Genomic DNA, 72,089 nt, shown 5'->3' on the forward strand with positions numbered 1-72,089 from the left:
GGGTAAAAGTGACGTAGTTGCTCGATGTTCCTGGTATTGACGAAAACTTCACCGTCGATGGCCTTGAGCTTGTAGGCGCCTAGTCAAAGCACCCCCACGACGACGTGTGGTCCCTCCCATGGTGGAGAGAACTTATGGCGGTTCTTGTTGCTCTGGACGAAGTGGAGCAGCAGGTCTCCGACGTTGAAGGCCCGACCTCGCACTCGATGGTTGTGGTACCGACGCAACGCTTGCTAGTACTTGGCTGAGCAGAGGAGGGCAACATCGCATGCTTCATCTAGCTAGGCTCCTTCCTACGCTCCCCCTTGTTGGAGCCTCCGGACAAGAACTGCTTCAAGAGGTCACAATCCTTGTATAGGTGCTCGACGGAGAAAGAGTGGTTTGGGCATGACCCTTCGAGCAGCTTCTCAAAGTGGTCCGGGGTACCCTTCGCGGGCTTTTGGCCACCTTGCGGTCGTCGGTGGCCACGAGTGAACTCTCGCGCCGCTGCCTATTCTTCTTCTTGTTGGGGTGGTTGGAGGTGCCTTCACTGGCGTCTTCATCCCGCTTCGCCTTGCCTTTGAGGGGGTCGAAGATCGCTCCGACCGCCTCCTCACTTGAGGCATGGCTGGTGGCGATGTCGAGGAGCTTCTTGGTGGTTCACAGGCCCTTATGTCCTAGCTTGTGAACCAGGGACTCGTAGGTAGTCATAGATAGAAAAGCTCCTATAACGTCGGTGTCGATGACGTTAGGCAGCTCGTTGCACTATCGGGAGAAGCGCCGGATGTACCCACAGAGAGTTTCTCTAGCCTTCTATCAGCAGTTTTTGAGATCCCATGGGTTCCCAAGACTCTTGTATGTGCCCTAAAAGTTCTCCACGAAGATCTCTTTTAGGTCCGCCCAACTTTGGATTCTGTTGGGCTGAAGGTGTTCCAACCATGTTCATGCCGAATCGGCCAGGAATAATGAAAGGTTGCGGATAATGGAGTCATCATTATCCGTTCCACTGGCTTGGCAAGCAAGCTGATAATCCTCGAGCCATAGTCTAGGGTTCATTTCCCTAGAGTATTTTAGGATGTTGGTTGGTGGTCGGTACCGTGGCGGAAAGGTGGTGTTGAGGATATGTCGACCGAAGACCTGAGATCTCGGTAGGCCGGGGTTGGGCCTCGGTCCTCACTGCTATCGTGGTGTCTGCCACAACAAGGGTGGTAGCCGTGGCTAGCTCCCTCCCTAGGATCACCGTGGACACGCCTGCGGGCATCGAGGGTGTCACGCGTGTCACGGTTGCGGCCGAGGCGCTGATGTACTGGGACCATAGGGCGCAGCCTGCCACTTTGTGGCGCCTGGTGGATTGATGTGTCCTTGTCGTGTCACTCCGAGGGCATGCGCTCGTGTCACCAAGACAGCGAGCTCTCGGCCTGCTACACCATCGCACGCTTGAGTAATGTGAGAATCTCGCGGTGGGCCCGATGATCCTCGGGCGTCACGGGCCTCGAAAGCCCACGGAGCAAGGGCGCCGCAGCAGCGATGTTCTGACCTGCCCGGGCGAAGTGTGGGAGGGCTTCATTGTCCACAATGATCCTCCGGTTCATGTCACGGGCTAGGGCAGGTGCGCGCCCATAGTCTCCGTGGTGCTCGATCTCCTGATCAAACTCCGTGTGTTCCTGCTTGAGCTAGAGTTGTGCTTCCTCGAGCTCTAGGTGGTAGGCCTTTAGCTACTCCACCCGTAGGTGAGGTGGGGCCCCTGTCTCCCCCTCGACTTCATCATTGAGGTAGTTCATCAGGGTAGCCTCCTCTTTGTGGATGCTTTCGACGTGTCCCTCGGGGGTACCTGTCATGAAACACTCATGAATGGGGTGATGACTCCCCCTGCTGGAGTCAGAGCCAGAGGGCGACTCCGATTCTCCCACGAGGAGGTCATGGAAAGACTCCGCGATGTATTCGGTCATCCCCATGAACATGTTGTTCGCGGGGGATGGAGGCGCGCGTTGTGCCACAAGGTGGCCATCGGTTTCTGCGGCGTTGTGGAGACCGAATGGGAGCGCTGTCGAGGCGCTCCAGATGAGGTATTCTAGAGAAAGCGGCTCCCCTTCAGCAAGCTATGCCATGACATTGGTGAATAAGAAGGTGAGGTGGCGTAGGTCCTCCCGGGATGGCCGGGGTCCTAGGAAGATGCTGAGCTAGTGCTCTAGCCTTCCGTAGTCGAAGTCGAGGAGCTGGTCACTTTTGGGGGCGCGGGCCTCCGATGCGTGTAGCTATAGCTCCTTAAGCACCTCAGTGATCGCGTCGAGGCCGGCGGAGTGGAGAGGTCGGACGGCGGCGGGAGCCGTCGCTAACTCTTCCTCCGTTGTGATGATGAGGTCCAGATCCCCAAAGTGCACGTGTGCGCCTAGGACCCAGCTGAGGTTGTGACTAGCCATCTGAGGCCTAGTGTGGATGTCGAGACGCGCAAAAGGCCCCTACCCGACGCGCCAACTGTCGGTGTTTCGAGTTGCCACCAATAAGTAAATTTCTAATATTACGCGTCTAGCTCGGATGGTGTGCTAAGAGGACATGAGGTTTATACTGGTTCGGGCAGAATGTCCCTATGTCCAGTTCATTGCTGCCGCTCATGTTACTAGCACTGAAAGTTCATAGTAGGGGTTACAAATGGGTGAGAGAGGGACAAGTCCCAAGTCTCTAATGGAAGGATGAGCGGGTGCCGAGAGCTCGGTTGCTGCTCGGTTGTATGTTCGGGGTTTGATGGATCGATCGGATTTGACTCCGATGGTTTGATGCGATGTGTTGCAATCGTTTGTTCGATGCCCCCTAATGGAGCGCCCTACTTTTCCTTTTATAGGCCAAGGGAAAGCAAGGGTTATAGCAGAGGGAAAGGGGAGAACGAGAAGGAGAAGAAGTCTTCCAGGATCGGCGGGTCCTTCTTTTCCTTCACGCGGGTCCTGTCGACCCTGTAGACGTCAACAGAGACAGCTTCCCGTCGTGGCCCTATCCGTCACTAGCGCCATGTGTAGGCGTCGTCTGCTGGTCATGGCGCTCCACTCCATCCTGGCGGACATCGTGGTGAACTGATGTGCCCGTCAGTGTTCATACGGGGGTTAGGCAGAACAGTACCAGTATGTCCGATGTTGTTCCTCACGTGAACCCCTCAGGTATGTCCTGTCGTGGGTCACGGGCTACATAAAGGCATGCCAGTCTCTTTCCTGGCGTCAGAGCTTTGACCCAGGCCCATACACTTAGGCCTGGAGTGGTTAGCGGCGGTATGGGTCTCCGTCGGGCGAGACAGAGCCCCCAAACTCGGGGTCAGGCGAGGTGGAGCCAACCTTAGGGGTCGAGCGAGGCGGAGCCACCCTCAGGGGTCGGGTGAGGCGAAGCCTGCGACCTTGGTGTTGGGCGAGGCGGAGCCAACCCTCAGGGGTCGGGCAAGGCGGAGCCACCCTCAGGGGTCGGGCGAGGTGGAGCCACCCTTAGGGGTCGGTTGGAGCTATAGTCGCGCTCTTTGACTGCTTGAAAGAATCAATGTTGATGGTTATTAACTCCTCTTCGGATACCTTAGTATTGGTTCCCGACATGGGGCTACCCAAATACATCTTTTAGATTATTGGATAGATGCTATCCTAGACACTTGCGATGCACCGTCACCATTGGGGGCGTCTCTCGAGGACTTGTCGGTAGTGGAAGACATAGATCCTGGCGTGCTTCGCATATGAGCCAATGCTCTAGTTCGACATCATGAGGGTCTGTTGTCGGCACTCAAGCGTCCACACACCTGCTTCGGTGTCTTTACTGCCAAGTAGCCCTTTAGTCGCTCTCCCTCCGCCTCCTCACTCTCTCCAATATTGCCGGTGATATGGAAGAAGAATGTCTGATGAGTAATAGTTGGGATGAGTCCAACCTATCGGGGGAGATGCAACTTCCATTTATTTAAGGAGAGACGATGAAGATGTTGGTGGCCATTAAAAATAAAAGAGCTATTAGGGGCTGAAATTAGAAAAAAAGCTTCGTCTCCCCTAATATAACAATTTTATATGGGGATAAGGTCATATAAGAGTAGTACTATGGGAGATAGTCAAAATTAAAACGAAGACTTTTATTGTGTGTTTGGTTCATGGGACCATGAGGGATGGGAAGGGGCGGTCCTTATTTTAAAGGTGTTTGGTTCAGAGTCAAGTGGAACGAGGGATATCCCTAAGGATATATTCTCTCGTCCCAGAAACGAAGGACGCTGAGGGACAAGTGGACCCCATGAACCGTTGCGATTCTAGAAAAATGGCACAAAGACTGACAAGTACGCCATATATATATTAGATTTGCCATCCTAAACATTTTGTTCTCAAACGAAAAAACAGAAATTGTCCTATCCCTTTCAACCAATGGAACTACTAGCGCCCGGACGTCCGATCCGGGCGCTAGCGTCCGGGCGCTTGCGCCAAGTGCGCCTGCCCCATGCGCCCCCCACACGCCTACGCCAGCTTCACGTGGGGCCCACACTGCTCCGTTTCCCGCGCATACGCGTGCCCACACGGGGCCATGTCTTGATCTACACCCGCTCTCGTTTCCCGCGCCTGCCGCTCATGCCCCTCCGCTCCCACACGCATGCACGTGGGCCCAACAGCTGCAAAAGCAGGTGGCTATGGCAGGTCGGGCCAACTACAACATTTAAACACCAGATCTATTTTTTCAACATCCAGATGAAACCTTTGCAACACACGTCTAAAACATATGAAATATTTAGGACATATAGTTGAAACACCATTGCAACAAGTGCAATATCCAGATCTAATTTTGAAACATCCAGATGCAACACTTGCAACAGAAAATAGAACACAGATAAAACACTTGAGACATGCGTCTAAAACACTTACAACATACGTGTACAAAAAGCATATATAAAACATTGGGGATAGACGCTTGCAACGTATATGCACAACCATTGCAACATATGCAACATCTCGATCTACTTTTACAACATCCGCATGAAACAATTGAAACATATATCTGAAATAACTGAAATAGTTGAAACATAGGCTTGCAACATGTCAGAAAAACGTCTAGAAACACTTGTAATACAGCATCACCGCGCGGCCATGGCCTACCTTGTGGTGAACTACGGTAGATCGGTGAGGAGGACATGGAGCGGATGGAGGCTGCCCTGGCGGAGGCGCTGTGGTGGTGAACCACAAGGCCTAGGCAAGCAAGGGAGCGAGGAGGGCCACCGCCCAGAGGGGCCCTGCGAGGAGCGCCGTCTCTTAGGCCACCCTCGACGCCGTGGGCTGCTCTAGCACCCTCGCCATCGCCGACGGCACGTACCCCATCGGAGCCGGCCGCCCGGGCTGCGACGGAGTGGGGGGACGGACGCGGTAGTGTGTGTGTGTGGGTGGGGAGGAGATGAGGCGCGCGGCGCGACGTAGGACAGTGCACGGCCTGGGAATGGGGAGCCACCGTCACGCGCGTGCGGGCGCATCGTGGGAGGGAGCGAGCGACGGGGAAAGGCGGCGGCAGTGAGGCAGAGTGCGAGCGTGGCGGCGATTGAAAAATGGGTGCGGCCACAACAACGAGAGGAAGTGAGCAGAGATTTTTTATCCGTTTTTTAATGTTTTAGCAATGCGAGCGTACCATTGATAATACGCCGTTCGGGCGGGCGAGGCCCACAAATGTGGGCGTGCGAACGATCAGACATCTTACCAAGTATTACCGTTCAACCAAACACAAACCATAAGCCTGTTCGGCGGGCCGTAAACGATCGTATACGATCGTGAATTATAAGCTGCAACAATATTTTTCTTTCACACCAAACCAGCCAGCAGTAAATAATCCACGATACAGCCCAGCCAGCCGAACAGGCTCAGGTTCCTTGAAACTAGAGTGGGTCCTGTTCCACTGTACTGCCAATGAAATACGACCAAGTTAACGTCCGCATAATTGACGTAACCAATGTAGGGGAGGCGTATGTCTGTTTCTCCTCCCCTCTCGTATTAAACCCTAACTCCCCAGCAATGGCGGGAACCCCAATTTCAGTCCCCGCACTTCCCGCCTCCCCCTCCCCCTCCCGGTCCCACCCCTGTCCCCCAATCCGGCGATGAGCTCAGGCGGGCGCGGCGGCAAGCGGCGGGGCCCCCCGCCGCCCGCTCCCTCCGGGGCGGCGGCGAAGAGGGCCAACCCCAGCCCCGGCACGCCGCAGCCGCCTCCTCCCGCGGCGGGCGCGGTCCGCCGCGGAGGAGGAGGACATGATGGACGAGGACGTGTTCCTGGATGAGTCCATCCTGGCGGAGGACGAGGCGGCGCTGCTGATGCTCCAGCGCGACGAGGCCCTCGCGTCCCGCCTCGCGCGGTGGAAGCGGCCCCGCACTCCCCGCCGACCTCGCCGCCGGGTGCTCCCGCGCCGTCGGTACGACCCGGTCTCCCTTTTCTCTCCCGGCGCTCACCCTCCTGATCCCGGTCTTGATGGATTCAGTGTCCCGAGATGGGTTGGTTGGGGTCTAGCAGGCTGCGTGGGGAGTGAGTTGGGGTTCGGATTCCGTATTGCTTTGGCGGATTGAGAATGATTTGCTGTCAACCAACTGTCATTTGGATAGGGTTTCTAATATTTTGGGAAATGCTGTGTTAGTCAAGTTGCCTTAATGCGGTCCGGGCAGAATTTGCAGATGTGGTTTCTCTTGGGATTTATAGTGTTCAGGAATTTTGGAGGACCATGGTCCTTTGGGCCGAAAACGAGCAATTATCATTTTGGACTAGTATGTGCGTTTGTATATGAGGTTTACTAGTGAAGTTATTGTTCATTTGTTCGCCATTTTTTGATCCCTGGGTAGTTTAGGACAGAAGAAAGGCACCTTCTCAGTGTTTGGTGCTTGAAAACTGTGACTGTTTTTCTAATTATGAGTGATGCAACTAGCTGCAATCGATGAATCATAGATGTAAATTCCAAATCAAGGGTTAAGGGTTTTAACTTTTAAAGATGAGTACAACACCTGCCTCCCTACTTCCTAGAAGTATCTCATGGACCTCTAATTTTTGTCTTATACAATTTCATAGTCCTAGCTCAAAATTCTGCTTGGATCACTTGCCAATCTGAGATGGATATTATAATCAATCATGATAGAGACCATAAAATCAGGACTTGCCAATCTGAGATGGATATTATATCCAAATGTTGGTGCTTCTGAATTAATTTATGAAGTGAACCTATTTTCTATCAAACACACAGTTATATTTATATATGTTTATACACTTTTGCACTTATGAGTTATGAGCTTTAAAAGTTTAAACTCAGGACTTGCTTAATAGTCCTCTTGTACATGCTCAATGCTCATTCAGATTCAATGTTTCTTGCTAATTAAATAGATAGTCACCTAGTTTTGTTTTAGTTTGAACTTGTATGAACATATATTCAGGATATTTGGCTTCATCTTACATTTGCTACTCTTCTGTTTGTATTGGATATTCTAGCTTTTCAGCAGTTGGAAATAGATTATGTTATTGGTGAGAGCCACAAAGAATTGCTCCCCAACTCATCTGGTTCTGCAGCCATACTCAGGATTTTTGGTGTTACCAGAGAAGGTAATATCTCGAGTACTCTATTATCTCTCAGTAAAGAATTATTATTGCCATATGGGTTTTGCTGACCTCTGATTCTATCCCTGTAACATTTGTAGGTCACAGCATATGCTGTCAGGTGCATGGATTTGAGCCATATTTCTATATTGGCTGTCCTTCAGGGATGGGTCCTGATGATATATCGCGCTTTCACCAAACACTAGAGGTTTGTACTTACAATCATACCTTAAACTGAGCTTCTAAGGAAACATAGTACTTTGGCAGTACATAGTTTCCTTATGGTTTCTTCAAACTGTACTACAGGGGAGGATGAAGGAGTCAAATAGAAGCAGCAATGTTCCAAGGTTCGTGAAGAGAGTTGAGCTTGTGCAGAAGCAGACAATTATGCATTACCAAACGCAGCAATCTCAGCCTTTCCTGAAGATAGTAGTCGCTTTGCCTACCATGGTTGCTAGCTGTCGTGGTTAGTGGCACCCTTAAGACACAATACAGCTATTATTGCTAAGTCTTCTAGATTGACCTCACTATCTTTTCTTTATTTAATGGATAACCTACAGGACATTTTTTTGTTCTATGTCAATGTATTATCATGTGATTTTCTGATCTTTACTTTATTCCTCTGATCATCCAAGTTACTAGTCGCTTTTTTTTTCCTCTTTGCTGGCTTAAATGGCATATGTTTGCACATTATAGGTATCCTGGAAAGGGGCATAACGATTGAAGGCCTTGGTTCAAAGAGTTTCCTGACATATGAAAGCAACATTCTTTTTGCCCTTCGATTCATGATTGATTGCAATATTGTTGGTGGCAACTGGATTGAACTTCCTGCTGGGAAATACAGGAAAGCAGCCCGTGTCATGTCCTATTGTCAGCTAGAGCTAGATTGCCTGTATCCTTCTATACTTAATTGAATGCTTCATCTATTTACTAAACTGTAGTGTTGTTCAGTTATGTCTATTCTTAACACAACTAACAGATACTCAGATCTGGTAAGCCATGCTGCTGAAGGAGAATATTCTAAGATGGCCCCGTTTCGCATATTAAGTTTTGATATTGAATGTGCTGGTCGCAAAGGTCATTTCCCAGAACCAACTCATGATCCTGTTATTCAGGTTGAGTTCATTATTCATGTATCTGATACTCGGTACCATTTGGTTCAATACAGGTCTTTATGTTTACAATTTATTGACTTACCCCTTTGAATTTAAATAGATAGCTAACTTGGTTACACATCAAGGAGAAGGCCAACCTTTTGTACGGAATGTCATGACTCTTAAATCATGCTCTCCCATTGTGGGAGTCGATGTTATGTCATTTGATACAGAGAGAGATATTCTACTTGCATGGAGGGTATGTGCTGCTGTCTTTGGAGTTGTCAAATTCAGTTGAACGTGATGCCTTTATCTTTTTTTATAGTGCCTTTATCCATGATATTTTCTTCATACCCTTTTGAAAAATGATATTTTCTTCATGTCCCAGTGTTGGTTTCATTCTCTTTGCCTTTTGTATCTACATTTTGTATCTGTTTACCTTTTCACTTGCTATATGTGGTTAACATTTGTTTTTTTTTGCTAAAACTAAATATCATTGTCCGTCAAAAGAAAAAAAACGTTAAATAGCACTTATTCCTCAAAAGGAGAGAAGTTAAATACAGTTTCTGATTGTAGACAAAGGACTTGACCGAAAGATAGTCTGATTGTTATTTGGAAATAATTTGCAGGATTTCATACGTGAAGTGGATCCGGATATCATAATTGGATACAATATTTGCAAATTTGACATGCCCTATCTTATTGAGGTGCAATAACATCTGTAGAGTATTCAGATTCTCAACTTGACAATCAGCCATATTTAGTACAATTTGATAACACACATTTGCAGAGGGCTGAGGTTCTCAAGATAGCAGAGTTTCCAATACTTGGCCGAATCAGAAATAGTCGTGTTCGTGTCCGTGATACGACCTTTTCTTCGAGGTCACTTCTTGTACCTTTCTCCTATATGCATTTAATATATATTACTTTGCCTTTATCATCCAATTGTCTTAATAAAATAGCACTATGCTGCTTAGTTTTATTGTCTGCTTGCATGTGCATCTCATGCTTTCATTTTTGTGCTTTATTTGATTCTAGCGATGCATCTATTATTCTGATTCTGAGTTAGCTGCCATACAAATCTTGTTCATTTGTCTTGCAGGAGAAAAGTCACTTATTTTTTTTGATGTTATGGTACCCTATAATGACCTGTAGCGTGTTCATATTTCATACATTTAATTCACAGTTTCTATGGTTAGTCATATTTCCTGCATCCTGATACCACTGTATTTCTGTGTCTTAGCACAAACATGGTTGAAATTTGTGATCCATAGAGAGCTTTAGGGTCCTCTAGATCTACATCATGTCCAGGGTTTTCACAATCCTCAGTTCCCAACTCTTTACAGTTAATGTGTTACAATTCCTTCCATTTTTGTCACTTATTTAATGAATGTTAATGCTTTGGACTTTCTTGAATTGCAAGCTGCAATTGGAAATGAAAGTCATCATGTAACAATAGAAATGAAAATGAAAGATTTTTCAAGTTTTTACGTAAAAAGAAAATAATGATGAGGTCGTTGTACTTATCCAGGCAATATGGTGTGCGTGAAAGTAAGGATGTTACTATTGAAGGAAGAGTGCAATTTGATCTCCTGCAGGTTGTGATCTACTTTTGCTTGGCATTTAAATCAGTGTTTGCTTTTTTCATGAGATTATTTCATATGTTTCTTTATCTTCACTACCTGGATGTGATGCAGGCTATGCAACGGGATTACAAGCTGAGTTCTTATTCATTGAACTCTGTATCGGCACACTTTCTTGGGGAGCAGGTAAGTTCAAACATTTTAAGTGCTCTATGTTGCTGTCAGTCATTGTACTCGTAATCATTTTGATGCCTTTCTGTTTGAACTATTTTTTTTGTGTTTGATCAGTGTTAGTTTTGGCTTGGGATAAAAGACTTTGCTGTGGTTCTTATTGTTGCTGTTGCTGATTGCATGGCATGTCTTCAGTCTTCTAGAAAATTGATGTTCTTTGCAAAATTACCTATGTAGATGGATTTTTTTTGTATCCATATCGTTTTTGCTACTATTTACTAACAATGATTGATTCTAATATTCTCTCCTTCTCTTGAGAACCCTTTCCTTTTCTTTCCTAATTATTGACTTTTTGAGCAGAAAGAAGATGTTCATCATTCAATTATATCTGATCTTCAAAATGGAAACTCAGAGACACGAAGGCGGCTTGCAGTTTATTGCTTAAAGGTCAACTAAGTATACCCTTTTGTTTTAATTGTTACTGAACTGGTGATGTTTTACACAGAGTATGTTGGTAAGTTGTGGCCACTTTGCTATTATTACTGATGGAGCTTATAAGTGGCGCCCCAGAAGCATTTGGACCAATTTGTCCAAATAAATAAATACTTGTATTGCTCTACGCATCACTTTTAACATTAACAAGTACAATGTCAATGTTTGAGCACCAATTTTGCATTTTGGAAATTTCTCGGCTACACTAGGGCTTTGGAAAATAGTTACAGTATATTTGTGTGTTTTCTTTTCAATTTCCTACTGGCCAGTAGGTCTGCCAGTAGCTAGTTGCAAGCTAGCATGAAACAGTGCTATTATTGATTTCACTGTATCAGCTGATTTCTCTCTTACATGTTTGAGAAAAAATGTGTAACCTGATTTGTTGCATTTTTCTTGGAGCCTACATAAACCAGTTTTGACTTTTGCCTTTGTAAAAACAGGATGCTTATCTTCCTCAAAGACTGTTAGATAAATTGATGTATATCTACAATTATGTGGAAATGGCAAGGGTCACTGGTGTTCCCATTTCGTTTCTACTTTCGAGGGGACAGAGTATTAAGGTGAGAACAAGACAATCATGCTATTGAAAATATCACATTCTAGTACCCTAAAAATAGTTTCATTTGTACCATAGGTCCTCTCGCAACTGCTCAGGAAAGCAAAACAGAAAAACCTTGTTATACCAAATATCAAGGGTCAAGGGTCCGGGCAAGATACCTTTGAGGGCGCAACTGTAAGTTGAAGGACATTATCTGCACACTTGTAGCCCATTTGTCATTTCCTGTCCACAGCCATTGCAGTTATTAGGATATTTCTATTTGTCTATTACAAACTTTTTAGTTTGCTCTGTACACTGAAACTATCTTTGCATTGCTTGCCTTGAAATGAGGGTATATATATTTGTCATTCCAAGCTAAAAAAAATCTAGATGACTAGTTAAGCTATCCACACTTATTGCAAAATTTGTTCTTGATGCATTTGGAAGTGAAATACATATGCAGGGTTTTCCACTCTAGAAACATGCTTTTGTGTATGCCAGCAATCTTTCCATCTGGGAGGCAAGAAATTTTTATCAGTTTTTCCACCACCTGAATTGATTTTTTCTCTCGAACGAACCTTCTGAATTGATCATGCAATGAACAATTTAGTTTTATTTCTTTTGTACTATAAGGATTTGCTGTAATCTATGTCCCCTGCAATTTTTAGGTTTTGGAGGCAAGGGCTGGATTTTATGAGAAGCCCATCGCAACTTTGGACTTTGCTTCTCTGTATCCATCCATCATGATGGCATATAACCTTTGCTACTGTACTTTGGTAATTTTCCTGGTGCTTATATAGTTATAATTATTGCTGCATGCTCTAAAAAGGACCTTTGGTCTCTACAATGGATGACAATTTACTAGTTTTTATTTAATTTTGAAGGTGCCCCCTGAGGACGCCCGTAAACTCAACTTACCTCCGGAAAGCCTCAATAAAACCCCATCTGGTGAAATATTTGTGAAACCAGAACTACAGAAGGTAATTGCATCCTGTCTTGATAATAGGTGTTCTGGACAGAAGATGTGTTTTCTAACCAAGATTATGAACACAATATCAGGGTATACTTCCTGAGATCCTTGAAGAATTATTAGCAGCTCGGAAAAGGGCAAAAGCAGATTTAAAGGTATTTTTCTCAATGCATCTGTAAGAAAATTGTACTCCCTCCATTCTAAATTGTAAGTTGTTTTGGCTTTTCTAGAGAAATTGTAAGTCCTTTTGGCTTTTCTAGATACATAGTTTTTTACTGTGTCTAGAGATAGTGTATATCTAGGTGCATAGCTAGCTATGTACCTAGAAAATCCAAATCGACCTATAATTTAGAACGGAGGCAGTATTAAAGATCTTCCACTCTTGCAAAAGCTAGATATTCATGCAGTGCTAAGTCTTTGTTCCATGTTAAAATCGCCAATTATTTGTTCAGGAAGCAAAGGACCCACTCGAAAGGGCTGTTCTTGATGGCCGTCAGCTTGCACTGAAAGTACTTCCATATCTTTTCATCCCTTTATTCCATCAAAACATCGGTTCAAATTTGAGCTACTTGAATAATGACATCGTTGAATTGCTTATGTTTCAGATAAGTGCAAACTCAGTTTATGGTTTCACTGGAGCAACTGTTGGTCAGTTACCTTGCTTAGAGATTTCTTCAAGCGTGACCAGCTATGGTAAGCCTTAGTTTAACATAATTAAGAAATTCATTGTATGGTTTGCTAGCAATTTCGATGCCGAGTTTCTTGCACTGAAGCATTTTGGTCACACAGGACGACAGATGATTGAACATACAAAAAAGCTTGTTGAAGATAAATTCACAACAGTAGGAGGTTATGAGCATAATGCAGAGGTAAAGTAGTGTTGCATTGTTCTTATACAAATCTGTTAGATCCCCTGTTAATTTTTTCTGCTTGATCTCACAAAAGCTTTTGCCCTTGTACTATGTCATACCTTGTATATCTTCATGATTGATCTATGAGTATTGCTGCCCTATGATATCTGATGTTCTAGGGACGTCAACTGATTACTGAAAAGCAACCCAATATATATAAAAGGTTCAACCCATGCAAACCACTATCTAAAAATTGACACTATACATTGGGCACACGTAAATTTGATTCCATTAGCTAGACATCAGCATAGTGACACTGAATTAGAGCTTCACCGTGCACTCAAGGACCACGAGCATTGCTCAAGACCTTATTCACATGATATCTTGCCCTCCCATGTTCAATTTCTTGGAAGTCTAGGTATTAGCACTGTAGCCAGTTTTTTATCAGCAAGCTTTCTTGCTTGCTTATTTTTTGGGTTCGAAGATGCCTTTCACTCATTTTCTGATACTGATACAGAAAATTTGGTGACTTAGCAGGTAATTTACGGGGACACTGATTCTGTGATGGTACAGTTTGGTGTTTCTACGGTTGAAGATGCAATGAAGTTAGGAAGAGGAGCTGCAGATTATATTAGTGGAACCTTTACCAAGGTGAACAGAGAAACACTTACAAACATGAGGCTTTGGAACGAGTTATACAGCATTTGAGTTGAACACTGGCTTGTGTCCTTATTGTAGAATCGTCGTAATTGATACAACATCCATGACAGTTTTGCGATCAAGCTCCAACCATGACCTCACTGAAACTTATTTGGAACAGTGAAACCTGTTATGAGAATGCTCCTTTCTTAAGAAAAAAACCTGAACCCTTAAACATCTAACTGCAAGGTTACTGCCTCTCTTAGTAGTTTCTTGCTTTATTAACTCCAATTCTTATCTGGTCAGCTATCTGCTCTAATCTGTCTGTCTGTACTTTTCTTCCTATCTGGCCAAATATAGGAAATTTGAAACAGTGTGATCAAAATTGAGTGAAAAATTTGTCCACACTCCTTTTAGAAGAACAAAACACTACCCATAACTTTTATTGTGTTACAAAGCAACTACCTTTTCTAACTGTAATTTTTGTGATGCCTTAGGTAGTTCCTTGACTTATATCTTATAAATGGGCACTAGGAGTTATCTGATCTTTGCATGTTATATTCCTGTGGCACATATTTTTAAAACTTAAGTCAACTGACCTGGATGACAATGTTTCTGAAATGATCTGTAACGTTTCTAGCTAACCTTTCGTTTGCCTTTCATCTAAGTTCCAACTCACACGTTGCTTATGATATCTTTCTTGCAGCCCATCAAGCTAGAGTTTGAGAAGGTCTATTTTCCTTACCTTCTGATCAGCAAGAAGAGATATGCTGGTTTGTACTGGACGAACCCTGAGAAATTTGACAAAATGGATGCAAAAGGTATTTATTTTTGTTTTAGCTGTGTAAAATATAAATTATTTTCATTGGGTGAAGCACACATGTTAGTTATTCTTGCTTTCAAATGCCTTGTACTGTTGCGTGCAGGTATTGAAACTGTGAGAAGGGACAACTGTTTATTGGTAAAGAACCTGGTAACTGAGTGCCTTCATAAAATACTGGTGGACCGTGATGTTCCTGGTGCAGTCCAATATGTCAAAAACACCATATCTGATCTATTAATGAATCGTGTCGACTTGTCCCTTCTTGTCATAACAAAGGTGGGCAAATTCAGCTGTTTTAGATGAATTTTCTATTCTATCTTGCAACTCTTTTGACTGTTTAAGATGCACAGGGTTTGACAAAAACGGGAGAAGATTATGCGGTAAAAGCTGCTCATGTGGAGCTTGCTGAGAGGATGCGAAAGGTATGAACCCTAGATGTTATTACCATATCTTGATGATATTCAACCCATTCTTAATGATACGGTGTCTTAGTGTTGCTGAAAAATCATGGTTTTCTTGAGCAGAGAGATCCAGCTACTGCACCTACTGTTGGTGATCGTGTTCCTTATGTTATAATTAAAGCAGCAAAAGGGGCAAAGGTAAAAAAAATCTGCATCATGTGCTACGGTATTATCTGTCATATGGTGGTTGTATGTTTGATACATTTGTCTTTCTGCATGCAGGCATATGAGAAATCAGAAGATCCAATTTATGTTTTGGACAATAATATACCCATTGATCCTCAATACTACCTTGAGAACCAAATCAGCAAGGTTTGTGTCTGATGCTTCACCTGGTATTCAGAGCTTCTTCTCTCTGCTTTCCAAAAAAATATGTAACTGACCACTTGTCAATCGGCAGCCACTTTTGAGGATCTTTGAGCCAATTCTGAAGAATGCCAGCAAAGAATTGCTTCATGGTAAGCCACACCAGATCTGTTTCAATCTCAACTCCTTCAAATAGCGGGATAATGAAATTTGCAAAGAAGCAATTAACTTGCCTTGGGTGCAAAGCTGTTATCAGGTGATGCATGCACTACACTGCAGGTGCAATAACCTATGCAACCAGTGTCTATAAACGCCTAACCGTTTGTCCTGCATTTCATCCTGCAGTGGTGCCAGTCAGACACTTTGCTCACATTGCAAGGGAAGAGAAGCAGAGTTATACTGCAAAACAGTAGCAAATGGTATGTGCTTCACACTCTTGAATGCATCTACGTTTGGAAGCACTATGCCCCGGAGCTCACCACTGACAGATCAAATTTCTACATCCGCAGTTTCTGACCTGGAGATGCTCTTTGGGAGGCTATGGACACAGTGCCAGGAGTGCCAAGGATCTCTGCACCAGGATGTTCTCTGCACAAGGTTTGCTGTTTTTCCCTCAATTCAACGTCTCTCATTACTTAGTTCCAGTCACAAGTGTAAAACCTACTCCTGTGCTATCAAATCATTGCAGTCGGGATTGTCCGATTTTCTATCGGCGAAGGAAGGCGCAGAAGGATATGGCCGAAGCTAGGCTGCAGCTCGACCGGTGGGACTTCTGAGCTTGTAAATTCTCACACTGGCTGCCTGCATCTGCTGTGGATATGTTGCTGCGGAGGACAGGAAGCTACCGTCAAGTGCATCACGATGCCTGTGAAGATGAGACTGGACTTTTGCGAGCATCCAGGCACACTTGCGTCCGTGTCACGTAGGCTGGCTCGCCACTTCGCCAGTACGATTCACTGGCATGTTTGCTGTTTATGTTTTGAGTTGTAGTTTAGGTGTGAGTTGGTAGATGGTGGGAGGTTTGTGTCACCTTCCTGTGGCTAATGCCGAGAAAGAATGCTTGCTCCTGAGGTGAGGTGCTGCTGGTGTACAGGCACAAGAATTCTGGAGCAGTTCACGTTGTAATTGTAAGATGTAACCGAGTGAGACGAGACAATTTGAAGGCCACGTGAATTCTCCATCTGTCTCAATTATCATTCTGATCGTGCAATTACAGACTACGAATGAATAACCGGGAATCGAGGCTGTTGCTTGCAGCTAAAACTTGGTGCCGTCATTAGATTGAGTATTCAATATATATATAATTTGAACCAATGTGATGATTGTACGAAAATGCTATCGGTTATGCCGCCATCTGTTGTTCCGAACGGTTGTACGAACATGCCGCCATCTGTTGTTCCGAACGATCCTACATGGATGGCAACTCAGCACTAAACACGGCCTACATCTAGTGATAGAATTTCTGATAACAAATGTTTCTCTATAATTCTCTAGGATAAATCTATATGTATAATAACTCTGTGTGGATAAAAGAAAACTATTTTTTTCAGCTCCTAATCTTCTAGTTTATTTTAGTACTTCTAAAGTTCTAAGTAAAAAAAAAATATTTGGCAGAACTCTCGAATTTAGCTTGGAAACTCTCCTAGAGCTTTGCCAAACAGAGCCCTAATGATCTTGAGAGTAAAAACTGTTTGACTAGTTATTTGTGGGGGGTTGCATAGGTTAATTTATGCTATAGACTATGGTTATGGTTAAGGTTAACTGCGGCTGTTGCCTGTTGTGCACGTGTTGAATGTGGTTTGTGCTCCAACTATTTACTCAAATAAAACTCCTGCTCCCGCCTCCTGTGGCCCCACCCAGGGTCCTGTCGACGTCAGTAGTCCAGTCTTTCTCTCCTTTTCTTTTCTAGAGACGGAGAGGGGTGTCACGTATCATATGGAAGTATTTAAATAGTAATAATAAAATAAATTACAGAAGTCTTCAGGAATTCGCGAGACGAATTTATTAAACCTAATTAATCCGTTATTAGCACATGCTTACTGTAAATTTACTGTAGCACCACATTGTCAAATCATGGACTAATTAGACTTAAAAAAATTCGTCTCGCAAAGTAGTCGTAATCTGTGCAATAAGTTATTTTTAGTCTATATTTAATATTCCATACATATGTCCAAACATCCGATATGATAGGGACTAAACTTTAGGGGAAAGAACTAAACAAGGCCTTAATATAATTTTGTCCCCATATAGGGGAGCAAATGGTGTTTGGATCCAGGAACTAAAATTTAATAGATGTCACATCAGATATACAGATACTAATTAGAAAGACTAAATATGAGCCTAATTAGGGGCCGTTCGGCTGGTGAAGAATTTAGCCGGATTTCACTGTTTGAGGCTGAAAATCACTATTTACTCTCTCACAAATTTATCTAGATTCCTCAAAGCAAATAGGCCCTTAGGCTTAATAGATTCGTCTCGAAAATTAGTCTGTACAATTAGTTTTTTATAATTAGACTACATTTAATACTACAAATTAGTGTCCAAATATGTGATGTGACATGAACCAAATTTTAGTAGGGGGAAAGGGCTTCACCATTCACCAACACAGAACTACAAGAGTATAGGCTTCAGAAAAATATTCTACTCCAGCTAGGCATAGGCGGCCTGTTCGCTGGTTGGTTTCTGGGCTGGTTTGGGCTGGCTGGTGCTGGTTTATTGTGAGAGGAAAACATTGTTGGCTGGCTGGTTTGGGCTGGCTGAAACCAACAAGCGAACAGGCTGAGGATAGCTAGGACTACTACTCCTCCACTCCAAGCACATACTCCCTCTGTCCCAATTTATTTGTTGTTTTCGGTGTCCGTGCCATGACTTTGACTTAATTTGTACAAAATATGTGCAACATTTGTGTCTCCAAATAAATTTGTTAAAAAACTAGATTCAAAGATCTTTCCAATGATGCTAATTATGTATCATAAATAATAATATTTTTTAATATATATTTTGTTAAAGTTATTTCTCGGGAAGCGAGAACGACAAATATTCTGAGACGGAGGGAGTACACCAAAGTCCGTAAAAGCTGACAAAAGCTAACACCATTTTTCTCCCGCTCTCGCGGATGATCGTCTTTCCCCCGAGGCAGTAGGAGCTTCTGTGAGCGGGTGTTTGGTGTCGTTGTCCCATCGAATATTTAGATATATGTATGGAGTATTAAATATAGATTAATTACAAAACTAATTGCATAGTTTGTGACTAATATGCGAGACAAATCTTTTAAGCCTAATTAGTCCATGATTTGACAATGTGACGCTACAGTAAAAATGTGCTAATGATGGATTAATTAGGCTTAATAAATTCGTCTCGTGGAGTACTGACGAATTCTATAATTTTTTTATTAGTATTCGAACACCCCATGCGACACTCTCTCATGACACCTCCTAATTTTTAGTCATCGGATTTAAACACCCCTAAGTCACACTGACACCTATAGAGCACCTAACTTTTACACACTCTTGCCATCCGAGCCTAGTTGGCCTCACAAAGCCACTAGCGAAGGCACTGTGTTGGGGCTGGCCTAAGATGCTTAGTAGTGTACTTTATATTATGGTTATGGATTCATGTACAATGTAAATGATGGATCTTACAAACACACACTAACGCCCACGGCCCATGAACGCACAAACCAGAGTGAGTAGGGATGGCGAACTTGGTAGGAGAGGTGGGATGCAATCATGCAAAACTAGTGGAATATCATAGTATTACATACATGGACCATTTTTGAAGTGATATGAGCCTGTTCGGGTGGCCGTATCGTATCGTGGATTATTTACTGCTGGCTGGTTTGGTGTGAGAGAAAAACACTGTTCCCGACTGGAAATTTACGATCGTTTACGAGCAAGCGAACACCAATGATCATGATCAGCACCTGGTTTAGTCATCTTTGAGTTGTTTGTTCGTTGCATAGTATATTCCATCATATCGTTTGACTTCTGAATTCTTGGTGAGTTCACTGTGTTCATGTCCTGACCAGCGTGCATTAATGGTCATGTGGTCGTTGCTAATTCTAGCCTTGCGGTAGTCACCCGGTGGGCCAGTGGTAGAATGATGTTGGTGAACTTGTGAGTGTTCATGTGTATTGCAAAGCTGCTCAGTGCTAGACTACTGAGAGTCTCAGAGATGATTTTTGCCTCTGGGAGGCATAAATTGTCCTGTTGTGCCATTGTGGTACTGCTGCGCTGGGCATATAAAACGATAGTTATCAATTAGAAAAAAATGATTAACTACTTTTGTTGATGTCACATACATAATAATAACTTTCTACTTTAAAATACATGTTTTTTACATGCATAATTTTTTTTACCTTTTAATTATTTTGAGGTTCAAAAAGAACATGTGGACTTTTGGTATTCATGTCTATATGTTTTTTCTTGCACGGTAACATGCCACAACTATAATTTTAAATAAATCAAACACATTTTTTTTTGTATCAAATAACATTTTGAAAAAAATTAAAATAATGTGTTCCTATAATGGGATTTCAATATTATCCAAGAAAATATAAAATAGTTATTAACGGAATTCTGTTCGAACAATCATGATTTCATTCCATGAATTATGGATTTGTGTACCTGCGGCTAATTCCAGACGTCAGTGTGAGAGCCCAATGCCATTGCATAGTGACATGTTACCCGTAAGGTGCAATTCCCTCGGTAATCACCAGAGATCCAGAATCCCAACTATGCCACATTTACACCCATTCACATGGGATTGCCCGCAAATTCTAGTCATCTTGAGGCATGCGTAGTATCGATTGTGCGTTAAAAAAAACAGTGCCAATATACAATATCTTTATCTTTTCAGTGAGGTAGTGTGCTTGATTAATGAATTAGAGTGAACAAATCGTTGACAAATGTATCTCGACGAATATTCTGTAAGTATTCGCCTACAAATGATTACTAGTACAAGAAAAAAATTATCTAATCTAAAGGAAAAAAAAGAGAGAGATAAAATATTATAATAATCACCTACTAGAAGGGCTAACTGGCCGGAGGCCAGACTAGTCATCGTTCACTGTTGCTACACTTGGCCTGGGGAGCCCGCCGGACTGCAGTAGGGACCCTGGTGCAGGTGCAGGTGCAGCCGGAGAACCTCCGCAGAACCTTCTTCCCTCCAAAAATCCATTTTTTCTGATGGAATACAGAATTCATACTGTCAAAATTTGGGGGAAACGTTGGGTTGCGTGCTGCTGAAGCCATTTTGCTCCATCCCCGCATCCCCTCCGCCGCTGCGCACCCTCCTCCGCCTCCCAACTCCAGACCCGCGCCGCCGCCGGTCTGCCCCCCGTCCTCCCGGGCTCCCGGCGACCCCCGATGGCCATCTCCGTCTTTCCGGATGGAAATGGAAGTAAGCTCGGCGGCGGGGGAGGAGGAGGACAAGGCGCGGACGGGGAGGATGCGCCGGGGAATGAGCTGGTCCTGGATGTGAAGGTCTGTCACTGAATCGCCATCTTGTCTTTGTATTGTTACCGAGTGAGGTTATTGTCTGGAAATGGAAGTAAGAATCTGGATTTGTTTTTTCCCCCTGGGAACATGGGGGGAAATTTTGTGCACCTAGTCTTTTTTTTTCAGTTGAACCAGCACGATTTTATGGATAAAGCAGTGAAGGTATTGATTGGGGAATCTGAACTGTTGATATAGGCTCCACGTCAGTTTTTGAGCAGGATTCGGATTCACTTTGCATCAGACCTTTCAATGCCTGGCCTCGCCCTTTCGGACACTTGTCCCATCCTGGAATTTTTCTTGCCACTAACCTTTGGATGTCTCTACTACAGCATGTGGTTCTGTTAACACCTTGCATCTTGTGGTTAAATTGAGCTAGATTTTGATGCTGCCTTAGTTTCAAACCCTTCTTGTACTGAATCTTAACAGTACCTTGTACTGAATGTCATTGATCTGTGCCTACACTTTTCACATGGATATATGTGTCAGCCTTTGTTGTGATATACTCCCTCCGTCCCGTTTTCAGAGTCGTTTTAGCATTCAATGAGGTGCAGTGAAGATTCTTTGAACCAGGATGGTGCCTGTGTCCGGATACATGAATGAATTTCTGAACCTAGACACTTCATGCCCGTGCCAGAACGACTCTGAAAATGGGACAGAGGGAGTATGTACTTCCATTTCTTCAAAGCTTCTTTATCGTAAGTTGACAATGCAGCTGCCCTGGGATCTCGCCTGGGATCAATGGACTTTCTTGGGAAATATATTGGCCTCCAGGCCTGCCAATTGGAACAAAGCCATCAATATATTTTTTTGAAACAAAGGCAGGAGCTCTGCCGCTCAATTAAGACTAAAGAATATTATGTACAAGAAGGTTAGCCAAACAAGATGCCAAAAGACACCTGAGGGACTAACCACCTCACGCGACGCGCTTGAGCACAAACACGACACACCGCCATGGGTCATCGTTGCCGAGCATGGAAGCCAAGCTGTCAGCAGCTCCGACTTCCCATGGCAGGCCACCCACTAGTCACTCCCCGACGGGTCCGAAGCTAACGATCACCACCGGTCATCGTTGCCAAGCTCGAACGAAGAGTAGCTCTGACTTCCAAGCGCGATCCGTCATCTCGCATCGAAAACACGACGATAATCCAAATGCGACGCCTTCAGGAAGGGAGCAACGCCGATGACGCCACCGTCGCACGTCCATAGTGGATCGGGTTTTCACCCTTGGAAGATATACTAGAGGGTTAAACACTGACGCCCCCAACTAGGGAAACGATGCCCAACGGCGTCGCCGTCGCCAAGGCTTTCGCTCATGAACCCTCTAGCACAAACGCCGAGTCACGAAGCCAAACCCCCTGCCAGCCTACACCGCTAACGCCGCTGTCCCGCCGTCCCACGGAAGCCCCTTCAGAGGGGCATCGACGCGCCGGCTGCACACTGCAGCCAGCACAGCTGCGTCGACCGCCACCCCCTCTGACCGGGCCACGTAGAGCCAGACCTGACTCTGCCGCTCGCAGTCACACCGCCGCACGCCGAGACCGCCATTGACCATCGTCGTCGTCGGCTCAGGCACCCGCCAATGTCGCTGCCGACAAAGCCGCCAACAGCCACAGGGCTTGTGCTGCCACCATCTCGGGCGCCTGCCCCCTGCCCTGAGGTCACCGGGTCCGGACGCCAGGCCCCGAACTGGGCGACCCCTACCGCCGCCGCCACCTCCAACTTGACCACAACCGCGGCACCGCCTAGAGCCGGTCTGTCGCCGTTGCTGTCACCGTCGCCCAGGCCGCCAGACCGTCCGTGGGCAGCCTGGCCGGCAGGATGCCGCCCCGGCCACAACCAGCCCTAGAAGAGGCTCGGTCGCCGCCGTAGCAGCCCCGGCTGGTTGCCGCAGCAGCAGCCAAGGCCGTGCGGGGAGAGGCAGGCAGAGAAGAGAGCGCCGCTCCCAGCGCCTCCACGAGCCCCGACAACCGCCACCGCCGTCCCATCCGCCGCCGGACGCCACTGCACCTGCTACTGGCCGCCAAGGCAGATCCGGCCGCCTAGGGTCCGGGTCCGGCTGCCCGGGAACCAGACTTGCGGCCCCGGCCGGCGGCACCGCCGTCGTCTTGATGGAGGAGGGGATGAGCGAAGGAGAAGAAGGAAGGCTCCGCCACCATCCCCTGCACCTGTGCAGGCATGAGCCGACGCCGCCACAGCCGCGGCAACCATCCCCACCGAAGCTCCACGCAGCTCGCGAGGTGAAGGACTGCCGGCCCTCTGCGGCGCGCGCCGCCCACACGAGGGACGGAGAGCCCCTGCCGCCACCTTCCTGGCCTGCCGGATGGCCAAGCTCTGGTGGCAGCGCGGCGGGAGAGGAGGAGAGGGGTGGGAGAGCGGCGGCGGCTCAGGGGTCCGCCCGTGTCGCCCTGCGTGGGGGAGCGATGTGGGGGAGAGACGAACTCCGCACAATTCCTCAGGCAAAGCCATCAATATAGCCCTCAGCGTTCTGTCACTTGCATCTGTTTCTATTTTGTAGAGTGAGAGGCTGATTTTTTTTTTCTGATGCCAGGATTAGGGCATTTGACAATAATTTCTTAATACTTGGAAATATCATAGCTGTTCTGGTCCCTGTCATAATCTATTCTTTCTTAAATGCATGCAGATGAGCAGATCACACCAAAATTTCTAATGAACTTGGCTGTAATAGCCTACTAACAAAAAAATCTCCTTCAGTTCAGTTGCATTATATAGAGCTGTCCATTTTTAACTGCTTTAATCTTCTCAGGGTCTGTAGCTCTTGGCTTATGTGTTGATGCTTTAAACAATCTTTAGATTCAAGGTATATGTTGATGCTCAGTAGTGTAGCTCTTGGCTTATGTGTGGTGTGCTATATGTTGCTCAACCAGTTTCTTGGTAATGTTCAGTAGTAAAATGGATTTGCTTAGTGAACTTGCACAATCCTGTTGTGCCCAGTTGTCCAGGGTTCATGTCATTGAAGCATTTTCCCATTTCCTTCCCAGCAGCAGTGGTAACAGTATTTCCATGGGCTGATTTCATACTAATTTCCATATTTAGAGCATAAGACTGACCCTTTTTTTGTTTTTTTTTTCAATCAAACATAAGACTGTTTCTTAGAACAACTGGCCTGATAATTTCATTTGAATTCGTACCCTTTGTCGTATACTTGTTTCTTCTGTAATAACTTTCTCACAATTCCTTGCATGAGCAATATGCTTTTACTATTGTCCTGGGTTCATGAGATTTCATATTTTCAGAGGGCTCTTGGTGTACACATTGAGATCATATTAAAATACACATACACAAAAAAGTAATCTTCAAGCAGTACTGGGTTGTTTTCCTTTTATCAATGCCATAAGCTCTTCAAACCTGTCAGTGTAAACCGGCAGCTTATTATTCTGTTGCATTTATTTGAAGGTCTCAACAGTGATATAGTTTCTCTCAGAAGCATTCATTCCTCGCATCCTACAGAATCAGTGCCATTGGAGATTTCGAGTGTGTGTGCAAGCATGCTGACCCCTTAGCGAGTGCTGAGTGCTTCTCTTCTTGAAAGAGAAATTTCAGCACTTCACCCAGTTCAAAACATTTTTCAGCTTGCTTATCCAACCTACTGGATCTTCGCCATTAAAGTTTGGAAATTCAAGCTTGGGGCCTTTGCTAAAAGATTGAGCAAATGGATCCTCTCCCTCACTTTACAAATCCCATATCCGTCTCTACTGCAATGTTCAGTGAAATCGGCTCTAGTTTGTGGTGCAACCACATACTAAGGACCAAAATCAGAAGCCCCGATGGTATAGTCTGGTTGCAAAGGTGGTACTGAACCCAGACCCAGGAATGCTTATGCATGCAGAAGAACCACCAGTAAGATTGGTAATTATGCCTCTGGTTGGAACAGTAGGGTCCTTCTGACCAATGCAAGGTGTGCAAGGATGCTTCGGTTGGATTTATTGGAAAATCCTCAAATTGTTGTATATGGCTGTGTTTACAGTATCATTAAAAACAAGGACTTGGTGGGCCATCTTAGTTTTGTTCATCAACTGAGATTCTCCATTTGCTGTTTCCTTTGTGTAACATTCTCTTAAAATCAGATCTTGCAGCTGTTTCTACCCCTATATTCATATGCATGCTCCCCACATGACTCTTGATCATTTTCCCCCCTGCCACCCAATCCTGCTCCAAGGATGCAAGTGGGTACCCAATGGTATTTTGTGGGTCAGCTAGCTTAGTTAATTTCTCCACCTAATTAATTCTGTGCCATGCTACTCTCATTGATTTTAACAAGTTTTGGGGTTGATTCAATGACCAAAAACCTGTGCTAGTCAAATCGGAGGAAGAACGGTAGATCGAAAACGTTTCCCAATTCTTTTCTTACTATGTAAATCTAAATTTGCTCACAAAATCTGGGCTTCTCAAGTTAGCTCCTGGATTTTATAATAAAACTTATTCCTTACCTGGTTAGACCTCAGTACTCCAGGAAAATCCAAAAACTGGTGAAATCACCGAGCAACCTATGCTCAGTACAGAAGTTTCAGGTCCTTTGGATTAGAATCTGACTTTGGGGCTAAATCTGTACTAACATATAGTGAAAGTAGGTATATGAACTATGATTTCAATTTCTCATGATTGCTTACACCAATGAGAGTGGCGTCTTATATAGAGTGCCTTGTCAACTCAACAATATTCGACAGCTCTTCCCGGACCCACAAGGAGAGTGACCGAGGCGCCGCGCTAGCAAGCACGTCTGACCGCCGATGATGGTTAGGTAGTTTGATTAGTGAGTAATAGCCCATGATCTCCTTATGCTAGGGAGGGCAGAGCCGATTGTATAACACTAACCCCCCCTAGTGTGCCATGTTTGTGGCGCGTCGTTGTAACTTTCTCTATTTCTCGATCTTAGTACAAAGATGCGCAAACCTTTTGTGTATTCGAGAAAAAAAAACTCAACAATATTGACAAAAGTAGGAGTAGCATAACACCCACAGGTAAACTAATAAAGCAATGAGCAGTAATAAGGGAATGTTCTTTACCCACCAGATTTCATAAATGAAGAGGTATATGAGAGTCTGAATGGTTGATGCAATTTCCACTTCAGCTTCAGTCTGACAATTCACAATTGTGAATGTGGCATTCATTTTAGCTCAGTCTGCTACGTTGTTTGGGGATATTTATCTCACAGTTTTATATCTTTTTCTTTTTCGTGACCGGCTTTGTGAATGCATATTTATATGCAGTGGTATGTTTTTTCTTCAGCCTTTGACCGGCTTGGTATATTTTTAATTCTTGTGATTGCTTACTGATTGTTAAACCGGCTAAACATAGTCACTGGCCATAGATTGTTTACTGCTTGTATAGTTGTTTTATGCATGGAAAAACTGTACATACAAGAATGGATTAAGGATCCTTTTTGTAATTCAATCCATTTTATAATTAATTGTCTGACTAGACCCATGTGGCACTACATAAGCATGTCATTCATTTCCCAAGGCTTATGAAAAACCAATTCTCTTAGCATGTTCAGAAAATTCTGATGGATTAATCTTATTATGATGAAGAGGGTGTCTATGAGGTGGTGAGCTGCAGTATGCTAACATGTGTTATTTTTGTTTCATCAGGACGATGATCTGCAGTGCCCATCATCATTTAACTCTGCTAGCAGTATGGTATGCTATCATTTTTCTTTTCCTAATAAACATGAACACATTGACATCGTGGCTTCTTGCCTTTTTGGTGTTCTGCAGGGGCTTATCAGTGGTGTGAGAAATGAGGGCAGCCATTTTGGCGACAACTATGAAACTAGGGATTTACGGAATAGGCTTCCTCGGGTTGCACCTGAGGTGAAAAACTTATGTAGTTTCTCTTTTCCCTCCTATTTTTCTATTTCCCTTTCTGATGATGTTTTGTGTTGTTGATTCCTGACAGCGGTTGGCCAGCATTCAAGTAAATAATAATTCTTTTGCGAACAGGAAGAAGGTGATTTATCCTATTCTCTTTTACCCCTTTGGTTTCCATTCAAATGGGCTAGAGCTATCAAAATGTGATCAGATATCTAAGCCATCAAAAATTTATATGCAACTTTTTTTTTTGACTCAGGGTTTACTTAGTTCCTTCTATACTATTGCGGAGAAGCTGCTTGTGTTCTGTGGCAGTCTCGTCATTTTGTCATTGTCATACCCTCTTGCTGCAAATGCAAAAGAGACCTTTGAGGACCATGGGATGCAAGGCATTATCATCGGAAGCGTCATATCATTCTTCATCAGCTGTCTTCTGACAGCTCTTGCGTCATACTTGAGAGACAGTGAGTCCATTGATGGTGTTGGATTCCACATCTTCAAATGGCTCGTGCTTCTGGTGTTTCTATTCCTTAGCGCAGGATTATGTGTGATACTACGTTTCTGCGCGCACACACCCCAAAGCAGTCCTGTGGTCCCTTGGAACTGTAGGATACATTGTAATTCTGTCCATTTGGGTTTGGGTGTTCTACATAGAGGTGCTGCAGGTACTGTGACTTTTGTTCAGAATAGTTGAATTTACATAAAAACAAATGCATTGGTGACACTCTGTGCTCTGTCTCCCTCTTTTCTTTTCAGATCCAGGAAGAAATGAAGAAACATTTTGAGATGGAAACTAGGCCACCGTCTGAGGGGCCTGACCGTGTGCCTACCTTGGCTGCTCCGGGACTGCCTCGGGCACCAATTTAGGAAAGGTAAGCAAACATTTTCGCTTTACTTCTGTTTTCACAATTTGGAATGCCACAGGTTTTTTAGTGGATGTGCTGCGAGCGTCTGGTTGATCTGTCCTCTTTGCTGCAGGAGAACTCACCTATTCTGTGGGAATGTTTCATCCTTGTTGCCTCTATGTAATGTAATCAGTAAGCAGTTTTGAAAATGATGATGATGTAATCCTTGAACCTGATGGCTCACTGAGCCTAGACCAATGAAACAAATACAAACAGGCGGGGAGCCTCTCCCCACGTTGACAGTAAAAAAAAAAAGTTTCATCCACGAAGCATATATGTGCGCAGACGGGGAAACATACATAGAGGAGCTTATATTTTTGTTTTTGAAAGATCTGGTTACCCAGCTTTGATTTATAATAAGAGAGAGTTAGCAACAACTATTACATGTGCGAGAAGGCTGCAAGGGGTACAGAACTATTTCAAAGCTTATTACACACTTGGATTTTGAACTACTATGAGGGGCTTCAGAAAGCTCCCTCCCGCTACAGACCACTGCTGGCACAAATCCTTCAGGTCCGAGAACAGAATCTGCTCCCCTTTTCTGCAATCCCTGAACACCACTGCGTTTCTTTGCTTCCAAATGCTCCATAGAGTCAAGATAGCCAAGCTGTGGATTGTTTTGTTTCTGGCTGTCAACAGTTGAGAGAAGCAAGCTAATTGGCCTTCAAATTGGACATTGTACGCCAACGAAGCTTGCCAGGTTGCAGACTGAGGTGACCGCATATTGCACAGGATGACAGCCCACCTACAGTACCACCATGGCTTTACGGCTCAACTTCACCAGATCAACAACACACATGAAGGGGAAACCTAACTTCACCGGTCAGCGCTGGCACTAAACTACAACTCATTAATCAACTTGGACTGCGACATCTCGCTTCTGAGTGCTTGTTCAGTAGACCTCCATCTCTGCTACGTCAGCCTCATCTGCCACGGCGGCCAACACCTTGGCCAGCTTCTTGCTGCCCATGCGTGTAGCAGCTTGGATGGCCTCGATCGCCTGCTCGGGGAGGTCATCACCTTCCTGGGCCTGCTCCTGGTGGCCAGCCCACAGAGCGGACACAAGGCGACACACTGGGGAGCGGGCGCCGTCGCCTCCGTCATCTGAGGAGCTTATAATTTTAGACCATTTTCCACCTGGGGTCGGCATAATAATAATAAATTTTTGATGTGTTTGCAATTCGATCCTGCTGCCTACACAGCTAGCAACGAAGTGCTTGCCCTTCATCACTTGTGCGTGCAGGCTCTGATCCATTTCTCTCTTGGCTTGTTCTTGCTCAGCGGGAAGCTGATCGAACAGGGAACTTCTTTCAGGTAGTGCGTGCGTTGACCTGTCAGTGGCTGATGCGCGGCCTGATCTTCTGACGGAGTCACGAGGCCTTCCTTCCTCGCTTCTTTCTTGGGGTGTTTGGTTTTGATGGACTAAAGTATTTTGGACTAAAATCTGTACTTTAGTTGAATTAAACAGTCAAACACTTAGATTAAAAGTGGACTACAATCTTTTAGTCCTTTAGTCTACAAAACTGGACTAAAATGGACTAAAAAGTGTTGGGGACACCCATGCCTCTCATTTATTGCCCTCTCTCTCCACTTTAGTCCATGAAACCAAACACCACTTTAGTCCACTTTTAGTTTATGGACTAAAGTGAACTAAAACTTTTACTCCATGGACTAGAGAACCAAACAGTACCTCTCTCAAATCCGTATGTTTGCCGACGGCGAGATCCGGACAACCCTGAGCGGGGCTAGTGGTTAGGATTTTGAGGTCCGGGATTTCAGGTTTGGGGTGCGTTTTCGGTGCTCTTCAAGCTGGCAGGACTTACCAGCCAGTTTTACTAGTACCGGTGTGTGCGACCGAATTTTTTACTATTTGGCCCTTTTTTCGAAAGTTTCGCACAAATAGACCCCTGGCGGAAAGAATTCCGGAAATGGACCCTTGGCTCGGCGCCAGAGTGACTGACGCCGAGCTCGGCGCCACGATCACTGGCGCCGAGCTCCTGGGCACGGGGAAATGGCCTGCCAGGGGGCTCGGCGCCATAGTGGCTGGCGCCGAGCTCGGAAATATCTACCGGCCCGCACCTCTTCCTCTTCCTTTCTCGCCCAAGCCTCCCCTCCCCTGCCCGCGCCGTCGCCGCCGCCCTTGCCCGCTCCACCGCCGTGCCCCCGCCCGCGCCCGCGCCGCCGCCGCTGCTCCGGCGGCCGAGCCCGCGCCCTCGCCGCGCCGCGCCGTCGCTGCTGCTCCGGCGGCCGAGCCCACGCCCTCGCCGTGCCGCGCCGCCGCCGCCGCTCCCTCGCCCGAGCCCGCACCGCGCCGCCACGCCCTCCACCGCCGTCCTCGCCCTAGCCTCGCCTTGGTCTCCACCGGCGGCCTCGGCCTCACCACGCCTTGCCTCCCTCCACCGCTGGCCTCGCCCCGCCTTGCCGCCGTCCACCGCCGGCCTCGCCCCGCCTTGCCGCCGTCCACCGCCGGCGTGCCTCCCACACCCGTCGAGCCGGACTCGCCGCAGGAACTAGGCCATAGTTGGATTTTACACCACATTCGCACATGACAGAAGGTGCTTTGTAGATTACCCGTTCTTTCTTCTTTTCCTTAACCCTCCGCGGTTCTTCCGGCCATTGGTTCTTAGGACCATACAACCACTCCTTGAAATGACACTTCGCCATGGAATACACCTAAATAATGAGACATTAGTACATAAACACATATAGCTCAAGATTTTAACACATACACTTTGCACTTACTTCATGCTTGTTTGGACACACAAACTCCAACGTATTCTCAGGGTTTATCATAGCTCGATCTCCGCAATCGCACAGAGGAGGTTTCTCAAGTCGTCTAACTGCGGCTAGGTGCTTCTCCTTAGCCGTCATTGCCGGAGGGTTAAGGGGGGGGGGGGGGTGGAACCCACCGCTTGAAGTGCTCACGTGGATGTCTCCCTCTAAACCAATCGTCGAAAAGAGATACCTTGGATCAAATTTGTCTGCACCATCGATCCACTGAAAGAAAAAGCACCTCTCATGGTCCTACACAACGAGATTCCAATAAAATATTAGTACCATACTTAAATAAATAAAGAAAAATGATAGTACAAACAATTTCTTACATTAAACCGACTACATGTGTAGAAGCAACGCGCGGCTGTGTCCGGATGTTTTGATTGAAAAACATGGGCCGGGAAACCACAATCACAGTTAGGGACAGAAAGGTCAGGAGGGACGGGGGTATCTTTGCTAGACGTGTCGGGGTATAATTCTCGAGGACGACCCCGTTTTCGCCAAAACTCCTCCCGAAACATTTCTTGCATCTAACAAAACGGATGTAATTTAACAAACATAAATAAAAACATCACAAAAAATATCAATGAGAACCATAACTACAATACACCAAATTTCATTCTAAGAACCAAAAGCAGTTAACATTATACCCTAAACCTAGGGTTTCTCATTTCATCCTCAACAATGAACCCATAACATAACTACATGCGGCTTGGTTCGCTAGCTTTTTCCACGCCTTGGAATCAACCTACGGTTGTATAATACATATATTGAGGGATACAATGAAACCCTAAGTGATGACGATTCTTAGGTTCAAAAATCTGACTAATATATACCGAATCGATGCGAAAAAAACAAGGAGGTGAGCGAGTATACCTTGCTCTCGAAGATCTACGGATCAAATCAAGGTTTTCAAGGTCCAATATGTCGATTCGTGAGGTAGGGTGAAATGGGGAGAGAAAAACCTAAGAGGGAGGAGAAAGAAGAGGAAGAACGCTCGGGGAAGAAGGTTGGGCTGGGGTTAAATGCAGGGGGCTCGGCGCCATTCACTCTGGCGTTGAGCCCCCTGGTAGGCCATTACCCCATGCCCAGGAGCTCGGCACCAGTGACGGTGGCGCCGAGCTCGGCGCCAGTCACTCTAGCGCCGAGCCAAGGGTCCATTTCCGGAATTCTTTCCGCCAGGGGTCTATTTGTGAGAAACTTTCGAAAAAGGGCCAAATAGTAAAAAATTCGGTGTGTGCGAAGGGTGCATGGGAGTCGGGAGGTGCGAGTGGGGATGTCGCCACGTTTCTAAAATGATAAGGCCAGCTTGTTAGAGAATATATCAGAAGTATTGGAACGAGAACTGCTAACCCATAACCGGTTGTTTTGGGAGCCCTCTGTCAACCAAGTGTTTTGGCCGTCGGACCGGATGGCTTGGGCGGGCGGCGTGGCCAGCAGGGGGGCTTGTTAGAGAGTAATTTTCGGAGGTGGGTATTTCCTGACCGTCTCCGTAAATAAAACGACCATCTCCGTAAATTAATTTTGCAAGGCGGTTATTTTTTAGTGCCTCGGTAAATAAAACGAGCGTCTCCGTTAATTGTCGGGTATTTTACAAGATTGTTGGATTTTTTGACCGCCTCGGTTAATAAAAGGGCACCGCCTCGCAAAATCATTTTATGTAATAGTGTTTATTACCATGATTTCTTTTTTATCCAAGAATTAGATTGACCGGATGGAGGTTATACACCAAGGCGTAATTAAATTTTGTTCCCATTTGCTTTGTAATATTTAGTATTTTGGTTTTTAGCCTTCTTCTGTATAATAAAATAAATGTTTGTTGGTTATTATCTACGCTTCCGTTGTATATATATTTCATCATGTATGGTTGTCGTTGGCTTGAACAGCCCCCCTACGCTCAAATCTTAGCTCTGCCCTTTGGTTATAGCACACAACGCAAACATATCTTAAATGATAGCTAGATGCCACGTAAGCATATAAGTGAGAGAAAATATAGCTACGACAAGAATTATACAAAATAATTAAGAAAGTGCAAACCCTCAATGATGTTTGTGAAAGCAATGTTCTTGTCCTTGATGTTGAGGACATTATTCATCTTTTGCTTGTTAGTGCTCTTTATGTTTTCCTTAGTCTCAAGGCGCTCCACTTCAGTCCCTCCATGATCTTTTTTTTTTGTCGTAGGGGCAGGGCCTCTTTGTTGCTATCTGGTGCGATAGCCTTCATGCATGGCACCGCGCATGCATTTCTTATTAGCTTTAACATTTTATCTATTTCTAATTAAGAGCAATTCCAACAGAGTTGTCATTTCTACTCTAGAGTTTAATTTAGAGTTTATAGGGAAGAAATTAGCCTCCACCAGCTATTCTAGGATTCCAAATTAGACAACCAGCCATTCCGCACTTCTCGGTGGCTTGCCATCCGCCTCTGCGCGTGATTCCCACGCAACGCTCGTCCTTCCTGCGCGCCACCTCAAGGCAGTCTCCTCTCCAGGGTGTCGCATGGACGTCCTCCTTGGTGTCTCACGGCCCACGGGGGCTGCCCCGGCCACGGTCGGAGCACTGGGTCGGCCTCGGTGAACGCGAGCTTGACGTGCAACTGAGGCCCCGCAGCAGCGTCGTGCAACCGAGTGCAGCAGCAGCAGCCAGCAGGTCCGTCATCTCCCCGTCGATGGTCTTCATGCTGTCGTCTTTGTTCGCTATGGTGGCCGACGCCGGACTGTTGACGAGGGACGAGAGGCGACTGACGGACGTGAGCTGGCACAAGAGCTCCAACTGTTGCGGTCTGGACCGCGCCCGACTGTCCGTGGCCACCGCGGTGTCCTCCTCCACCGCGCGTCACGTGGTGGCCGACGCAAGCACCGGCCTCCATGACTTCGGCGAGCTGGCTAAGCTGAGCCGCAGCTAGCTTAGTTTGGTTCGTGTGCGTGTGAGCAGGTAGAGGAAACGAGCTCAATGCGCAGGTAGAAGTAGCGCTTAGCTTGGTTCGTACGAGGCGGACGAGAGTGGCTGCCAATGTGCGGTCAGTGCGCGCTGGCCGTTCGACGAAATGTGCCAACCGGTGGAGCCTGTTGTTACCTAGTGATGTGGCAATTTTGAATATTGAGAAAGCCAAATTTTTACAAAGTCTGTTGGAGTAGTCTAATTATTTTTAGACGTTTCTATTTTAGAGAATAGCTAAATCAGCAAATTTGAAAAATGTTTTTGGCTAATCTCTTGGAGTTGCTCTAACTACTCAGAGTCGTTTTGGTTGGGCTTTCCAACATGCTTTTACTTTTGCAAAAGCCAAAAGCCAACCAAAGTGCCCAAAAGCCATATGAGCTTTGGCCCAAAAGCAGTTTTCACTGTAGCACCAATTCAAAAGCACATCTCCCCCTGCTTTCACTGGCTTTTGAGCCCCAAATTACCCACCTGACACTGGTTATGAAGGAAAAATAACGATTCGCTCTGTTATGTTCGACTCACGTCCACTCTTTCCCGTCACCCCTTCCTTTTCCGCGAGCGGGCCGCGACCCTCGACTAGGGTTCGCCGGTCGCCGCCACCCCCGCCGTCGGTGATCTCCGGCCGGCCGCCGCCCCACCGGCCCTGCCCCAGGCCGGCCGCAGCCCCGACCGAGGACGGATGCAACCCAGGCCGACGCCATCCCTGCCCCGCCACCCGTTCTTCTCTGAATCCGCCCACCCGCCCTAGCGACCTGCATCTCCAGTCGCTCGTCCCGCCAGCACCAACCCTAGCGTGGCCCCCAGCCCCTGCCAAGGGCGCTCCAGGTTGCCCTGCTCCTCCACCGACTCGTCCCCAGCCGACATCGCTCCTGAAAGGTACGTCCATCTACCCCTCTATTCCAAGTAGACCCCTCTGTTCCAAATAGAATGGGTTACAAGTTTGGATGAAGAATGTATGATTATTTGCTGCGTTGAAGAATGTATGATTAGTTGTTGTTGCCTGCAAATTGATTGATTTTTTTTGTTTGGTTCAAGAATGGGTGGCAAGGAAGATTAGGGTGATGGTTTTTTGAGACATTTGTATGATGCTTGCAAAGAAGAAATAGCAGCTGGAAATAGGTCTTTGGGAATTTTCACTGCTACCGGTTGGAAGAATGTTGTTTCCAAGTTTGCAGAAAAATCCGGAGATAGGCGAACCAAAAAACAATTGAAGAACAAGTTAGATGTCTTGAAAAAAGAATATTCAATCTTTATGGAGTTCAAGTTTCTCGCCTCGTACTCAGAAGCATATCATTACGGCTTGTCTTGCATTGCATAATTTTATCCTTGACAGCAATTTGCGTGATAAGAAGTTCAAGAGATGTGATGCTGATGAGGATTACAACATACAAATGGCACGACACAAACACAAGGGGATGATAGTGAGGATGTGGAGAACGAGATACCGTGAATACCATTCGTACTAAGATAGCAGATGCTTTGGTTTGTGCGAGAGGAGGCTAGTTATGTTGAGGGATGGCATCGTTGTCTAAGCCCTTTGATGGATATTGTTCTATTTATGTGGACCAATCACTTTGTTGAGGATGAAAAACTCAGAAAATTATTTTTACCATGCTTAAATAGTCATTTTTATGTGAATTAGTGAACAAATTATTTTGTTACGAGCAATTTCCATATAAATATGTCCCAAGTCCTTCAGGGGCATTACAAGTATTTCTTACACAGCCTACAGTTTGACAGCACCTTTAACCAGACGGCCTTATGCTTTTCCCACAGCTGCTTTTCCACAGCCCACAGACCACAACAGCTTTTTCCAAAGTCACAACCCAACCAAACAGGACCTAAGTTTCATGCATGGCTGCAGCACGAGCAGCAAGGGGCCAGGCGTGGGCCGCCATTGCATGTGTTGGTGTTTTTTTGTAGAGTTGGCCTATAATAGCAGATGCCGATTCCTCTTGGAAAGAGAACAACAGGCTGATGTCAAAGTTTTTTTTTTCTATTGTCATCAAAAAATGGACTCAGCATTGCCACCTTTAATTTCTTCCTCAATAAATATCCACTTGTGTGCCGACATGTAGGTTTATGATTTGGTGTAGCTGCCATCATATAGGGACGCACGGCTTATTTATATATGGTGGCCTCTTCCGTTTGGTAAAGATTTCAAAAGTCAAATATTTTAATTAACATTTTTAGTGTCTTATGAGTAACATATGTACATGCTCCAATAGGTCTTGACAACAAGTCCCTAGCTAGACCTCTTCCTAGTTGAAGGACATATATTGATCCCATATTGTTGAAAACTAGTGCAATGACTCGTTTTTCTGGGCTGCTATATATGTGTATGGCCTTTCACCTAGTAATTGGGTGGAATGTTTTCGGCCGCATGGGCTTTAGTTAGGCTAGAAATGCTTGAGGCCTTGACTAGATGGGCTGGCTAATAAGATTGGGCCAACGGAAATTGATATGGATGTTTCCTCGTTTCATATTTCTTTTTGTTGGCCCTCATTTGATCAAAATACTCATTTCATGAAATGTTTCAAACTTCATCTTTATGTTTGACAATTTTGGGTCTTAGTTTGGAATTATTTTTTCAAAACAAAATACATTCGTGGTTGCTCACACATAACATTCACCTGGTCTGCATGCATAAATACATTGCTCGCACACTCTATCCCTATAAATAAATAAATTTAAAAAATCATACAATCAAATCTTTATATTAATAAAGTTACCGCACAAGCATCTTGTTGTTAATTGTATGTCACATACGAAAAAAAACTAGCTAGCCCCTAATTGGTTTAGGGGTACACCTCAGCTACCCATCCACGCTTTGCTTAGTTTCTATTATGAAGTACAATTGAGCAATGATGGTTAACGCAACAAATAAGATGCACATTAATATATATATGTTGCAACTTTTAAGAAAAAGTCAACAATGACAGTTGAGATTCAAAACGTTCAACGTGTTATTACAAATTATCGAAATAGCTAGCTATTGCAGATTGCTTGCTCAACAAAATATTTCAATCATGATGAAAAACTAAAAAAGTAAAGATAACGTTATGTCCTATACGTGGATTGACATTTTTTTATTGTGACACGTGGCATCACCTTTCTCTCGAAAAGGCAGAGCAATGACTAACCAAAGAGGTGAAAATATGAAATGGGCCGAGAAAAGAATTTTTTTTAACTAGTGTCTTGATTGTCACCGCTCCGGTATGCTCAATATATGGGACACCAACATCATGCGGTAGCAAACCAAGTGCAGCTTTATTAGTTGGCTAGATTTTTTTATGTTGGAAGAACTGAACACACACACACACACACACACACACACACACACATATATATATATATATATATATATATATATATATATATATATATATATATATATATATATATATATATATGTTCGAGCTTGAACTCAATACATACGTACACGTGCACGTCGACACGAGCCACTTCTAATGACTAAATTTGTGAACTTGCCTTTACTTGGTCATTACCTGAAGCATATCTATGCTTGAGAGTAGATCAAAAAATACACGCCCTGTTTTTCAGCACTACTTCAGCCGTACTTTTCAACGAATGAAAATTGTTTTTCTATCACAACAAATCAGTATAAGCATCAGCAGCAACCAAATTTCAGCGAAACGAACATGGCTATAATATTTTAGATATGAAAATAGATAAGTTTTAAATCATTTTTCACTTGTGAACTTACTTTATTTGATGTATTGTGCTAATAACCTCAATGTGTTATTATGACAATTTTCAATTTTTTTTTGTCTCATCCTCTAGAAGTGTTGATAGTCTACAGTAGCACAAAAATATTTAGACCGACAAATGCTGACCATTGAACTAATAAGGCCACAATCTTTAGGTGAAATATGTTAGTTAGATCTTGTTTGGATGCTGCCTCCCGGGTAGCAATCTGCACCGCAGGCAGATGAAATCCTACATCTAGGGGCTGTTTGGTTCCAACCTTGGAACCGAGCTGCCTGGGCGACGAGGTGCCTGGAGGCTGCCTGCAACTCATCTGGTTGGAGCCTGGAGATCCTGCCAGGTCCAGGCAAAGCTGTTCAGGTCCAGGCATAGGAAAAAGATCGCCTAGCGCAAGGGAAACCCTGCCTGGAGTAATTTGAATTTGAATGTGATACACAATTTATTGGTCTCCTATGGTCCCACAAAAACACAACTTGCTGCTGCTCCTGTAATAGTAGTGTAATACTAGTGTTAATTACTTTTCTTTCTTAGAATAGCACGTGGACACGATCACAATGATATGTTGTGTTTTGGTGTCAGTGCCTCTGCAGCTGGCTATGGCTACTAAGATTGGGGATTGGGATTTTTTTTCTTTTGTATTTTTGGAGGTGTGGTGTGTGGCGGAGATAGAACTCACGCGACAACATATCGAAACCATGGCAGATGGAAGGGAGCAATGGGTCTGTGTGGCGATGGCAGCTATGCCGTGACATGAGGATAGGCCCAATGTTAGTTTTACACGAACCCTGTTTTAGTTCATGTAAAATTCAAAGCAGAAAATACATAGTGCTATTGTGTTAGGTAATTTTACGTGGAATCAATGTTGTATTAGTGAACAAACTGTACAATTATATTTACACAAAGAAATGATTTTTCTTATTTTTAATACAAAGTCTCATGAAATAAGGATTTATTTCTTTCCCGTCGTAACGCACGGACACGTTTGCTAGTATAGCTCAAATAATAAAAATATGTTTTTATTTATTTTTAAGGTTTAAAATTAGTACGTAAAAAGAATGCAGTGTTAACATGTATGAAATATTTTCACCGTTCTAGATTTGAATCAAGTCAAAATTTCTTGAGTTTGGCTAAATTTATAGAAAATAGTGTTAACATTTATGTCTCAAACTAAATACTTATTTTGTAGCATAAATGATAATATTTTTGTATAGATTTGGTAAAATGTAAAATTATTTGACTCCTGGAAGATGAGAATTGCATATTTTTTAGGGCATAGGAGTTTATTTTAAAATTATTAATTTTAAGCATATTATACATTATTAAAAAAGGTAATGACTTAATATAGGACAGCCATTTTTTGGGCCCTTTGCACGGCCACACGCTCTAGCGCCCGACGCCTGCACCGCATGCCCAACGCTTAGCACTGTCCATCTTCCCCAACACAACACACACTCTCTCTCCTCCCTCTGGCAGCTACCGGTGTCGTCGTCTTCCCCAACTCCTACGCCCACGTGCCTGTGCCCGTGGCCCGCCCCATTCCCTTCTTTCCCAACTCCAGCACGCTTAGAAGAGAGGAGTTTGGGAGGGCGAAGGCCGGCTAGGCGGCGGTGATGGCTAGAGGGCAGTTAGGGCCCTGGCAGCGGTGGAGGCGGCCAGGCTAGGTCGGTGTGGGGGAGCTCCATGGCCATGGCGGAGCTCTGGCGAGAGGAGGGGAGGGGAGGTGGCCATCGCGGCCACGCTAGAGCTTCGGCCGTGGAGCTCCGGCGAAGCCCTAGCACGCCCGTGGTGGCAGGAGAGGGCAACGGCGGGGCCGAGGATCACTGGAGACGAAGAAGACAACGACCACGTGTGCGAGGAGGGCAGGGTGGAGGGAGCCGCTGGCCAGAGGCGAGGAGGAAGAGCCGCACGCCAGGGAGGCTAGATCCACTACTACAATAAGCATTTGTAGAGGCGGCCGGTGATGGTTTGTAGAGGCGGCTCGGCCAGCCGCCCCTACCATACCGTCTCTATAAATCATGTATTTATAGGTGACGGTCCCAGACCGCCCCTACAAATTGATTTATAGAGGCAGTTGGTGTTATCAGCCGCCCCTACAAATCTATTTATAGGGGCGGCTGGTAATACCAGCCGTCTCTACAAAATTGATTTGTAGGGGCGACTGTAGTACCAGCCGTCCTTATAATACCTATTTGTAGAGGTGGTTCAGTCTAGAATCGCCCCTACAGTGCATTTTTTTGTCAAAAAATTTCAAATTTCCGTTAATGGCTATTTTCAGAGACGGTCAAAATGCCCGCCTCCTTTAATAGAAAAAAAGAAAACCCATCGACGAGCTCGGCGAGCCCATCCACGAGGCCCGTCGTGCCCATCGATGCACCGCCACCGCCGCTCGTCGGATCTGGGCACTCCTCGCCAGATCCGAGCCACGACAGCCAGATCCGAGACCCGCCGCTGCCATGATGTTGCCGGAAGAGGTGCCCGTCGCCGCCGCTGTGCCATTGCCAGAAGAGGCGCCGCTGCCACCACCGCCGTGCCATGGTCGAAAGAGACGCCCGCCGCCGGATCTGCTGCTGCTGGCACTGAGGAGAAGCGCCGCTAGGGCCGGCCGGAGGGGGAGGTGGTGGGTGTCATCCGGAGGTGGATGTGGAGGTGGAGGGCGCCGTCGGAGGTGGAGGGGGTCCGCCGGAGGTGGATCTGCTGTAGCCGGAGGGGAAGGGCACAGCTCGGGGTGGGGAAGAGTGCCGATGGTGCTGATGGAGAAGGAGAAGGGGCGCCGCTCTGGCGTACGCGAGAAGAGAGATAGGAGTACGGCGTACGAGAGCTAGAGAGGGCCTCGTCTAAAATATTTTAACGGGGTGGGAGGGCGTGCTGATGTTAGGTGGGGCCAAGGTGTCATCAGCTCAGAGAAAACACAAATCGCATGAACGGTGGAGATGGATCCGTGTGGCCTCCGATCCAGCCGTTCAGGATGTCCACCACTAGTGCAGCAAGGGTTTTTGCTCCCGGTTGGGAAACCCCTTTAGTCCCGGTTTTCCAACCGGGAGCACCAATCCAGGACTAAAGGTACCCTCCTTTAGTCCCGGCTTGGCGCCCGGGACTAAAGGGGGACCTTTAGTCCCGGTTGGAAACACCAACCGGGACTAAAGGGGGGTCTCCAGGGTTGGCGTTCAACGCCACGCGACAGGACTTTTAGTCCCGGTTGGTGTTACCAACCGGGACTAAAGGTCCCTCTTTTTTTTTTCCTTTTTCTAGTTTCTATTTTTGGTTTCTTTTTTCATTTAATGATTAGTTAGTTTTGATATTAAAATATATTTTCGAATACACTGCTAATAGTAATATATAATAGTAATATATATGTGTACTTCGCACACGTAAGTTTTCGTTCGAACTTTGTACATAAATAACAAACGAATATACGCGTCCTTACTTTGTACACCATACTCTATATATATTACAAATGTTTGATATATAAATTGTTTAGGTCCTTAGGAATTCACTCCTCCAGATTTGGATTCCACGTTTCGTTCGGGTCATTGTAGAACTCGCCGTTGGGGTTGATGACCTGGTCATTGAGAAATCCTGCTATAGTCTCTCGAATTGCTTTAAGTTGGTCAAGTCGTATGACTCTTTTCCTCAACCATTCAATCTTCAATAAAAGTTAAAGGAAAAAGTATTAATATATATATATATATATATATATGTATGTGTATTGCTCATATAATTACTTATACAAATGAGAGCAATAAAGAAATTGTAAATATACGATCGAAATAATATGAAGGAAAAAGTATTTATATACGTACTTTGAGACGCTCTTCAGGAGTTCTCTTTGAGTACGCCATGATGAACTCGCAAACATAGTATCCACAGTAGTTGTTACCCTGCTCCTGCCTTAGAACCCACTTTTACGAAAAAAAATCAATTAGGGTGAATTGAAATCATCATATGGTGTTAATTGAATATAAATGTGTAGTTATAGTACTTACTTTGTGTGCGATTACATCCAGTGGCTCTTTGCAATGTTTTATTTTTTGTTCCTCAATTAACCTTTTCCAAACCCTGCTCCCAATAAAATAAAAAAATAATTTAACCTTTAATAATTGTTGAGAGATCGGCGCCATTATATATATATATATGTTGTTATAGAGAAACTAAATTAATTACCCTTGTATAATATCTATCATGTCTTGATACTCCGTTTGTGATTTTCTCAACGAGTCTAAGATTTTCAATCTACTATTGGCCATATCGATGACCATCAATATACAATGATTGCTGCATAAACATATATATATATATGTGTGTGTGTGTGAGAGAGAGAGAGAGGTAACTAGCTAGTAAGGAAATATTGATGTCCCATATATATGATCGACATTAATTACTTATAATAACACTCACTTGAAGTTGTAGGGGAAGAGTATCTCCTTCTTGTCGCGTTGGTTCACTAAGAAATTCATGAGATTTCTCTCAGGTTCTGGCTTATAATCCTTCGGGGGGTTAGGGTGTTTGAATACGACATACGGATCAACGAACCCAACATCATTATCCTTTCTCTTTCTAAGTTCTGTCATCTCATATCTGCATACATGAAAATAGTGAATATATATTGTGAATATATAATAAAGAAATTGTGAATATAGTAGAAAATAATCACACTTACAGACAATAGCAGCTAATGAGACTTTTGTCGAGATAGTCCAGGTGGCATAATTGGTGTAATTCTGGAAGCTCGACATAGATAATGTCATTGCCATGGAAGTAATGGTGGTTTCTAATTCTGACAGAAATATAGATTTGTCCCGCAGCAGACGCCGACATGTACCACTCGTTTAGCAGGTACATTTGCGTACCCAGTTCATCTAATTTCTCTGGGTTGTATAGACTCTGGCCTGCTACAAACTTCTTGTAAGGATCCACTTCTGGAGCAGATGGTCCTTCAGCGAGCACTTGGGCAAGGTTCAAACCAGTGTTGTGATAAAACTGAAGCAACGACTCATAGCCGCCTACCTCCTCCATTAAGTTTAAGTTTGAACCATATTCGTTAGGAACGACAAGGGGGGGGGGATTGATTGTTGCGATTGTTGTCCGAGTTGTGCAACATCTTTCCCTACTGTCTTCTTTTTTTTGCGCCGCCTCATATGACTTGGTGAGAGAGTGGTCATAGTCTGATATCGGTTGTTTCGCGGCGCTCTTAAGAGAATCCCGTTTTTTTGTTCCACCTTCTTTCTTAGCTGATCCGGAGGTAGGTAGAAGTATAATTTCTCTGGGTTGTCCCTCGCTCGTTGTGCCTGTTTTACACCTTCAAAGAAATCATGCACATCTTTTTGTACTGTATCCTTTAATTCCTGATCACTTTTCTCATAAGATAGTTTTTGGGGAACTGGATGAGTACTTGCTTTCTGCTTCTTTACCGACGGGCGGGGCAACGGCTTCGTTTGCGGGGCGGACCTCTTAGGGGCTGGCTTCCTTGGAGGCGGGGGAGGCGTTGGAGACCGCCTTGGAGGCAGTGCAGACTTTGGAGGCGGTGGAGGCGTTGGAGACCTCGACGGAGGAGTTGTGGACTTCCTTAGAGGCGGCGGAGGAGTTGGAGATGGTGGGGATGCAGCAGTGCCTTCGAAGGCATCATCATTGCCCTGAGCACTATGATGGTCGGGAGAAGCAACAACTGGACTTAGGTTGGCGAATGCCCTGCTTTGTGAGTACAAAAAATAATGAGATATAAGTAAATGCTTATTATTAGTCATGCCCATAGAAAATTATCAAAAAAATGTTTTGTTAACTTTTGTCCGCACCTAATGTTTGCTGGTGGTGGAGCAGACGCCCCAGGGATAATGATGTAGCGCTTGCGCCATAGTATATATGCCTTCTCTGCTTCTCCTAGAGTCTTCTCTCCATCACCTCCAGGAATGTCAAGAACTAGATCCTCATAACCTTTGCTCACTTGGTCCACTGCAACCCTAGCATATCCAGGTTGTATTGGTGCCCCATGGATTCTTGGTGTCTTGGTAGGGTCTGGAGGAGTAAAAACACCGACAGCGACCTTGATTGTGTCATTCCCCCTTGGAACATGTAGCTCAATTGATGTCATTGGAATAGTGACATCATCCACGGGGAAGCGCAGCGCTGCGTCATCTTGCTTTGGCAGCTCAGTGGAAGCGCATCTGCTTTTCAACTGACCAGGGGGGCTAATATTAACATTCATTCCTGGCTCTGATGCCTGCCTCTGAGCACTCATTGCTATCTGCACTTGCTTTCTGATTTCTTCCTGCATTCTTGCTTCCATTGCTTTTTCTCGCTCCTTTGCTTCAAGCACCATTTCCTCCAACACTGCCACCCGCGCTGCTTGCTCCTCCTTGCTTCTCTGGCGGCTTCGGTAGGTTTCCCTGTCATCAGGAAAACCATGAACCCATGGAGTGTTGCGTCCTAAGCCTCTGGTTCGGCCAGTGTGTTCAGCAGTCCCGATGGCATACGTCAGCTCATCCTTCTCTCTATTGGGCTTGAACGCACCAATCTCTTTGGCTTCTATAGCAAAAGCCAATCGGCGTGCTGCTGTTTCGAGTTTTGGCCCATACACTGCTCGACCGGTCTGTGGGTCGAGTCTTCCCCCATGACCAAAAAACCAATTCTTCGAGCGTAGGGGCCACTTGGCTGATTCTGGTTCGATCCCCTTGGCAATAATGTCCGCTTCCATTTTTTGCCACTTCGAAATGGCAGTATCGTAGCCACCTGATCCCATGTCATGGTGGTATACCTTTTTTCGGGCATTCTCTTGGTTCCTTCTCACCCGTGCCTCACCCTATTCTGATGTCTTGTACTATACGAAAGCATTCCAATAGGCCCTCTGTTTCGAGATCGGGCCCTTAGCAGTAACCCAATTCGACGTTTCGTTCTTCTTGATGTATGTGTTGTATAGGTATTTCTTTCAAGTCTGGAATTGTGTGGCCATCTTCTTCATAGCCCACGATCGAACTAGCTCCTTCAATTCATCATCGTTGATATCATCATAATCATCCGCTTGCAACGTGAAATGGGCAAGGATATCATTCCAGAGCAAATTCTTGTCAACATCAGGGACAAAACTAACATCAGGCTCATTGATCTTTTTCTTCCATTCACGGATACTGATCGGAATTCTGTCCCTTACAAGGTACCCACAGTGTTCCACGAATTTCCTTTTATGTGGACCAAGTGGTTCGCCTGTCTCGATCTTGAATTCCGATATTATGTACCGGCCCTCCAGTGGTTTCTTCGGTCCTCGAACATTTTTGCTCTTCGCCGTTGTGGTCACCGATCCAGAGGGCTACATATAAAAAAATAATAAATAAATATCTTTTGTACACAGAAATATATACAATATTCCACATATAATATATATTTAGTATATATACCTCGCCTGTATTTTCTTGCAAAACATTTTCTTGCTCATTTTCAAGAGCTAGATATTGACTTCCGTCATCAACATCCTGTGCATCACCTCCAGCAATAATATTCATCATTTCTTCATCCATGTTGTCTCCCGGGGCAGCCATATCTAACAAATTTAACAAAATCTAAGTCACATATATAAACAAGTCATATATATAAACAATTCATATATGTAAACAAGTCATATATGTACAATTTGCCCTAGCGAGAACGACAATTCGCCCTAGCGAGAACGACGATTCGCCATAGCTAGAACGACAATTCGCCCTAGCGAGAAGGAAAAATCACCCTAGCGAGAACGACGAATTCGCCCTAGCGAGAACGACGATTCGCCCTAGCGAGAAGGGCGAATCGTCGTTCTCGCTAGGGCGAATTCGCCCTTCTCGCTAGGGCGAATCGTCGTTCTCGCTAGGGCGAATTCACCCTTCTCGCTAGGGTGAATCGTCGTTCTCACTAGGGCGAATCGTCGTTCTCGCTAGGACGAATCGCGGCGTACGTTGCTACGCATATACAACACAACGGGGCGGCGTTGCTCCGCATATACAACAACAGGGCGGCGTTGCTCCACATATACAACAACGGGGCAGCGTTGCTCCGCATATACAACAACGGGGCGGCGTTGCTCCGCATATACAACAACGGGGCGGCGTTGCTCCGCATATACAACAACGGGGCGGCGTTGCTCCGCAGTTACAACATACACTGCATACACACAAGTCATATACCATACACACAATGCAAGTCATATACCGTGTGCTCGGCGGTGAGCTTCGGTGGGCGTCGGGGCGGTGATGGCCGGCGTCGAGGGTCGGCGTAGGGTCGGCGGTGTAGTGCAGTGGGGGCAGCGTAGGGTCGGCGGCGTAGGGTCGGCGTAGGGCCGTCGATCCGGGGCGGCGTGTCGGTGTGGCGTGCGGCCGTCGATCCGGGGCGGCGTGTCGGTGTGGCGTAGGGTCGGGGCGCCGGTGGGCCGAACCGGTGGGGGTCGAGGGCCGGCGCGAGGTGGAGGAGGGGCGCCGATGGGCGCGAGGTCGAGGAGGGGCGCCGGGGCGCCGATGGCCGAGCGGTGGGGGTCGGGGGCCGGCGTCGGGGCGTCGGTGGGCCGAGCCGGTGGGGGTCGGGGGCCGGCGCGAGGTCGAGGAGGGGCGCCGGTGTCGTCGAGGTGGGCCGCGTCGGCGAGGTGGCGTGCGGATGAGGTGCGGCGTCGGCGTCGGCGTCGGCGTCGGCGTCGGCGTCGACGGCGGTAGACTTAGGGCAGTGGAGAGGAGGAAGAAGAGGGGACGGGCGGGCGCTTATATAGGTGGAGAACCTTTAGTCCCGGGCTCAACCACCAGCCGGGACTAAAGGTCCTTTAGTCCCGGGCGTTCACAGGGCCCAGGACTAAAGGTCCCTGAGGGGCCGGGGCGGGAGCAGAGGAAAATACCTTTAGTCCCGGGCGCCGCCACCAGCCGGGACTAAAGGTGTTTTGGCGGGCAACAAACATGCAGTTTCACTGCCCGTCAATTCATTAGGATTTTATTTTGCTTTATTAAATACAATTGATAAAATGTTTGTTAAATGCACAGAAAATTAAATACAAGGCATAAAAATGTTTTAAAAAAAATATAGATTCTATTTTTCTTTATTGTACACAACAAAATTCTGTGACCTAAAGTTTTAATTTTTTTAACAAGTTTTAAAACATAATATTGTGTTTAAATTACTATTTTGATAATGCAAAAATATAATGTTTAATTAAATTCAGAAAAAACTCTTGTGTTTCGACTGGAAATTTGTTTTCACATCATTTGAACGTGACATTATCCCACCATCAAACATAAATTTGTTTTCACATCATTTCAACGCGACATAATCCCAACATCAAACATAAATTTGTTTTCACATCGTTTCAACGTGACATAACCCCACATTCAAACATAAATTCACAATTATTACATAATATCTCAAATACACACTATTGAACATCAATATATATATATCAAGCGGGCACAGTAGTGAACTTCTTCTTGACGTATGTCCCTTGGTTATGATCGCGCCGTAACCATGGAGTATCCTCATCGTTTAGCTGGATGCTAGGGTCTTTGTTCACTATGAAGGGTGAAATTCGGTCATCCTTTTCATAATCTTCTGACATGTCTGACTTGTCTTCGATTCCGACGATGTTTTTTTTTCCTGAAAGAACTATGTGGCGCTTTGGCTCATCATTGATTGGGTGGTTGTCGTTTTTCCCTCTCTTCGGTTTTGTAGACATATCCTTGACATAGAACACCTGAGTCACATCCTTCGCAAGGACAAACAGTTCGCCTTTGTACCCAATATTGTTGAGGTCCACTGTTGTCATTCCATACTGGTTGTCGACTACTACACCGCCTCTAGTCGTCTTTACCCACTGGCACTTGAACAAAGGTACCTTAAAATGAGATGCATAGTCCAGTTCCCATATCTCCTCTATGCGGCCATAATATGTTTGCTTGTTCCCACTAGGGTCGGTGGCATCTATGCGGACACCACTGTTCTGGTTGGTGCTCCTTTTATCTTGTGCTACTATGTAAAATGTATTCCCATTTATCTCGTACCCTTTGTATGTGAGGATATGCCACGATGGCTGCCTAGCCAACAAATACAACTCCTCATCAATACTCTCATCACCCTGACATTCTTTTCGCAACCAGTCGCTGAAAGTTTCCATGTGCTGACGCGTAATCCATGCTTCAGACTTCCCTGAGAACTCAGATCGGAGGAGGTTCTTGTGTGTCTCGATATACGGATCTACCAAGGCGGAGTTCTGTAGAACTGTGTAGTGTGCTTTATTGAAATAATCATCACCCTTACCAATATATGTTTTCTTCCCTAGTGTCCCCTTTCCACTTAGTCTCCCCTCGTGTCGCGATTCAGGAACACCAATCGGGTTAATATCGGGAATGAAGTCAACACAGAACTCAATGACCTCCTCTATTCCGTAGCCCTTGACGATGCTTCCTTCTGGTCGAGCACGGTTATGAACATATTTTTTTAGGACTCCCATAAACCTCTCAAAGGGGAACATGTTGTGTAGAAACACAGGACCAAGAATAGTAATCTCCTTGACCAGATGAACTAGGAGGTGTGTCATGATATCAAAGAAGGAAGGAGGGAACACCAACTCAAAGCTGACAAGACATTGAACCACATCATTCTGTAGTTTCGCTAGATCCATTGGATCGATTGCCTTCTGAGAAATTGCATTGAGGAATGCACATAGCTTCACGGTGGCTAGACGTACATTTGGCGGTAGAATTCCTCTTAATGCAACTGAAAGCAATTGAGTCATGAGCACGTGGCAGTCATGGGACTTTAAGTGTCCAAATTTCTTCTCTAGCACATTTATTATACCCTTTATATTCGAGGAGAATCCAGACGGTACCTTAGTGCTATCTAGGCATTCAAACAAGCTGTCCTTCTCCTCTTTGCTAAGAGTGTAGCTGGCAGGACTTAAGTACTGGCGTCCATCATCTGTCTTCTCTGGATGCAGGTTGTCTCATTCTTTCAAACACCGCAGGTCCTGTCGTGCTTCAATTATGTCCTTAGGCTTCCCATACACGCCCATGAAGCCTAGCAGGTTCACACAAAGGTTCTTCGTCAGGTGCATCACGTCGATCACGCTGCGGACCTCTAGGACTTGCCAATAGGGTAGCTCCCAAAATATGGACTTCTTCTTCCACATGGGTGCGTGACCGTCGGCGTCCTTCGAAACAGGTTGGCTGCCAGGTCCCTTTCCAAATATTACTTTCACATCATTGACCATATCGAGGACGTCCTCACTAGTTTGGTTGCGAGGCTTGGTCTGGTGGTCTGCCTTACCTTTAAAATGCTTGCCTTTCTTTCTTACGGGGTGATTTGCAGGAAGAAATCATCGATGCCCAAGGTACACGACCTTGTGACACTTTTTCAAGAATATACCTTTCATGTCACCGAAACAGTGCGTGCATGCATTATATCCCTTGTTTGATTGTCCTGAAAGATTACTTAGAGCTGACCAATCATTGATTGTTACGAACAACAATGCTCGCAGGTCAAAGTGCTCCTGCTTGTGCTCATCCCACACGCGTACACCTGGCTTGTTCCACAAAAGTAGAAGTTCTTCAACTAGTGGCCTCAGGTACACATCGATGTCGTTGCCAGGTTGCTTTGGGCCTTGGATGAGCACCGGCATCATAATAAACTTACGCTTCATGCATAACCAGGGAGGAAGGTTGTAGATACATAGAGTAACATGCCAAGTGCTGTGACTACTGCTCTGCTCCCCGAAAGGATTCATACCATCCGTACTTAAAGCAAACCTTAAGTTTCTTGCGTCACTTGCAAACTCGGGGAATTCTCTATCGATTGCTCTCCACTGGGACCCATCAGCAGGGTGTCTCAACATATTGTCTACCATACGGTCTTCTTTGTGCCATCGCAACAACTTTGCATGGTCTCTGTTTCTAAAAAGACGTTTCAAGCGTGGTATTATAGGAGCATACCACATAACCTTGGCAGGGATTTTCTTCTTGGGACGTTCGCCCTCAACATCACCAGGGTCATCTCGCCTGATCTTATACCGCGACGCGTGACATACAGGGCATGCATCCAACTTCTCATACTCCATGCCACGGTAGAGGATGCAGTCATTAGGGCATGCATGTATCTTCTGGATTTCTAATCCTAAAGGGCAGACTACCTGTTTTGCTTCGTACGTAGTGCTGGGCAATTCGTTATCCTTCGGAAGCATCTTCTTTTGGATTTTTAGCAACTCCGCGAATCCCTTGTCAGATACACTATTCTTTGCCTTCCATTGCAGCAATTCCAATGTGGTACCTAACTTTTTCTGCCTCGCATCACAAGTTGGGTATAGCAATTTCTTGTGATCCTCTAGCATGCGGTCGAACTTGATCTTCTCCTTTTCACTTTCGCATTCTCTTTGTGCGTCACGAATGGCCTGACCAAGATCGTTAGCGGGCTCCTCCTCTGCCCCCGCCTCTTCTTCAGCGGGTTTCTCCTTTGCCCCCACCTCTTCTTCAGCTTCCCCCATTGCAGTATCATTGAAGGCACCATATTCAGCAAAAATGTCATCATCGCCCCATTGTTCTTCTTCACCTTCTTCCATTAAAACTCTGGTTTCTCCGTGCTTCGTCCAACAAATATAGTTTGCCATGAAACCCGACTTGAACAAGTGTGAATGAAGAGTCTTTGAGTTAGCATATTCCATCGTATTCTTACATACGGCACATGGGCAGCACATGAAACCATCGCGTTTGTTTGCCTCGGCCGCACGTAACAAAGAATGCACGCCGTCCATGAACTCTTGTGAGCGACGATCAGCATTGTACATCCAATGCCGACTCATCTGCATTACATGACATAAATACCGTATTAAAACCTAGAACATAATTAGTTAACTATACAACATGCATACCACCACAAAAGCTATAAATTTAAGAAAGCCTCGCTACAATGTAGACAATCCCAACTACCACTATAAACACTAAAGCTAAAATGCACTTCAGCAGAACAAGGATTTCGTGACCAATCTCAACTAAAACAAACAGATCTCTCGTTTGTTCAACATCTTTGGGCTTCTTTGGCTGGATCACTGCATCATTAGCCACCATATCTGCCTGTTGTGCAAGATATTTTTGCACGAGTTCAACATATTCTTCCTCCCAGTAGAAGCCTGAACATCCAGTGCCATCCCACTGAAATTAAAACATAAATTAGAACTTTAATCACAACCATCATGAAAATAGGTATAAACTAACCATAGTCATTAAATACGATAAAATAACTCACATTGCGATCCGGACACTTGTAGAAAATGCGACCCTTGTTCGGACGCTCCTTCTTCACTCGGTACTCCATCACAATCTTCGTCTCATCACAACACTTGCCGCATGCAATGAGTGGGAGGCCCGGCCTAAGTCGCTTTGGGAACCCATGAGAGGCCGAGGACCCGGAAGCAGTTGCCATCTACTCTCTATACTCATTTTTTAATACACTATAAATTTCTCATTTTATAATCAAATAAAATTAAAAAAACTCTAAAATTCTCTATATCTCTAAACAATGAAGTGTGCTATGCATGCTACAAATGAACGGTGAATACTAGTTTTAATAGCTACTTTAACCTTCCTTAATGTAAATATGCAAACTTTAAGTGATTTTGAGCTCAAATTGCTTACAAATGAAGAAACCACAATAAAGAACCATATATATATAATTATATATAGTGAAAAAATGAGATAAGACAATGGTGAAACATGAGAGTTTGAAGTTGGTAACCTTTAGAACCGAAGAATCGACGGAGGAATCGAAGAAATCGACGGAGAATCGAAGAAGAATGGATGGAAGAGCGAGAACACTGAGCTCTCGGGCGGGCTCGGGGAGGAAGAAGCCGGCCGGTATATATAGGGTGGACCTTTAGTCCCGGTTGGTGGATCCGACCGGGACTAAAGGTATGTTTTCAGCCACGGGCCACGCCACCAGCTGGGACAAGAGCTTTACTCCCGGTTGGATCCACCAACCGGGAGTAAAGGTCGACCTTTAGTCCCGGTTGGTGTATCCAACCGGGACTAAAGGTCCCCTGCCACAACGACCTGGCGCAAGAGCCGTTGGGCAGGGACCTTTAGTCCCGGTTGGATCCACCAACCGGGACTAAAGGTCTCTCTAGTCCCGGGCGCAAAAAATGCCGGGACTAGAGCCTGATTTGGCCCTTGGATCAATTGTCTGTTCTCTACTAGTGCACGTCAGCGATCCATGGCGAGCTGGTCTTCATGCACAAGTGCCAAGGCAAGACGGGGACAGCTGCATGCGCGGATGCGTACGTTCACTAGAGGGGCAGCGTGGTTACAGGGAAGCAGGGCGGATCCAGGTGTGGTTTCGATCTATATGGCCATTTGTGTTGCAACAGAGGGTGAGGGCGCTGGTTTTGTGCCATGTGTCGGCTGTTTTGCCGAAACCATGGGCGGCGCTAGTAGTATACTACCGGTCATGGGAACGAGGTGAGGTAGGGCCAGCGCTGCAGTTTCTTTAGCATCTTGTGCGCTATTAACTACATGATGAAAATTGTGAGCTTCTATGTTGCCAGTACTAAAATTTGAAGTTGGGGCAGTCCTAATTTCTGACGGCATTTTCAGAGACTATCAGAATGAGCATATCTTCTGTACATGCAGTGAGAAATATCCCGGCCTCATTGTGGAACAATTGTCGGCTTTTTCCTATTTTTAGCTCAAAATCTCCAACGCATGGAAGACGATCTTCAGTAACATCTGAAAAGTAGGATGCTGTGAGAAAAAAAAAATAGTTATCAAGGTCAACGTTACTTCAGTTTTGTCATTTTTCTCTTGAGAACTATTGAGCCAGGACAATCATTCACGGATTCACCTGATGACATGAAAGTGCAAAATGAGAAGGAAAACGATACCTAAAATATGAACGCAAGAAGTATATAGGAATCTAAAAATTACTAATAATAATATGATTTTTTTGCCCTTCAGGGCATGTGCAACCTGAACGCAGACCTGCTACTTGACGTCACAGGCTTGCTTTTGTTAAGCTTCAGGTTTCAATGGCAGTGACAGCGACACAGCATAGTAGCGAAAACAAATGAGCATGTCTCATTGGGAAGACGCCGCGGCGGCAATGCCTAGCTCGAGCCAATTTCCTACGCAGGCACTGCCAGGCGAGCTTGTGCCGTCCACCACGGCCAGCTCGTCTTCTGCCATGGCCAGTCGACGGGATCTTGAGTACGTCATGCCACACAGCCGCACCGGTTTACGCGAGGCGGTGCATCATGACGGAGACGATGATGGCACCGATCTGCGCGGCAAGGGAGAGGTGATGAGGTAGGCGTGGAAGACGAAGTTGAAGGCGACGTGGAGACAGAACAGAAGCCGCCGCCGTGGCGCTCTGCGTACTGTTAGCTGCATGTGCCCGTGACCTGACTACCGCCGCTCCACTTTGCAAGCGTATCATCGTCACATCATCATTTTGAGAGGCTCTGCCTCTATAATAACCGTTCGATCTATACGTCGTGCTATATGAGTCCTCCGTCATGCGTGATCCTCTTCCCCTATAAAAACCATTAGATCTACACGTCGTGCTATATAAGCCCTCTGTCATCCGTGATCTTACATGTAAGATGTAAGACTCCTATTCAATCTCAAGCACGTCTTACGGTACGTCTATAATCCCGCCTGCCATAAGTCACGTTTATTTTAGGTACCTTGACGTGCACCATCTTTTTTTTAAAACGTTTATTTTACGCAATCCTTGAGGCTCCTGGTCCTTCCTGGCGCGGTGCTTCCTTGGTCCGGGAAGTAATCGCCAGCGATGGCGTATGAGTAACCACAGCCCCTCTCCCTCTTCAACCTAGGGCTTTTCCGTGGATTGGGTGAAGTGGATAGATGAGATCAGAGATTATTTTTGGGAGCCCAGCCATTTAAAAATGTGTCAAGTCAAAGTGCAACGATATATGCAGCTGAGGTATCCTAACGAACAAACAATTTGAACCTTATTCTAGATGATCCAATAAAATCGATCAAGCTACCTTTATTGTATATTAACAATTCAATTAACATTTCCATTGCATTTGAAATAGTTTTTAGAAACACGTGCGTGTCGCACATGCATATTTGCTAGTGAATATAAATGGATGGCTTAGATGGTGCTTGGTGGGTTCAGAAGCGAGACAGACGGATGAAGACGTACTGATGGATAGCAATGACTGCTCAGTTTTTTTTTTTTTGAAAACGGCTGCTCAGTTTTCGTGCACCAAGATGTGAACGAATATTGTGCATGACTGGATGGAGAGGATGCTTCGGGTTACCTTTGCAACCGACATGCATAATATAATAATGGATTCACTATATGACATAAAAGGAGGAACCATGGCTAGTGGAATACCGTACCAAGAGAAATATCTGTGTGGTGGTGAGTGAGGAGCCCATGAGGCAAGGCCGTAGGAGTTGAAGCGCAAGTGAGGAGCGCGAGGCAAAGTGGCAATTAAAGGATAGTTGAAAGTTGACGATGTGGCTGCATAAGAACCTAGAAAAATCAGGCAGTGGGGTTCTCCTATTTAGGTATAGAAGATATGTAGATAATTTCTTGTGCTTGTTACATTAAAGACGTACACAAACACAATACTAAAAGTAACTATGGTACGACCACGGTTCAATAATAATATTAATTTGAAAAAATAACAAAAAAATCAATTATTAATGCATGATCCTTAATGAAAAAATGTGCAATATAGAAGAAAAAATGGTAGAGAAATGTAGCCACTATACACAAGTAGCCTAGAAAAAGTTAGAGCACGTGGATTGGCACTACTATAGCTGGGATCTTTAGAGGCAGCTGGGACGCCTCTATAGATGCGGCGGGCCTAGCCGCTTCTAATTTTCCACCTCTATAAATTGTTATCAATTTTTAGAGGTGTCTCGGAATACAACACCAAAAGATAGCAAAAAAAAAATCTGGGAAGGCCCAACAAGGCAACCACAAGCAGGTCGTCACAAGTCATTATCTTCTCTAATCATTCCACCCATAAATTACTTGTGACTATATGAGTTATTCTTTCTCCTCGTATTATCTTCATCTATTTTTAAAATGAGCATTTGGCACCATAAATGAATTCAAATGAAAAAGTTTTCAATTGCAAAGTTGCACATATTGTCGAGTTCTTTTGATTGTTTCTCCATCCGAGGTCTTTAAAAAAATTTGAATTTCAAATGTGGGAAATTCAAACGCAATTTTCCTTAGAGCCAGCGGGCCTTCCCCACAAGCAAGTGAATCTCTGCTTTGCCTTCTCCCAGACCTCTCCCCGCCGTCTTCACTATTGAGCTTTCGGCCGAAATGTCGTGGGCCTCATTCCCTCAAGTACACTGGTGGCGACCACACAACAAACGCAGTTGGTGTGATCTCCACAAGACTACAAGCCACCCGAGTACAACAATAGTGCGCACAAACATCGAGTAGTAAGAGTTTGTGCAAAACCTCACAGAACACTAGGCCTAAACCTAGAGCAAACGCATTTATCGGTGATCTAACTAGCCTAAGCATTGCGCAAAGCACCAACACTAATCACCGAGTGATTCCTTAAGAACTATGGTGGCTAGAGCAACTAGAGATGAGCCTCAACTCACTAGCACCTTCCTTGAGCCCTAACTTCTGCAAAAGAGCCAACCAAGGGGGTATAAATAGCCCCAAACAACAAAAAACTACCCGTTGGTGGCGTGCTGCACTTTCTGCTGACCCACTGGAAATTCCGGTGCCTACGACCAGAAAATTCCAGTAGTGCCACATGTACTAGCTGTTTGAATTCGACCATTGGATCTACCGACTATTGGGAGCCGTTTCTCCGATGCTTTCTTCGGTGACCTCACCGGAAGATTTTAGTGGTTTGTTTGTGCCCTTGGGTTCTCCTCTGGATCTTCACCAGATAAGACCCTTTCTCTGGTGATGTACAATAGAGATTTCCCATGCTCTATTTTCCCCAGAACCTCTCTGGATGCAAACTTATGTTCTGGTGTTGCCTAGCTTTGTTAAGCCAGAGTTTTCCGGTGCTTTGATTTCTTCGCTATAGAAGTATTGTCGGGGACCATTTTCTCTAGTGCCCTATTTGAGGTCATACCGAACTTTTCTGGTGCATGCAATCTACATGCGCTTGGCTTCTTTTCTTTATGTCTTCACACATCTGTGCTTTTTTCATCTTGTGACTTGGACTTCTAGTGTCTTCTGTTGCAGCTCAAGTCAAGTGTCTTGCTTTGGGTGTTGATTACTTTGATCTTCACGTTGCCTAAGTCCAAGCAAACCTTGTATCCATTTGAACTATTCCTTGTATACTAGTAAACTTTATTAGTCCAAATGGCCAACCTTGTATGGTAGTTTTATTTGTATTTAGTAAGCTCCCACATAGGCATTTTGGATGACGTGGCAATGTTTCTAAGAAGAGATAGAAGAATTGAGTTTCATGGGATGAAACTCTCTTGTCATGATTACCAACTCTCTATGAGTCATTAAATTAAATGTCTATGAAACCATAGAATGGAGCTTTCCATTGATAATGGTGTTTCATTCATGTTCCATTTTATTCTATATGACATGATAGTCTTGGAAACAACGCCATGAAACTCCTTACTGAGAATGGCCTAACTAGTAGCTGTGGATAGTATTGCTACCTCAGAAGGTTCATGTAGGGAGTAGGATGTGCGGGTCTCCTTTGGAATCTTGCTCACAAGGATTCCAATCCCTTGCCCCTTGTTGTGCAGCCAGCTAGCTAGGTGGAAAGGAAGGGCCGCGGCGGCGACCTGGCCCTAGTGCTGGCCTAGGTGCATGTTTGGCCATGGCCAGGCCATGAAGAACGACAGCTGCCAGCCGACAAAGGCAGGGGTGGCGGGCTGCAGGTAGGACTGCAGGAGGCGGCTTGCTAACTTGTGGAGGAGAAGGAGATGGGACAAGTTGTGGAGGAGAAGGACAAGGGACAGGCCACAAACAAGCAACAATAATTGGGAAGGGTAGACATCGGACGTCGGATGAGGACGTGGCGAGTGGGAGGGGTGCGATTGGTGGCTATTGTTGGGGAGGGGCTGCGAGTTGGGCTACCTAGGGGGCTATTGGGCTAGGTCTAAATACGTGCTCCCAAAAGTTTTGGCACACGATCGAGGTTGTAGCCCCCTCGCCCCTCAACCTAATCAGGGTATTTGAAAATCTTATAAATTTTCAAATATGCTAAAAACCAAGCACAACCTATTTTTTGTGAAACTGGCATTTTTAAATTTAAACTCTTTCCTTAATGCTATGTTTAAGTTTTCGGTTAAGCTATTTAGCAAAAAATTATTTCCAAAATTCTGGAAAAAATCTAGATTCTTGGTTTGGAAAGTAGAATTTTATCATGTATTTCCGGTCATACATGCTCAAGTGAAATCTAAAGTTCCTTAACAAATTAAAACACATAATCAAAATTAGGTTTTAATGCAAACACAGACTTAAAACAGTTCAAAACAAGCTCAAAGTGATGCATCTAATGCAAGAAACACAGAATGTATGTTGATTTAAGCAGTTTTAAGAGTGTTTTAAGTTAAATTATTTAAATATGCATTGAAATGTTAATATATGAGTTATGGTATAAGACAGAATCCTAAGCCCTGGAAAATCAAAGTTAAGTCCAAATTTTCAGACAAAATCAGCTTACGTAGCTTGGTCCAAATTTGGAACCTCCAGATATGCTCAAAAGTGAAGATAAGCTTAATAACACCCAGCGCATGAGCACATGACATGGTTGTGCGTGTCTGATTTGCCGCGCCAACACATGTGACGTGAGAACGTGATTTTGTCGCAACAGATGCGTTGGCATGACCAAAAGAGTTAAAAAAATGGGCTATTTTTAAAATAAATTTAAGTAAAACATGATTAAAAATGAAAAAAATCTGGATCTACGTAACTGACGGCTGGTGGTTGCATGCACTCAGTGTTCAGTTAATAAGCAATATTGTTCGACGTGAGCCGCCACCGAGTCCTCCGCATCGTTATCCTCCAGCGTCGCATGCACTCGTGTTCAGTTAGAGCTAGCGCAAGCCCCGCTCGTCGTCCGCTGCGATCTGACAATTTCTCACGATCTCCAGCGATCTGACTATTTCTCGCCGTGCTGGTGGTTGCAGCTATCACATGTATAAAAACCCTATTACATCTCAATTCTTTCAGCCCTATCCTATACCGCCTAGATCCAGTTCCAGTTCTTTGGTGGCTGAAGTTGAACACATCTTCTCCCTGTACGCGGCTTCTTGCTTTGAGGAGAGATGGCGAGGTCAGCGACCAAGCGGATGCCGCGAGTCTTAGCGCAGCCGGAGTGGGACAAGGACAAACCCACGCGCAGCTGGGCGTTGGCCTGTTACGAGGCGGCGCTGGAAATCTACGTGGAAGACGGCGACAGAACGCCGATAAAGCAGGCGCGCGACCTCTTCCTCGGCGCGCTCTCCAGCGGCGCCGACCAGCAGACCATCTTCCACGCGTGGATCGTCCTGGAGCTAGGTCACGGAGACATCGCCGCCGCCCGGGCGTGCTACGAGGAGTGGCGGTCGCGCGCCGGCGGCTGCCGAGGCGACACGGACTTCTGGTGCGGCTACATCAGGTTCGAGATTGTGCACGGGACGGCCGCGCGCTCGCGGGCCGTCGCGGAGGTCGCCATGGCGGCCTGCCCGCGCAACCCCGTGCTGATCGTCTTGTACGCCAAGCTGGAGCTGCGCCTGGGATACGACGGCCGCGCGCGCCACATCGTCAGACGTGCACGCGAAATCCTCACCGCGGATGTCTACCCTATAGATGAGGACGCAGCGAAATGGGTCGCGGACGATGTGGAGCGCTACCGACGGTACCTCCGTGACGAAGCCGCAAAGAGGCCGACGATTGTTGATGTCTTCAGGTACTTCTGCGGCGGCGACTCAGCGTAGCATGGTAGCACTAGGCTAGTGGCGATGCTCAAGTTCTTGCAGGGAGCTTACTGCATCTTTTGTTCAGTCGTAGACATCTATATCTTCCTTTTTTGTGCTAATAATTGATATAATAGCTGCATAGCCTAGCTCGTTGATTCATATCCAACAAGCTAGGCTAAGATTTTATATATGTTTGATAATTTGTTGCGAAATATATATGTTTGGTAATTTGTTGTCAGACATTAGTTAAATGTGGCACATTACACATGGTTGTCATTTGGGTCTCTACCAAAACTGCTCCCCACTCTTGCTATGTAGATTATCCCTTGTGGTTTTTATATTAAACAAATACGCAATATTAAAAGTAACTATGGTCACGGTTCAATATTAATGTGAAAAAAGTAAGAAAAAAATCGATGTTGTATGTCGGCAGCTGGAACCACAGCATGGCAATAAAGCCGGCGTTTGGGCACGCACTCTGCTGCCGGGCGTCAGCCCCGTCCCATACCATCCACTTGCTGCTCCAAGCTCTATGAGAGAGCTTCGTCTGTCCACCTCAGCAGTACAGTCCATCTCTCGAGTCTCGACAGAGAGCAACAGGCTCTGCCTCCCGTTCCCATCTGGCCGTCCCTACACAGGCGGCCAACCACTCCTCCAACTTGTCCCATCCCATCGATGCGCTCCCGCTCCACCCTCTGCGGCCGCGTCATGGCTTTGGAGGCCCTCGGGTTCTCCTTTGTCCTCTCCTGCCGCTCCCGCTCAGCCCGCCCCCGCCCCATCTCCCTCCACGGGATCATCGCTTTCCTCAGTTGCTGGGCCTGCCTTCACCCTTTCTTCTCCTAGCCCCCTGACGGCGGTGTCGGAGGAGGAAGTGGAGGCGCTGCTGGGAAGATGCCAAAGCTTAGGCCATGCCCGTGTCCATCAAGGTAAGAGATCGAGTCATCGAGAATGAGAATGAGACGCATCGTTCCTCCGCCTCTTTTGTTGATTGGAAATGCTACATGTCGAGCTTCCGGTGGACCGCACAAACGTTGGACGGCTTTTTCAACCCCGTCGCTTGCTCCCTCCTGCGTGTATATTAAAAAAAACTAATCCCTTTGCTTCCTCATCCCCATCCTTACCCCTTCCGCGCTCCTCATCCACTGTCGCAGCGCACCAACACTCGGCGTCCTCCCCTACCCCGGTGTCCTCATCGGGAGCCCCCAATGCCCGCAGATCTAGCGTCCCTCTCCCCCACCCCAGCGAGATCCATGGAGCACGAGTGAGATCCATGGAGGTGGCACGACGGTGTTGCAGGTGAGTGGGCGGCTCACCCCCACCTCGGCGCAGCGCCCTCCCTACCTCGGCGGCACCCTCTCTAACCCCAGCAACCGAGCTCCTCCCACTCCGGTAGCCATGGCGCTTTCCGCCCCCATCCCCCACCGTCGCCGCCGAGCCAAGCCCGGTGCCGGTGGCGCTGGTGGTCGTGGTGCTCGTGCGCGCCGCTGGTGCTGGTGCTAGGTGGTGCTCGTGCGCAGCCGCTCGGCGCTGGCTCCCACCCCATCGGCCAGAATCGACCGGCCCAGGCCTCTCTCCCCCTATGTTGCAAATGTATGTTTCAATTATTTCAGACATTTCAGAGACATGTTGCAATTATTTCATATGGATGTTGCGAAAATAGATCAATGGATGTTGCACATGTTGTAAGTGTTTCGGAGGCATGTTGGAAGCGTTTGTTCAAACAGTTTCATCTGTTTCCAGACATATGTTGCAAGCGTTTTGATCTGGATGTTGTATATGTTTTCACACATATGTTGCAATAGTATGTTCCAAAATGTTTCATCTGTTTCAGTCTTTTGTTAGGTGCAGCAGGTGTTTTCATGTTGCAAGTTGCAAATGTTCTATCTAGATGTTGAATATGTTTTTCACACTAGTGTGTATTCCAGATGTTTCATCAGTTTCAGACGCATGTTGCATTCAAGTGTTTTATGTTGCACGTGTTTCCTGATGTTCAGAGAGTCAGGGGGCACCGGGGAATGGGGCGCGGCGAGTCGGTGGCCGACGGACATGGCGTGCGGCGTGCTGGGGGCTAGCGGTCGGGGGGTGCGCCTACGGGGGCGAGGGTGCGCCTGCAGGGGCCGGAAAAAAGATGGGGATGGGGGCAGGGTGCGCGGATGGGGGCAGGTCAGGCGTTGGGGCGGGCTTGTCCGGTGTGGGGGTGGGCGTCCGATGGAATTCATCCCCATCAGATGTTCATGCGCTAGCATTTCCCTTTGTTGATTGGAATTTTGAAAGCGACTGCAATCCTCCCGATGATCCATTTGATGCTGGATGGATAGCTTCGTCGTGTTCTGTGCCCGTGCCCGTGTCTTTGGAGTTGCGGTTACGCTTGTATGGTTTGATTTCGATTAAAAAAAGCATAGGTCAATTTGTCAACACAAACTCTGTTGCTCTCCTAAAAAAAGAAAAAAACCAACAAAAAATCTTTTCTGAGACCCTTTTGCCACTTTTAGCCTTCTTATTACTAGGTTTTTATTGCTTGTTGCCCTTTTGTCGCTGCACAGGGGGCTAATAATCAAGTGGGAGCTGGGCGAATCCATTCCAATGACAGCAAGAATGATCACATCGATAAGCTTATGCTTCTTTTGACAACAATACAACATTCCCATCTTGAAAACAATAGGGAGCGGTGAGCCATCATGTTCTTCTCGATAATCGCATGACAACAATGGAGAATCGCATACACTAGCTAGGGCCCTAGTACGCCACCTGTGGTGAGAAACTTTTGTGGTTTTGTCTCTCAACCTCTACGTTTTTCTACTTTTCATTTTATGTATGGTGATGACATCAACTTGTCCATGCCTCCAATCAGTTGATCGATACTCCAGCAAACAGAGATGCTGTGAACAGGATGAAGGTAATTTTAATTTACCCTAACTTCTTTCCCCTTTGCCTACCATAAATTGGTCTGTTTTATGGTATTGCTACACTAGGCATATCAGGCTCTGATCCATCATCTAATATGACTATAAGCTCTGTACATTGCGGGGAGTATCGTACATCTAATCTGACAGTCCATTTATTTTGGTAGTTGTGTTATTATCTCGGTGTCAGAGAAGTTTACCACAACTATACTTTGGCATCTTAGCTAGGGTCGCTAACTGTTAGTCCTTCAAGCCCCTCCCTGTTTGGTTGAAGGCGCCACCTGATCGGCTGCACTGAACAACAATGTAGCTGCTTGTTATCTAGTACAGTAAAAGCAGAGTGCAGCACAGCCGCAGTCTGCAGCAGCAGCAGCGGCTCTTTGACAGTGATTCTTGGGAATGTTTCATTTTGGATGCCACATCAGAAGGGCAGTTGAGACACGTCCTCCCCAAGGCCAAGGGTGGGCATGTCTCTCCTAAGGATGGGCTGCTGACTGCCGAGGTTTGCCGCAAGCCCGCAATGGCATTCTTATGTCGTTTAGACCTGAATGTTGTACTGGATAGAGCATTGACCTGCGTGTCCATTAACTTTGGCTTTAGTTAGCGCTCTGTTTGCGTTGAGATGGTAAGATATTATTTTTTTCTCGTTACAACACACGTGTGATCCTAGTGGTGGGAAAACACGGTCAATATAAACTGCTGTGATTTAGTTTTTGCGTGGAAGCGGTATGAAGAAGCGTGGCCTCAAAAAGATGTAGGAAGTCATGCCATTTGATTTTAACTTACTTTAGTCATGCACAGCTTAAAAGTTATAGGAGACATGGTCCGTACCGACAGCTAGAGTGAGCTGTGACGACAAAGAGTGGATAAGAGCAAGGCCAATAGAAACACCAACTGTGGGCTTCAAGCAGGCTGTGTGCGAGAGTATAAGGGCAAGTATAATAATGGATTTATAGTCAAGCTTTTGCTGATGTAGAGGAGACAAGAGAGGAGAGAGATGATAGTTTGACTCTTATGTAAGCACCAAGCTTAGGCACGAATGCATATGCAATGGTGGGCCCAAATAGCAAGTGTTGTGAGAAGGAATAGGAAATAGATTTTTTTTACAGATAAATAGGAGACAACTATTGTATAACTTGATTCTTATAACTTGGTTGTGTTATTGACCTTGCTCTAAGCCATCACCTATACTAGGCAAGCTGAGAGGTTAGTTACAAAGGAAATTTAGACATTTAATACTAGCAGGCTGGCAGGGAAGAAAGAGTCTTCTTTTGGCCCTCCCATGGCTGTATGTACTAACAGCCTGCCGGGCGGTAAGGCAAGCGCCCGCTTCATTATCTTACTTGATTTATCTAACAGCCTGCCGAGTAAGATTTACTATACTTGCTCTAACATCTGGCACTACTACAAAATGTTACTGTAGGGGCGGCTACGCCAGCCGCCCTTCCCAGGGTGTTCCTACAGAGGGTGCCTCTGTAGGGGCGGTTTCCTGACCGCCCTTGCAGTGCCCTCTGTTGGGGCGGCTGGTGTTTTCAGCCGCCCCTACAGTGCCCTCTGTAAGGGCGGCTGGTAATATCAGCCGCCCCTGTAGTGGACTTCTGTAAGGGCGGCTGTATCACCAGCCGCCCCTGCTGTGTGTATTTGTAAGGGCGGTTCAATCAAGAACCACCCCTACAGTGGATTTTTCAGCAAAAAAAATAATTCAAATTCAAATTCAAATCTGACCATATATATATATATATATATATATATATATATATATATATATATATATATATATTTCAAATTCGAATCTGACCGCCACAAATATACATATATACATCCACAAACACAATACCATTATTTAGAACATCATCACAAATTGATAGTCAACTATCTTTAGGGAATGAGAAACAAGGTTCATATTCTTAAACAGAGACGACAATATGTAGGATAAGATAGCATGCTCCATGACCCATCCTAACCAAGTACAAAATTCAGTCTCGGAAAACAGAGACGACAATATGTAGGATAAGATAGCATGCTCCATAACAGAGACGACAATATGTAGGATAAGATAGCATGCACAAGAGGAGATTTATCCCTTGCATACCCATCAAGCATATAAACTTGCTGGTCAGAAAACTACAAGCAGGTACTACCATGCGTAGTGCCAGGCGTGCTGCCTCCCTTTCCTGCTCTCTCTTCATCCTCAGCTCTTCCTCAAACTTTCGTTGTGCAGCTGCTTCAGCAGCCTTCACCTGGGCCTCGATCCTTGCTTTCTCTGTATTACAGTGAAAAAAATGAAGTGGTAACCCTGTTAGCATCCACAGGAATGGCTTGGCTCATGTCAAAATGATACAAAAATTACAGCTTCTGAATATGCCACAATGCAGCTTCTTGACCGAATGCTCAAAGTACTGACTATATTCTTAATCCCCCAAAACAGAACTCTCAACCTCAAGATGCCTATTATTCTAGCAAGTATATGCACATAGGTCATGTTTAAAGAGCACATAAAATAAAAGTGAAAAAAACAAATAATCAGGAAGTTAATTTCAGCACAGTTTATAACATGCCTCCAGTACCCAGTTCCCAACTTTAACCCCCACCAAATACATTTAGTCCCAAGCAAGTTAAGTAGACTAAAGATGATAACCGACAAGAACAAAAAAAAATGCAGCATGAAAATTCAAAAGAGGTATATACAAATTTAGTAGTGATAGTAAAGGGCAGGTCATGTTTTGAGCACGTGGATCATGATCTCCACGCACTAATAGCTGAAGTTCCCAAATCCCAACTGGAACCAGTCTACCAAAAACTAGCTCATACACCCAGTGGCCTGTGACTGAGTTGACTGCAGGGCAGATACCAGTTATTGATTACATATTAAGGCCATTGTTACCAGCTTAGCACTATCCAGAACGTAAAACAAGAAGTAAAAAGATTTTTTAACACAGTTTTTCATCCTGTGCATAATTGAGGGTCTTTCCTTTGCATCTAATGGTCTAGTGCTGATTCGAAACCTCAATCTACAGAATCTAAACACCCAGGCCAAAACAGCATGCCTTGTGTTAGTCTCTTCATCAGTAAGTACAAATCAACGTGACAGCACGCTAAACTCAGGACACTGCTGATACTTCACCAGGGACATTTTTGCAAAGTTAAGGTTTCTCAAAGCGAAAAGTCAGGAAAGCATCCGAGTATTTTTATTTTAAAATTATTTTACTAATACAAAACTATCCCCTCAGACTGGACCAGTCTAGGTAAGAGATCTACACCAGTCTCAGTGACAGATGTACACATATATCCAGATATTTGTTCTACTCACAGGAATTCTAGAGGTACTAAAAACAGGTTCAGACTCTTACCTTCTTGCTGCCTCTTTTCCAGCCTCTCCTTTTCCAATTGCAATTTCACAGGGTCTATATTCTTCCCCTGGGGCATCAAAACAGCATGTCAACAAGAGATGCGTTGCTGCACAGAGATAAACTTGTCCTATGTGAAGCCATTGCCAACTAGAAGACCACAAAGTTCAGCACATATGTTTGGAACATTACATGATCCAGGAGTGCCTTCTGTTGAGCCTTCACTATAGTGCCAGCAAAACGACTCCTGAGCATTGCTGCACGAAGAGCCCTGCCTGGTGACAAAGGTTCATCATGAAGGTAACCTTCCTCACCTGGAATTCACATGAGAGCATGCAGTACATTAGCCAAGAATTATATGGACAAAATCAAGTACCCTAAGCTCCTAAATGTTAAGTTTTCATTGTTTCCAGTAACAGGAGTTAATAAGCAGATGACTTAAGTATGGGAGAACACGTGAAATAACCTTGCAAAGAGGAAGCGAGAGGCGAAGTAGAAGTGTCATTGCAAGACCATGATTCTTTTCCTAGGATTTCAAGTATATATTAGCAAAACAGAAACTCTGGAATAACATTGTGCAGAAATGTTCAACATACCAATTGAACCAGAGCTGCGCTCAGTTTCTCGTGTCCTTGAAATTTTAGCATTCCCCTGAAGGTAGAAGATATAGCTTTAGATCGGGAGTTACAAATTTTTTTGTACTGTGAACAGACAATAATGAATCAAAAAGAATGAGAAAGTAACTCATGCCCAAATTGATAGTCAACTATCTTTAGGGAATGAGAAACAAGGTTCATATTCTTAAACAGAGACGACAATATGTAGGATAAGATAGCATGCTCCATAACACATACTACACGCGCATTTCCACGGTTAGGACTAAGATCAATCATAACATTTTCCAGGCATTAGGTGCTCGCTGTTACTAAATACAGAGCCTTAAAATACTAAATACATGAATGATGGATATTTATACATCTCGAGATGCAGGACTACAGTTCTAGTTTGTATTTGACAGCACTAGTGTCATATGAACTTAAAATGTGATCTACATGGACATTTCAAGCAGAAACCACCTGGTTCCTACCATCTAGGCACAGCCAATGTGATAAAACCCTATCATTTGATATTGGATTACTAAAATTTATCTACACCAGCAATAGTTGCCAACCAGACAATGCTTGAGGTCTAATGAGCCAACCAGACAAAAACTTGTTTCTTAGCAATGTAGTTATTTAAATGTCAGATACAAACTTTCCTAAGGTTTAAGAGCCAACCTTGCCTGTGGACATGGCGAGTTCACCCAACTGCTTCCATTTAGATTGAGTTTGTGCTTCTACTAGTGTAGGGGGGCGCGCCATCGCGCGCACATGCAGGCACGAATTTGAGGAAATAGAATTTGCATGCCATTGCATAATGCGAAATAATATAGGAGTCCACTGGAGGATAATTATACAGGTATTATACATGGAGTTATTTCTGCAGCACTTGCACGTGTCTCTTAGTCTACAAATAAACAAGAATTCTGTTTGCTAGATGGCAGAGTGGAGTAGCTATACAAAAGCATTGCAGGTTGTTCAACACACATATTATACAAGGTTAATAGTAAGGTGATTGGAGTCTCCAGTAGGGCTTCTAGCACTTATACAAAAGCATTGTGGAGTGGTGAACAAGGAAAATTCTGAGCAAGGAGAAAATGTGCTGAGCAATAAAGTGCATAGACTGAAGATGTGTATACTACAAATGTGTTTTCGTGCTCACAAGACTGTTGAGGTAAGTGTGGACTGCAGTTGCTATCACAAGAGCCTTTATCTCACCCTACTTGACAGCCGAACCAGAGGAGACACCATCACCAGGACCTTTGGTGGCTGGCAATGATTCTCCTGTTAGCGCAGGCTACAATAAGACGAGACAAAAACATGTGAGATCAAGAGACCCAATAAGGTTAAATAAAGTGTGTTGATTAAACGTCAAAGATATAAAGGACATGATCGATCTTCAATGGATCACCGTGAAGGATCCGAGCATCCACAGGAATGATATGTCCAAGTTTAATGATGATGATGTCCCCAGGTGGCCCAAGGGCATCATGAAGCACCTATTCACCAGTAAGAAATATTAGTTCAAATTTGAAATAGACACCGCAAAGAATTTCAAATAGGCATTCTACAATTTTGTTCAGTATTAATCATTTGTATCCTGTTAAAATGACTATCTAGTAAGACTGCGTATGCAGATAAGGATAATTTGAGACAAGCAATGGCACTAATACATATTTATCCTCCCAAAATAATTTCATATTTGGTGTGTACTGTTCAAACAAACGATGGCACTGTTGTTTTTTGAACATGCAGTCTGGACATGCAGGAAATATGGTGGATATATATATAGACTGAGATATGGGTAATAAGAGAGGCAGATATATGTCAAACGAAACAGGAGGCACCTGAATTTTGTAGAAGTTTTAGTGCTGCAAGAGACGATATAAGTCAAATTGACATAGCATGTTATATCCAATTTTTATCATAGAAAAGATTTCTACAGCCAAGATTACTAATATTTCAATAAAAAACAACACATCAACTTCAAAGATGCATAAAAACAATAATCATTATTTGAACTTTTCGGATCATGTTACTGTGATAAACTGATACACCATTAACCAAATCTTTTTTAGACACCGCATCGAACTCTGTAATGTGAATATACCGAAAAGATGAATCGTCATTTTCGCTTTATTTCCAAACAACAGAAAACTGGAGTTCTAACAACCAGTTGTATCTGCACCTTTATTGTTTCAACAGGACCACAGCCACTATGCTTAATCTAGAGATAACATAAGGAAGACCACAATAGTAAGATATTGGGTTAAGAGAGATCCTGATTGTTGAGATCGATAATCCAGAAGATAGAATTTATTTAGACTGTCCATTACCTTAATCGTAACAAACGTCTAGTTTGGACCTTGCAGCATGGATGAAGCATCAAATGCAGAGGTGAACTGTGCACTGCTGACTGATAAAAGTGCATCACCCTCATGACTGATCAAATAACTTAAACGGTCATTTAAACTGTGCACGTTATTCAAACATAAGTGCATCATTAATTAACCCGTACATGTATATAGAATCAAAGATCAGAAAACAGAGACGTCCAAAGAGCTGTAGCTACTACATTATTGGCCAATCTAAGCAACCAGACTCAAATATACCAAACAAGAATTCCCTGTGATAATAATATTATCAATACAAAGCTACAATGTACTCCTATCAAGTTTAGAGGCCATTAACTAATTTAGTTAAGAGTTGAAGAAGAAGGTACACGACATGGAAACTCTGGCCCTCCTGCCTGGGAGCTCTCTACCTGGTTGTTTGTTTTCCCAGACCGTGCATGCTTGTGGGACCTAAAGGGCCTCCATTGCCATGCCTCACCCTCAACGCTGCTGTAACCAATGACACTAGAAATCCCTTCAATTCACAGATAATGGGGAAACATAAAAGGATAATGGGGAAAGATATAAATCAATCCACAGATATGACCTCTTTTAGAAGCCTAAAACATTGTGTGAAAATAAGGACAACATCTTTTCTTTTGAGTTAATCATGATAGCAAAATCCAATATGTGGATGCATGAGCAGGATTCAGTTTGTAGGCAGTTATTCGTAAAATTTTTGGGCATATAGAATTAATGAAATATTTTGACATCACCTGGGCAGCTGAAACAAGGCACTTAAATCAAAATTGTTGCTGCCACAAAAATATTCTTCTTTGAATGGTGAGTTCAGGTAACTAAAATCCTACTTCTTTGAATGGCGTACACCATTCAAAGAACAATAACATTCCATCTTTGCAAAATATGAGCATTCATATCCAAAAAGAATAGATAAGTTCTGAAATTGTTGAGCTAACCATTTTAAAAATAAGAATAATGTATGACTTAGCCTATGAGGTTCTAGTGCAGCCAGAGCAGCAAGCCCCAGCACCGAGCAGGGAGAGGGAGTCGGGTAACAAACGTCTAGTGCAGCCAGAGCAGGAAGCCCCGGCACCGCAAGGAACCTCCACGCGCTCTGGGATAGGGGGAGTCGACAGGGAGAAGGAGAGGGAGAGGGAGAGAGAGAGCGAGAGGAAGAGGTACGCACCTAGGGTTTCATGGAGCACAGGAGAAGACGGCCAGCGGGACGATGCCGCATCGGGGGCATCCGCGCCGGCGACCACCGGCAGGGGTTGCTCGGGCGCATCGTGGCCGGATACGGCAGCCGCTGGCCCCCCCCGCAGCGGGGGGCGGCCACCCTCTGCACCGACGCAGCACCCGGTGGGGGTCGCCGTCATCATGCCCCTGCGGCGCGAGGGGGGAGGAGCGTGGAGGAGGAGGGCGAGCGCCGCCGCGCCAAGTGCCGGCGACCGGCCAGATCAGCTCGCGCCGTCATCCCATCCCGGTCGCGTCGGGAGAGATAAGGAGAATATCGAGAGGGAACGAAGAGGAGAGACGGGAGGGGAAGAGAAGCAGAAGCTGAAGGTGGGTATATATTTGGTTTGATGGATTCTGACGAGAAACAGGAGAAGCGAGATTTCAGATGTTCAAACCAAATGTTCAAACCCTAAATGATTTCAGATGTAAAAGTGATGAATACCAAAGTTGTTCAACTCATTAATATCTACAACTTTTATTTTGGTCATCTTGTCATTTGACAAAATTTGAACCTTTCAAATTTGAAATTTTAAAAAACGACAAGTTCGAACCAAAATTTGAGACCCAGAATGATTTCAACATAAAAAGTGATGAATACCAAAGTTGTTCAACTCATTAATATATACAACTTTTATTTAGTCATCTTGTCATTTGACAAAATTTGAACCTATCAAATTTGAAATTTTGGAAAACATCAAGTTCGAACCAAAATTTGAGACCCAAATTGATTTCAACATAAAAAGTGATGAATACAAAAGTTGTTCAACTCATGAATATATGCAACTTTTATTTAGGTCATTTCTTCATTTGATAAATTCTTAGCACATATTGTTCACTAATCTTACACATGTCTCATATAGTTTATAAAACCTTACGAGAGATGTGTCACATTTGTGAACAATGTCATTACCACTTTGTCATATGAAGAAATAACCAATACAAAAGTTATAGATCTTAATAAGTTATTCAACTTTGGTATTTATCACTTTTTCAGCTGATATCATTTGGGGTACCAAAATCTTGTCTGAAGTTGCATTTTTTTAAATTCAAAATTTAAATTGCTCAAACTTTTCATATGTATATATTGACAAAACCAACAAAATAAATTGATAGAGAATGATTTTAGAAAATTTTAGGAAAAAAAATCATCAGATTTGGAGTTAGTATGAGGAAGAAAAACTAGTTACAAAGTTGACCCACAGATTAAAAAAAGAAATCACACTGTTCAGTAGGATCATGTAAGGATCATCTAGAACAGTGTGATTTCTCTTTTTAATCTGTGGTTAAACTTTGTAACTAGTTGTTCTCCCTCATGCTAACTCCAAATGTGATGGTTTTTTTTCCTAAAAAGTTCTAAAATCATGCTTCAGCATTTAAGTTTGATCAAACTTGGATGTGACAATGTTTTACACATTTTAAAATTTGAAATTTAAAATTTGACAAGTTCAAACCAAATTTTCAAACCCTAAATTATTTCAGATGTAAAAGTGATGAATACAAAAGTTGTTCAACTCATCAAGATCTACAACGTTTATTTTGATCAACTTGTCATTTGACAAAATTTGAACCTTTCAAATTTGAAATTTTAAAAAAAATGACAAGTTCGAACCAAAATTTGAGACCCAAAATGATTTCAACATAAAAAGTGATGAATACCAAAGTTGTTCAACTCATTAATATCTACAACTTTTATTTTAGTCATCTTGTCATTTGACAAAATTTGAACCTTTCAAATTTGAAATTTTGAAAAATGACAAGTTCAAACAAAAATTTGAGACCCAAATTGATTTCAACATAAAAAGTGATGAATACAAAAGTTGTTCAATTCATGAATATCTGCAACTTTTATTTTGGTCATTTCTTCATTTGATAAATTCTTAGCACACATTGTTCACTAATCTTACACATGTCTCATATAGTTTATAAAACCTTACGAGAGATGTGTCACATTTGTGAACAATGTCATTACCACTTTGTCATATGAAGAAATGACCAATACAAAAGTTGTAGATCTTGATAAGTTATTCAACTTTGGTATTTATCACTTTTTCAGCTGATATCATTTGGGGTACCAAAATCTTGTCTGAAGTTGCATTTTTTTAAAATTCAAAATTTAAATTGCTCAAACTTTTCATATGTATGTATTGACAAAATCAACAAAATAAATTGATAGAGAATGATTTTAGAAAATTTTACGAAAAAAATCATCAGATTTGGAGTTAGTATGAGGAAGAAAAACTAGTTATAAAGTTGACCCACAGATTAAAAAAAAACACACTGTTCACTATGATCATGTAAGGATCATTTAGAACAGTATGATTTCTCTTTTTAATCTGTGGGTAAACTTTGTAACTAGTTGTTCTCCCTCATGCTAACTCCAAATGTGATGTTTTTTTTCCTACAAATTTCTAAAATCATGCTTCAGCATTTAAGTTTGATCAAACTTGGATGTGACAATGTTTTACACATTTTAAAATTTGAAATTTGAAATTTGACAAGTTCAAACCAAATTTTCAAACCCTAAATTATTTCAGATGTAAAAGTGATGAATACAAAAGTTGTTCAACTCATCAAGATCTACAACGTTTATTTTGATCATCTTGTCATTTGACAAAATTTGAACCTTTCAAATTTGAAATTTAAAAAAATAACAAGTTCGAACCAAAATTTGAGATCCAAAATGATTTCAACATAAAAAGTGATGAATACCAAAGTTGTTCAACTCATTAATATCTATAACTTTTATTTTAGTCATCTTGTCATTTGACAAAATTTGACCTTTTAAATTTGAAATTTTGAAAAACGACAAATGGGCACAGCAGGGGCGGCTGGTGATTGAGCCGCCCCTACAGATCATCCCCAACTGTAGGGGCGGCTCAAGTTACCAGCCGTCCCTACAGTTCCATCTGTAGGGGCGGCTGGGCTGCTGGGGCCCGAGGACGCCCACTGTAGGGGCGCCCCCAACCCCAGCCGCCCCTACAGTAAAAATGCCCCGTTCCTACAGAAGGAATCTGGCGTAGTGTGGATCAACCAAAGCCCAGTGGGCCGCGTTTGGTTTGGTACGCAACTACCGAGATAAGCCAGGCCAGGTCCATTTGAATTATATATATATTTTTTTTACAAATAAAAACTGACGAGTGGGTCATGATGTAAAGGCGTGAGTCACCACAAGTTGCCCACTTTGTGATTCTGTGCAGCCTGGCTTAAATAGCCAACGTATGCCTCTTAGCCTTGCATCGTTGGACGCTCGCACGTCAACGCCTCTGGAGCTGGAGCAATAACGATGCGTGTAGGCCGGCCCTCCGGCTTGTCGGAGAGGAATGAACTGCAACAATGCCAGATCTGCAACGCCTGCTGTCTATTCTTCTCCGTCCTATCGTGGTAACGTGCCATCACATTTCAAGCTTTAGTTTGAAAAACTCTAGGTTAACTTGAGTTTTGAGGTGCTTTTGTGTTTTTCGAAAGCAAGCTCGGTGCATGCGGCCACGGCGAAGCAGGCAGCAACAAAATGGCGGATTCCTGCTCTGCAATTTGTAACGAGGCTGCAAGTTTTCGTTTCAGCAGGTAAGTGCAAACTCAGTTTATGGTTTTGCTGGATTGGATGAGGGCCAGCCAGTTAACTTGTTCATCAGCGAAATTTTCATGTGGCCAGGTGGGTAA

General features: G+C 44.7%; 2 protein-coding genes and 2 pseudogenes across 4 annotated transcripts; 2 read left to right on the forward strand and 2 right to left on the reverse strand.

Moving 5' to 3' along the window:
- The first annotated feature begins 5,972 nt into the window (after window positions 1-5,972).
- On the forward strand, window positions 5,973-16,637 carry LOC136489965 (DNA polymerase delta catalytic subunit-like; annotated as a pseudogene).
- A 3,855-nt stretch (window positions 16,638-20,492) lies between these two features.
- On the forward strand, window positions 20,493-27,849 carry LOC136490047 (uncharacterized; annotated as a pseudogene).
- Window positions 27,850-28,578: 729 nt separating this feature from the next.
- Window positions 28,579-31,970, reverse strand: LOC136488361 (uncharacterized). The gene is made up of 3 exons (XM_066485321.1): window positions 31,947-31,970; window positions 29,756-30,196; window positions 28,579-28,722 (listed from the first exon to the last, which is right to left on the reverse strand). The coding sequence occupies exons 1-3, from the start codon at window positions 31,968-31,970 to the stop codon at window positions 28,579-28,581; spliced, it is 609 nt and encodes a 202-aa protein (XP_066341418.1).
- A 30,793-nt stretch (window positions 31,971-62,763) lies between these two features.
- LOC136489966 (transcription factor GTE12-like) lies at window positions 62,764-66,305 on the reverse strand. Of its 3 annotated transcripts, XM_066486472.1 has the most exons (7): window positions 66,251-66,299; window positions 66,058-66,136; window positions 64,837-64,891; window positions 64,707-64,766; window positions 64,433-64,554; window positions 64,244-64,310; window positions 62,764-63,156 (listed from the first exon to the last, which is right to left on the reverse strand). In XM_066486472.1, the coding sequence occupies exons 2-7, from the start codon at window positions 66,088-66,090 to the stop codon at window positions 62,870-62,872; spliced, it is 624 nt and encodes a 207-aa protein (XP_066342569.1). In that variant the 5' UTR covers window positions 66,091-66,136; window positions 66,251-66,299; the 3' UTR covers window positions 62,764-62,869. The 3 variants fall into 3 exon arrangements, with proteins under 3 accessions (XP_066342569.1, XP_066342568.1, XP_066342570.1); XM_066486471.1 differs by having other exon boundaries at window positions 66,058-66,305; XM_066486473.1 differs by lacking the exons at window positions 66,058-66,136; window positions 66,251-66,299 and adding an exon at window positions 65,518-65,570 and having other exon boundaries at window positions 62,765-63,156.
- Window positions 66,306-72,089: the final 5,784 nt, after the last annotated feature.

Source organism: Miscanthus floridulus, chromosome 10, assembly GCF_019320115.1.
Source record: "Miscanthus floridulus cultivar M001 chromosome 10, ASM1932011v1, whole genome shotgun sequence".
NCBI lineage: Eukaryota > Viridiplantae > Streptophyta > Magnoliopsida > Poales > Poaceae > Miscanthus > Miscanthus floridulus.

Coding starts and splice junctions, on each gene's coding strand:
- LOC136488361 (XM_066485321.1), bottom strand. CDS start 31,970: ATGGTCGTTTTATTTACGGAGACG. Junction 30,197..31,946: donor TCGTTTTATTTACGGAGACG/GTCAGGAAATAC, acceptor ACTATGGCCTAG/TTCCTGCGGCGAGTCCGGCT. Junction 28,723..29,755: donor AGAGGAAGAGGTGCGGGCCG/GTAGATATTTCC, acceptor GCTGGCCACCAG/GAGCAGGCCCAGGAAGGTGA.
- LOC136489966 (XM_066486471.1), bottom strand. CDS start 66,090: ATGGTGTCTCCTCTGGTTCGGCTGTCAAGTAGG. Junction 64,892..66,057: donor TGGTTCGGCTGTCAAGTAGG/GTGAGATAAAGG, acceptor TTCTACCTTCAG/GGGAATGCTAAAATTTCAAG. Junction 64,311..64,432: donor AGAAGGCACTCCTGGATCAT/GTAATGTTCCAA, acceptor TTGATGCCCCAG/GGGAAGAATATAGACCCTGT.